Source organism: Monocercomonoides exilis, assembly GCF_001643675.1.
Source record: "Monocercomonoides exilis strain PA203 chromosome Unknown scaffold5-2102611, whole genome shotgun sequence".
Lineage (NCBI taxonomy): Eukaryota > Preaxostyla > Oxymonadida > Polymastigidae > Monocercomonoides > Monocercomonoides exilis.
Genome location: NW_027150550.1, coordinates 4,153 through 74,309, shown reverse-complemented (window position 1 = coordinate 74,309; position 70,157 = coordinate 4,153). Strand labels below are relative to the sequence as shown.

Genomic DNA, 70,157 nt, shown 5'->3' with positions numbered 1-70,157 from the left:
AGAGAACAAAACACACAAAACATTCAGAATATGCAAAACAAGAGAGAAATGAGAGAGAAAGCAGATGTGTATGAAAGTGCTGTTGTTAGCAGCAGTTCGAGTAAAAATCCAAACAAAGCAGCAGAATCTTCCTCTGCTTCCAACTGGAAGAGAGAAGAAGATGTTTCTGTGAAGAAAGAAAAACAGCATCTGCTTTCGAAACAAGAATCATTCAATGAGAATGTTCAATACACACCTCATTTGTCAAATGTAGGTGATCACAAAGAGAATTCTAATGAAATGCAAAAGATTTCTTCGTCTTCTTCTTCTTCCCCTTCTTCTCCTTCTTCCTCCTTCTCAACGTATTCCTCTTCTGTGATGTCTGCATCCACATACATTCCTTCTCGTTCTGCTTCATCTTCTTTCTCTAAGCCAAAAGTTCGCTCGTCTCCTGTCACTTCTTCTGCTTCATCTGCTTCTGCCTCTTCTGCCAAATCTTCATTCGAAAGCTATTCTTCTCCTGCTGCTGCTGCTTTTTCTCCTTCCTCCATATCTTCTGCCTCTTCTTCTGCCTCTTCTTCTGCCTCTTCTTCCTCTTCTTCCTCATCTTCTCCTTCATCTCCTTCATCTGCCTCTTCCTCTCGTTCCCTCAAAGAAGTTTCCCTTTCTTCCATCAAACAGTCAGAACGCACTCAATTCAAAGGAGATTCTGACTGCTATTCGGAAAATGAGGCAGAGCAATGCTTGTCTGAAAGATCAACACATTCTTCTCGTTCGTTCTCTTCTGTCTCTTCTCTGCCAGCATCGTCACAGGCATCTTCATCATTCACCTCACAGAAGGTGTTCTCAGGTGCTGTGCAGTCAATTTCAAGCAATTCATCATCCAGCAGTGTGCGTAATATCAATAACAATAACAATAGTAGTAATAGCAATGGCAGTAGCATTGCCAGCATCAACAGCAGCAAACGAGACACAGCCAGTTTGTCCAGTGCGAATGTTTATGTTGGCTCAGCTGCATCCAAAGCAGAGTCAGTTGGAAGCCTTCATTTGCTGGCAGATGGGAATGGGGTGAAGAAGAGGACGCATCAGGATGACACTTACTCATCGTTTGATCGAGTTTACAGGACGAAGATAGAAAGCTATGAGAAGAAGAATGTGCTTAGCAATGCCAACACAGATGACGAAGTGGTGTTAGCAAAGCAGCAGATGGCAGAGAAGAAGAGGAGCAACTTGTCGCCAACAGAAAGTGACATGCAGCTGAATGAAGACGAAGACAGTGCAGATCTGCTGGTGAAGAGCAACCACAGCCAAGTGTATATTCCCTATAGCAATCTGTCGATGATGCAGAACTCGAACAAAGATGGCAGCGAGCATTCATCCCAGCAGCTCCATCAAACACACTCTGACTCACATTTCAATGCAACTCCTGCTGAAGATGGGCAGTTCACATATGAAGGCAAAATAAACAGACACTTCTACACCTCTTTCTCGCAGCCTGAGAGGGACAACTATTCGTTTTCATATTATTCATCTTCTGTTGCATCGACCTCTCCATCGTCCATTGCCTCAGTGGCAAAGGAGTCTGTCAGCGACACACACACAACAGCCACACCAGCTGGCCTGTCATCCACATTCTATCCACTCTGCTCTCCTGTCTCCCACTCACCCACCAGCGACACAACATATTCCTCTCTCACTTCAGACACACGGCCACACTCGCCCTGCTGCCCACCCACAAACATCACTTTCCATCAGCCGCATTCAGCTCATCCAGACACTCAAAGAGATGCTCGCATGTCAAATGACACTTCTGTCAGAAATACTGCTATGTCATCTCTTCATGTGCCATTCGCATATTCCTCTTCATCTTCAATATCTTCATCCTCCTCCTCCTCCTCATCATCATCTCGCTCTCATCATTCACAACTGGATTTCACACCACACATGGGAGCATCCACTTTGAGTGCTCATTCAGCCAGGACACATCCTGTCATAGACACATCAGCCAACTCCTATCTGGCTCCTTCAAAGGATTCCATGTTGTGTGATACTTTTTCGTGTTCTGTAATGAATTCTCCAATCATGACACCAATTTCACCTCAGCTGTCAAGTTATTCGTTTTCAGCAGCGGACTTTCATACGGTATCTTCTTCTTCTTCCTCCTCCACTTCCTCCTCCTCTTCTTCTTCTTCAATTTCTTCTTCTACCACCTCTTCTATTAGTATCGGTAATATTTCGTTGCAGCCACCTTCTTCTTCCTCCTCCCTTTCCGCAGGCTCCTATTCTGCAGACACAGACACGATAACCTCATCCACACTGCATTCACCATCATCCAGCGCAAAGGGCTCGTCCTCATTTCCTTCTCTCATTGCGTCTCCGACCATTCTTCCTTCGCTCGTCTCCACTTCAATAGCCACCCTGCCAACACTTCTGGCAGATGAAGTGCCATCCAAAAGTGTCTCTTCTGTCTCCAATGTGCCTGTCACGTGGTCGCCTGGTGCTTCTTCTGCAGCTGCCACCTCATCGCTGCATTATGAGCGCTCTTCGATCTCTTCTGAGTTGTCTGTGCCTCTCATGGCGATGGGTTCTTTGAAGTCGGACACGACTGAGACGGAGCTTCAGTCGCAGAGCGGGTACACAATCATCAGGCAGGACAAGCTGGAGGCGCTGATAAAGGAACTGGAGGAGATGAAGATGAAGGTGAACATGGGCAAAGAGAAGACGGAGGCAGAGGAAGAGAAAGAAGGGGATGTTGAGACGGAAGGGGAGAAGATTGCAGATGCATCAGAAGTTGACAGCATTCAAGTGGCTGATGTGAAAGAGGAGGAAGAGAAAGCGAAAGGAGAGTCGATTTCTGTGCAGAAGGTGTTGATGATTGCGAAACTTCAGTCTGATCTTCCTGAAAAGCCGAAGCAGTCGCATCATTTCCATTCGAAGCAGCACAGCAGCAAGCACCTTGACTCGTCTATCAAAGGAGAAAATGTGAAGAGTCCATCAAACGACAGAGAAGAAGACGAGGATGAGGATGAGGAGAATTCAGACAGCGATGAAGCAGGAAAGTATGGGAAGCATCGTCATTCTGCTCTGTGAAGAAGCATTTGGTCTCTTTAGTTGGGAAGATAATGTTGTATTCAAAAGATGAATGCGATGAATGTTTTATTGTTGTTGTTTCATATTTGAACTTCTGTTTCTGTAAGAATTTTCTGCAACAAAAGAAGATGATGAATAAGAATTTGATCAAAACAATGAAAGAAGTCATAATTTTTCGCACACACCTCCAATTTGTTGTTATGGTCATCTTGTTGTCTATTTGAGGGATATTTTGAAGTGTTTGCGTTGACAAAGTGAGGAACTCACTACAAACCTTTTGTTTAGTTTTTCTGTGATATCGCAATCCAACCGCCTCTTATTTAGATCTGCTGTGAGCAAGTAATTGGCATGAATCCAGTAATGTCTATCATTTTATTCTTTTCTTTTTTTATTTTCATTTTTATTTTATTTTTTGTGACTGGCTTCCATTCACTTGTCAGCATCATTTGATATATTGTTGTCAATCATGACATCTTGTTTTGCTTGATTTTGTTCGCTAGGCATTCTATATTGCTTTTTATTTTTATGCTCATTTTTTCTTTTCTTTTCTTTTTCATATAGCATCATTGGATAGTTATCAATATAATAGACTTCAATGTGTTTGGTTGTAAATTTTTATCAAATGTTTTTTGATTGTCTTTTTTTGCATATTGTAATTATTTGAGTAATCAAAGCTTTCATTTTCTGTTGATATTTTTCGTGTTTTCGTGGAAATTATCCACAGACAGTTTTGAAAGTTTAGACGCCTTTTGTAAATTTCTTATAACTCATATTGCAAGCAAAGGCAAACCTTTTAAGTTCGAAGCTTGTTTATACATTTACTCCTTTTCTTTTTTTTTTTGTATATTATTTTTATTGAGCGATTTTTTATTTTTCGAGAATCATCAAAATCTTTTGTCATCAATATATGTGTAATAAATTTTATTTGGAATGGTTTTTTTGCTAATTACACTAATTTGGATAGAAGCCAGTGCATCGTGTTGCCTTTTCTGTGTCTGCCATTTTTCAATTTTTTAATTTTTCTTTAAAAAAAGTATATTAGTTATATATTCTGTTCCTCAATCCTTTAATGTTCAAGTTTTAATTTTTTTTCTTCTTATTCCCATTTTTATGGACTTTTACAATGATGTTATTGCAAAATGAAAGTTAGATCGAAGCAAGTCCATTTTAACCTTTATCTTAATTATGAACAAATATTTCATTGTTTCTCTTTTTCTGTTGATTAAATTATTGTATTTACTCTAATGCTCATCATTTCATATTCATATTTTGCTTTCGATAAATAGCATCGCAAAATGCTTTTGTTTTAAATGGAGCGAGGCTGGAGTGTTTGAAATCTTTGTACTCAGTGAATTATAATTTATATAGAAAAACAACATTGTCAGATGATTTGGATTTGAGCGGAAGAATTGCGAGTTTCTTTTGTATTTGTTATTTAAGCATTTTTATCTTGTACACTTAACCTTAAATACGAAATATATTTGTTGAGATGTATTTTTCATCCGAAATTGAAGATTAATAATAGCATTGTTATTTGAATGATATAATCAATGATAATAACATATTTCGCAGAATCAGAAAGATTGTAAGTTTTCTTTCAAGGCAATTCGTTTGGGAAATGGAGAGGATAAAGTGTAATTTGGATTTAACACGAAGAAAAATAGTAATTGGTTATTTCGATACTCACTTCGAAAATTCAATTTGTTTTAAAAAGCCAACAAACGTTTCTTTCAAAAAAAGACACGTAATGCACTTCATGATTTCTCATCGCAAAATAAAAGAGAATATAAATTTGTTCTGTGCTTTTGTATTTTGATCTCGATTATGATAACAAAGAGTTGCATGAAATATGCAAAAAATGAAATAAACTGTCAAACATAAAAATTCTAAGTCAACCTAAATGAGAATAATTACTCATGCTAAGGCTTTGCTTAGGATATTATCAAATACATAAAATACATCCAATCAAAAACAAAAACAAAATTCACCAAACCGAAAAATGGAATCTTTACAACAAAATTGTACCATTTATTAATTATACACAAAAATATTTTGAAACTCAGTTTATGCTTTCAAAGAAAACTGCAAGCATAACAATAAAATTCATTCTCAATAAACAAATTAATATATTAATGAAAAATAAAACTCGCAAAATACTAAAAACAACATTGGCAAAAAAATTCATAGCCATTCAACAATTGTGTGTCGACGTTAATAGGAAACTGAGTATGCAACTATATCTTAAGCAAAAAAGTAATTACAATTCTCTTATCAATCACAAATATCTGATGAACTTATATTTCATGCAAAAAAAATCATTTCATTGCTCACATTGATGCGAATACTTCCTCATTCAAGAGCCTTCATATACAAACTTTCAAATTGTACAGCATAAACAGAAGAAAGCAAGTCAACTATTATGATATAGCCATCGAGTTTGCCTTTGCGATGGCTGCATTCTCACTTCTCACAACCTCCGGCGGAATGACCAGCGGAACGTCTGTCACTTTGTGCCGAGCCATCACTTCAGTCAGAGACACCGTCAACGGAAGCTGCGAGCACGCACGCGACGGGCAGTTCTTCTGGACGTGTCCTGGCTTCTTGCACAGAAAGCACACGCGACGGTCTTCGTTGGGGCAGTTGCGCGAGAAATGCCCTGTCTTCCCACATTTGAAGCACGCGGCTTTTGACAAGACTTCGTCTTTTGATCGAAATGGGCACTCGTCGAAAGTATGGCCAACAGCAGAGCATCTGAAGCAGCGCACAGCACTGAAAAGATCACATTATTGAAGGGGTAAGGGGGGCGGGGGATGGTTAGTATAAGCATAGGTTATCATTCAAATGCAAATTTTGGTTCCAATAAGGAAAAAATTAAAAAAATAATACATTTCAAACAGTCAAAACACAAATGAAAGATAAGTAATAAATAAATAAATAAATAAATAAATGTTGCATACGAATGGCGAAGTGATGCGTCTTCTTTCTGTGCAGTTTTTGCTGAATTTTGTTTCGTCTGTTCAGATGTTTCTGGAATAAACCCAAAGAAGGGCTTTCTTCTCTGATGTCCTGTCGGCACAGTTGCTTCATCAGCATTTGCTGGATCGTCAGCTGCGCTGTTTGTATTGCCAACAGCCAGCATGTTGCCTTCTGCGCCCAACGGATGCTCGCTTGAGAATGGCAAATATGGTTCAGATGGATAAGTGTTGTTTGGCTGGTATTGTGATGGTTCGGGCAGCTCTTGATATGGAAATGGGGCGAAATTAGGTTTGAAGGCTCTTTCTACATCGAAAGACTGAGGCACAGGAAATGTTGAAGGGAAAGATGCTTTTTGAGTTAAAAAACTAAAATTGTCGTATGCCATGTAACTGTTGATCGGCAGTTGAGGGAATGGTGCTGGAAATGCATAGAAATAGCCTGGCGGGTTTGGATTGGCCGAAGAGGGCAGAAATTCTGTCGCTGAAGCATCCAGCCCAGGAATTTGAGAGGTGTTGTTTTGGACAGATGAGGTGGGAAAAGAAGTTGGAGAAGGGAGCAAACCCCGCTGTGAATCCAAAAGCTTAAAAGATGAAGTAGAAGTTGTAGAAGAAGAAGAAGAAGAAGAAGAAGAAGAAGAAGAAGAAGAAATCGTGTCTGAGAAAGAAGATGATGGTGGAATAATAAAAAGAGGTTTTTGCTCTTGTCTCTGCTGAATGGGAGGTTGTTTATCTGCCATTGACTCTGTATCATTATCTGCAAAGCTGCTCGTTAAGCATTCAAAATTCTGAGGAATTGCAGATTTGTTTGTTTCAAAAGGAATCGAATGACTTTGATTTTGGCTTGTTTGTAAATCTTGTGCTGGGACGTTCCCAATGGCTGTGTCATTTTCAGACAATTGTGATGGCTTGAATGCTGATAAAAGAGAGAGAACAAACGAGGAATCGGTGTGTGAAACAGTGGCAGGGTTATCAAAAGCAGAAGAGGATGATGAAGAAGATGAGGATGATAATGATGTTGACAGTGTTGATGAAGAAGGTGGAAATACCTGCAGATGTGGCATTGAAGGCGAAGAAAACCCAACACTTGGAGGAATCACATCTGAAGTCTGAAGAGAAGGAGTGTTGCAAACAGCAGACAATACAGACACTGATGCAGACACCCCAGATGTAGTGTGATCATCTGGAAGAAGAGACAGAGGCTGCTCAGCTTTTTCCAATGGTTCTTCTTCCTCCTCTTCTTCTTTCAATTTTTGCGTTTTCAGTTCGATTTTTTCCTCTTCTTCAGGCGCATCAGGGAGCACTTCTGCAGAGAACTCGCATCCCAACGGGAAAGAGTGAGGCGTTTGTGATTCCACGCAGTCAGCTGTAGCCAATACCGACGCAAACGGAGACACGCTGCTTGTCGACTCGGATGCACTGGAATCAACAGAAGTTGACGAAAAGTCAGAAGATTGCACTTCGCTGTTTTGGCGGCTGCTGGGGACTGTTTCGTGGATTAAAGAAGTGGATCTGTCTATTCTCTGCTTGTTTTTTAACTCTGGTGATTTCCTTTTGGCGCTGCTGCTGATGGATGTCTTTCCTGCGTTTAGAAGTGCGATGTTCTCAGAGACTGATCGCTTGACATGCTCCACAGGCGAGCCAGTTGAATCGTATGAGTGCAGAATGGACGAGGCTGTAGAAGGTGTCTGCAGAGACATGCTCGATGTAATAGTCTCTGATGTTTCTGACTCTTCGATGGTTTCTGATGTTTCTGATACAGTTGCAGATCTCACAGATGATGTGCGCTGTGTGGACAATTCACTGTCAGACTGAATGAAGGTTGATGGAACGCCTTCAGAGTGAGTGGAGAAGAAGGGACGTGTTCTGGATGGTTGATATGGAATGTTTGTGTTTGCATTGATAAAGTGAGAATGTGAGTTGAGAGCGTCAGCTGCAAAGCTGCCTTGTGAATTAAGTGCTGAGTGACAAGAAACAGAATGCTTTGCTTTTGGTGAATGAGGAGATGATGCAAAGCCCATGGGAAACGAGGCATTGTTTGGAGAATCAGTTGTCAAGAGGGAAAGTGACGATGATGAAGATGAAGAAGATGGCGATGATGAGGCTGGCGTTGATGCAGATGGAGATGGAAGTGATGAAGGTGAATGTCTGGCATCATCTTCGAGTGGCTGCAAATGTAAAAAACATTGGTCATCAGAATCAACAACTGGCACAAGAGACGAATCGATAGAAAAATCAGCCTGTGACAGCTCTGTAAGAATACCATCTCCAGAAGACTCATAAGAATCAGCAGACGATTGACAGTCTGAAGAATTCGCAGAGAATTGTGACAAAGATGAGGCTGGGGTCATCGATACCTGTGATAGAGATGTGTTAATTTGGTTACGAGTCGCCAATATACCAGATGGAACTAATTGAACGGAATGTGATTTTGAACTGTTAGTATTAACGCAAGCATCATAATTCTGAATGTGCGAGACCACATCTTTTTCATAATTCGATATGGAACGGGGTGTGATTTGTCGATGAACGGCCTCTGTAGCAAAGCTTGATGTATGTGATATCATTGTTGACCTTGATCGTGTTCGTCCTTTAATATTATCAACTAATGGATATATATCCTTTTCATTTTTATTTTGATTGGTTTCGGTGACTTCCTTTGAAGATTCATTGGAAATGTTTTGTATTTGAATTGCATTCATTTTTTCAGCATTTTCCTCCTCAAAATCACAGAGCTCAAAAGGTGATTCAGGTTTTTCGAGATCAATTATTTCATCTTCATTACAATGGCATGGAGTGAACCGCGATTTTAAATTTACAACTTCGCAATTCGATCCAACTGAACTTGAATCGTTGCACAAATCAGATAAAATAAAATTTTCTTCACAAATCGGAGGATAAACTGCAAATGTGCTATAGTTATCTAATTTCTGGTTTTTCTTGAGCATATTGTTAAGGTTGAAATTGATAAAACAAAAACACGTTGATAAAGAATATTTTTCTTAGAATAAGAACAAACTGATGTCTCCTGAGCTTGAATCACTTTTTGAACTTCTTGTTTTTCTTTTAAATTGTTGTTCGGTTCTTTGTTATCTTCAGATATTTTTACTTTGCATAAAACCTCCGACATTATATAAATTCAAATGAATATGGCATAAGATCGAAAAATATTTCAGAATTATTTTCATCGAGAACAAAATATCATGGCCCAAGTTACAGCAACTGAAATATTAAACAGAATTGACAAGCTTTCGGATTTATATCCAGATCTTGTCTCTCTACATGTTATTGATGAGCTTGCAAACCAGGACCTTGTTTCGGATAAATGGTTTCTTTTTTGTTGTTAGCAAATTACTTATAAACTAATTTATTTTTCAGTTATTATGAACATGGTTCAATTTATATGAGCCGAATTCGCGATGGTCTCGAAAGAATGCAGCTCACTCCAGATCAATTGCAGCAAGAGCTGGATTATCTTCAGGTATGCTTTGAATAGATATTTGCATATTCAAAGATGTATATTAAATAATGAAACAGCTCGGATGCTCCCGTGCAATTTTCAGATTGAATAGAGGATTTCCAGAGCATATAAAACGAAAATTCAACAGTGATCAGCTCACTCTTGTTGTTTCAGCTGTTTGTTCAATTTTTTTCTTTTTCTTCTTCGCATGCGTATAATTAAATGTGCATTTGCGTATTTTACTTTTTTTGCATTATATTTAATGCAAAAATATTTTTAAAAAAATCTTCGTTTAACAGTCCGATGCAACAAAAGATCTTCAAACAAGCATTTTAACTCAAACGAACTATCCGCGTCAGTTTATTTACCCTTTAAAAATGATTAGAGGCACATTGGAAAAGATAAGTTTTAAATCTGGATTCAATTATGTAGCTTTAATTAAGAAATGGTGTGCTTTATTTTGGATAAACTTTTTTCTTTTTTTCTTAATTTCTTTTTTCTTTTTCTTTTTCTTTTTCTTTTTTGAAAATAACAATTTCAATTATTGCAAAATTAAATGTTTAGGGAAGATAAAATATCACTATTTACGGAATCTCAGGAAATGACAGAAGAAGAGACGCAACAAATACTTGCAGATCTTGATGTATTGTCTGCAGCATATAAAACTGATGTTTGAAGGATTTTAGCAAATGTTTTGGTTGATGGCATAAACTTTATGCATCTTTAGCTATTGTTAGTTCTTGCTTTTATTTCTTTTTCTTCGTATGCACAAATGATTCACTTCATTGATTTTTATTTATTTTCACTTTGTTATTTGATTTTTTTGTTTGTTTGTTTCCTTGCTTAATCGATTGACCGCTTGTTTTGTGTTGTTTTTTGTGTTTTTAATGGAGATTTTGTTTTCAATTCGTCAAATCAAAAGTCGAAATTTGGGGGTGTATTGGTAAACATTATTTTTTAAAAGAAAACATTCTGTTTGCAATTAACATCAATAAAGATAGAAAATATTTTTTTTTATTAATTTGGAGAAAAGAAAAAAAATTGAATAAAAAGAGATAAAAAAATGGAAAAATTAACAAAATAGTAAAAATTGTTTTCGAATGCTTCAACAGCTGCAAAACAAATAACAACTCAATCCACAAGTTCACAAAAATTCAAGATTTCATTTTCTTTATCAACAATACAAAAAACAAAAAAATGATATATTTATTTCTTATCGAAATACGCAAATTTTCTCATTAATATATTCACAATATTTGTTATGAAGAATCTTTATTATTTCTTAAATTTTCCGATTGAAACAAGGATTTTTGAAATTGGGTGATTCTTTTTAGAAACACATAAGTTTTTAGAGTATTGATTAATGAATTTTTTATCTTCAGAAATAACTTTTCAATACAAATGTGAAATGTGTTGCAATGGCATCAAAAGCCAATGAAAGAGAAGATAGAAAGAAGAAGAATCATTTAAAAGATGTTAACACTTTTCTGTGTTTGGGCGATTGTTTTTGGTAACATATTTTTTTTCTAACAAAAAAAAAAATTGAAACGCAAATTTCCCTAGAAAAATAACAAAAGAACACTGAAAAATGAAAAGGCATATTCACAGCATATTCATCTATATTTGAGCTCAAGCATTTTTTTTTCCGATTAATTGTGATAATTTTTCAATTTGAACACAAAATCTCTTCACGATGACAAGCAACCTTTGAAAAAGAAACACTCCGAAAAAGGTTATCATTTCGATAATTATCACCTATGTGGAGAAGAAGAAAATATAAAAGATGCAGAAAAAATACAGATTCAGATATATTGAGTAATTGAAAAAAAAGTTGGAATAATGGATTTATTTTAAGGTTTCTGATTGAACTGGAGAAACGAGTGTTCTATTTGAAATTTCCTTATTTATACAGGAACGATAATAATAAGTGATGATTGGCGTTAATACAGCATTTTGAAGGATTATGGTATCATTCATCTGATAACGAATTATTCAAAGAAGTTCTTCTGTTCTCAAACGTGCTCATGCTTGCACACACAAAAAGGAATGAAGTCACATCTGAGATTTATTTTTCCAAACATGGAATAAGTGAGTAATTCATTGAGATTATCTTTCTAATAGGATGTTGATAAAAACAATGAAAGTTTGTTTTTTGCTCAAAGAAGGATATAATGTTTATAGAAGAGTTTAAAAGAAAAAGATTGTAAACAATGAAAAAGTTATAATCATAAGTGAGGTTCTTAATTTTGATGTTATTTGCAATATTTCTTTTACAAAAAATGATAATACTTCAAACGATGATATTTCTGATGGTGCTCGTGTATTTAATTAGAGTGAAGATTAACTATTTTAAAATACATTTAAATTAGAACCAAAAATGATTTTTTTTTATGAATTTAATTTTTTCCTTTTTTTCAAATCATCAATCTCTAATTCGTCAAATATTAAAATAATGAGATTATATGAGCATTCGTTTGAATTGTTTTTTTCCTTAATAAAATTAAAATTACTCTTCGAGAAAGAACCATTATTCTCAATCTTTTGCTTTGCAGAGCAGATGATGAGGCCAATAACAGTACAATTCCATTGATTAAAGGAATGAAAGAATGTGTCTGTTAGCTTGAAATCTCTCAATTCCAACCTATTTGCACAAGAGACAAAAATGCTATTGAACATAAATACGAAAGAAGCAAAAGACAATGATCTCGGAAGACGAATAAAAAAAGGAGAATTACAGAACTGCACGAATGTTAGCCAACAATTGGAGATGAGGAAGGCAAGCAATCATCTTCTTTCATTTCTTTCTCTGTTTCGATGAGAAGAGCGATGGAACTGGCTTTCATTGATTGGTCTGAGAACCAACAAAATGATGAAAACAACAAGTGTAACATCATGCGAGCAGGGCTGAACGAGAGGTGAGGAAAATGGATTGGGGTTGAATGCTTCGCATTTTCTGTCTTTGAGGTATTTGGCGTTGGAGCAGAAAACAAGGTTGCCGCTTTGAGAATGCCATCCAGCAAAAGAAAGCAACCAATATTTCACAACACAACGACCATTCCTTCTTCTCCTTCTCTCGAAAGCACAAATCCTCAAGAAGCTTTCTGCGCCTTTCTTCATCTTTTCTGTTTTCGTCCCATCCAGCAATTTCGGTTTCCCCCTCACGAAATGCCGATGAAATGCAGCAGCTGAGCAACTCTTCTGATTGAAGATCCAAAAGAAGAGAGTGTGTGGAGATTGAGGGCAATCATCAGGGAATCGGGGTTTCTCATTGATTCGAGGGTTCGAGGGGTTCTGCTGCATTGCCTGCCAATTTGCACCTGAATTTGCTCTGCAGCAGACCAGGCTATGTGAATGTCTCAGAGGCATGTGCTGATGGTTTCTGTCTATCAGATTGCAGCGTGAGAGCCGAAACAAGAATTCTCTGCCATCAAAATCCCTTGATGCCTCCAAAATCCTGTTTTCAGCTCCTTTCCTCTCCTTTCCTCTCCAGGCCTGCTTCAAAGCTGCTGAACGAGGGCTGGCTGCTGCCTCTGAAAGATGATGCAACTGCTCAAAATGGCTTGCTCCAGACAATGCGGTGCAGAACCCATGTCTGCCTCTCTTCCCGTGCTCGGTGGAGCACAGCATCCAACACCTGTGGCAGAAGTCAGAAGAATGCTCGTTCCCACTTCTTTTCCTGGTGCAGCTGCTGTTGAGGCGCAAGCACTCCGCGTGCTTCTCCATCGACTGACAGCACCCCTCCGCAAGTTCTGGTGGGGCATCTGGAGCCGATTGGTGAATGGCTGCTCCACGTTGGATGAGTGAAACACCACACCGACAAGGGATTTGGACGAGACTGAGTTATTTTTATTGTTTAACTTTTAATTATTTTGTGTTTTGTGATGAACTTTCTTTTTTCTTTCTTTTTTCTTTCTTTTTTCTTTCTGCTCCTTTTCGATCCAGCAAAGAGATTTCGTGCAAAGCAATAGCTTTCTGTTGCCCATCGGAAACGGCGCTTTCTCAAAAGCATCCGCTTCCCGAAAGTCGTGTGCAATCTCCTCCACAAAAAACACAGAAAATGAAAATGAAAAAATTCAAAAGAAAAAGAAAAAGAATAAGAATAAGAATAAGAATAAACCAGCAGCAATAAATCACAGAAACAGCACCAAACAGCTGCATGCTTGCTGCTGACACCATTCACCGAAAATCACACAAACACCCGAAAACACCCGAAAACACCCGAAAACACACCCAACACCAAAACACTTCATCAAACACAACTCTCACCCACAGAAAGCCAAACGAACCCTTGTGCACTTCACAAGCAGACATGTCTGTCAGTTGAGATACCAAGAAAAACAAAAGGAGAGAACGAAACATTGCACGAACTCCACACAAGCATGCACAGGCTCTCGCGAAAATATCACAATCCCAACAATCCCAACAATCCCAACAATCAGAACAATCAGAACAAAACACAAAACACAAAATCACAAAAACACAATTCAATCTGCATTTTTGCAAAAAGAACTCCAGGTTGATGTGCACTTCAGCAACAATATTCACAAAGAGCGGTTGCAAATGGCAGAAAGCGTCCATCAAAACAACAGATGGAAATAAAAGAATCGCTGACAGAAAACAACGCAACAACAGCTGTCATTCAAACACGCACATGCCGTTTCCTCTTCCCTCTCAATATCACTCTTTCTTCCAAAAGGCAAACTCATTTCCATCTTTTGTTTTTCCTTCCGTTCAATTCAGATGCATCTTCTTTTCATTTCTTTTCATTTTTTTTGTTTTTGTTTTTGTTTTTTTGTTTTTGTTTTTTGTTTTTGTTTTGCCTTCCAAAACAAACTAATGCCGCGTCTTGGGCATCGCCATCTGCTGCTGCATCTGCTCAAACAGCGACTCAATGCTTGCTCCTTCTCTCTTCCCAGAAGCCCCTGAATAGCTCTGTGCTCCACGCACATCACCCCCATGACCATGGTCTGGAGGCAATGGAATCAGCGGCCTTTCAGAGTGTGGCGGCGTGCCCGGATGCTGCCCATGGCTCTCCTTCAAATATTGACTCTGGTTCTGACTCTGGTTATGAATTTGATGCTGCTGCGTGTGTGGATACGAATTCTGATACGGCCGACCATTTGAACGGGAATACGAATTCGAATGGGAATACGAAGAAGAGTGAGGCGGTGAGCGTGTCTGTGTGTGGGCGTGTGGATATGGATGTGAATTTGAATGTGAATGTGGGTGTTGCTGAGGTTGAGGTTGAGGTTGAGGTTGAGGTTGAGGTTGAGGTTGAGGTTGAGGTTGATATTGATATTGAGGTTGAGGTTGTGGTTGTACTTGTTGTGGTTGTGGTTGTTGTGGTTGTGGTTGTTGTGGTTGTGGTTGTTGGAGTTGTGGTGGTTGTGGCAGAAGCTGCTGCAGATCCAAAGGCAGCTGCAGATCCAATGGCACATCCAATGGCACATCCAATGGCACAGTCAAAGGCATCTGCTGCTCATCCGGCGGCGTCTGAGCAATCCCCAGCGTCTGCGCCAAAAGCTGGATGAGCGATTTGATGTGTGCCTCTTGTGACTGTGCTGCCGGATCAGATGGATCAGAAGGAATTGAAGGATCAGAAGGAATAGAAGGAATAGAAGTGGCTGTTGTGGATGTGTCTGTGTGTGGCTGATCCATGGGCTTTTCAGGAAGACTCGGGAATTGCATATTGCTTGTGCTGAACGAAGGCTTCGTCCCAATCAGCGGTGCATGCATGTCTGTTTTGTCTGCAATATTCAATTTTTCTTCTTTTTCTATTTTGTCTGAATTATCCGCTTTTTCCGCTTTTTCTGTGTTTTCTGTTTTATCTGTGTTTTCTGCCAACTCTTTTCCTGAACAGTTCGCTGATTCCTCATTTTCCTCATTTTCCTCATTTTTTTCTTCCCTTTCCTCTTTCTCTTCCTCCTCCGTTTTTTCTCGCCAATCTCATTTTCCTTTCCGTTTTTCTTTCTCTTTCTCGCCCTCCTTCTCCTTCTCTTTTTCCTTCATCCACATCCACGATGCCTTCTCCTTCTCTCTCTCCTTCTCTCTCTCCTTCTCTCTCCCCTCCCTCCTCTCCATCCTCCCCTCTCCACCAAACACCGCGTCAAACGACCTCCCCTGCCGAACCATCTCAAACGTGTTGATGAACGCCCGCGCCACCTCGTCTGTCCGGTACACCACATCCCCAACATCTCTGTTCAGCTCAAACGGATCGTGGATGCACAGCGAGTGCCGGTGGTAGTCCAAGTCTGTGTCCCACCCCGTCACCGTCTTCGGGATGATGCACCCGTACTTCACACACGCCACATGCCTGATCCGGATGAAGTTCCGCGCATAGTGATAGAAAAACCCCACCACAAGAGACGACAGCGGCTCTGTGTTCACTTTCCGCAGCGACACAAACGGAAACACTGCATTCGCCCCATACAGCCCTGGATATTGCATCTGATTCATCTGCCCCATCTGCCCCATCTGACTCATCTGACTCATCTGATTCCCTTGTGCTGGGTGTGGTGGTGTCTGTGATTGTGATTGTGATTGTGAAGAGGGTGATGAAGTGTGCGTCGGAGTGGAGATAGCCGACGATGAATCAGAGGGAGACAATGTTGTTTTCGAAGGAGTAGAAGGAGGAGAAGGAGAAGGAGAAGAGGATGATGGAGAGGCATCAGTTGATGATGATGATGATGATGTTGTTGTTGTTGCTGTGTCATTGTGAGGAGGTGTTGATGGAGACGACGACGAAGAAGAAGAAGATAAAGTCTTCTCGGTGTGTGTGGGTGTTTTTTCTTCAGTTGTGGATGAATCATTTGTTGTTGATGATGATGATGAGAAATACTCGTTCAGAGGGAAGTCCGCAGGCGTCGGGTCTCTGTTGTTCAGCACCGTCGGGTTCTGGCTCAGCCACGGCTGCAGGTCTGTGCTGTATCTGATCCGCGCCCCTTTCACCACAATGTCCACCACCCGGCTCGGGTCTGACGCTGCTATGTATGCCTCCCCCTGCAGCGTCGGCAGCACCGGCGGCTGCCTCACCTGCAGATAGTTCAGCGCAAGAAGCGTGTACCCATACATCGACAGCGTCCCGTTCGCCGAGTCTGCCACCCCAAACTTCTTCGCCCAGTGCTTCACAACAAGCAGAAGTGGCCGCACCCTCTCGTCCAGCATGCAGTATGTCTTGATCAGCTCTGAGTTGTAGATCCCAAACACGTTGTCGATGCAGATGTCGCAGTCGCGAAGGACTGGCGAGTGTGTTGTTGTTGCTGTTGCTGCTGCTTCTGCTTCTGCTTCTGCTGGAGAAGAAGAAGATGATGATGGTGATGGTGATGGTGATGGAGAAGTATATGGAGATGGTGAAGGGGAAGGAGATGATGATGATGTTGATGATGCAGAAGACGAATCACCATTCGCATGACTCGATTTCTCTTTCTCTTTCTCTTTCTCTTTCTCTTTCTCTTTCTCTTTCTCTTTCTCTTTCTCTTTCTTCTTTCTTGCCTTCTCCTTCTCTCCATTCGCACTGACACACAAGTGCAGCGGCACCTCAAACTTCACAATCGGCACACGCGCCGTCGGGATGCATCGGATGATCTTGAATCCGTTCTCTTTCAGACAGTCTCTGATCTCATTCACTGTGATCTTCTCCTTCAGTGACCCCTCCAACTCTGCACCAGACGATGGATTCGATGTCTGTTTAGTTGGGCTGCTTGTCTTTTCATCTCCATCTTCTTTCTTCTTGTCTCCATCTTCTTTCCCACCCCACCCCCTTCCGCTTTCTCCATCTTCCACGCATTCTCCGCCTCCTTCCCCATGTTCTCCTCCGGCTTCCACACATCATACTTGTACGGAAACACCCCCTCTGCAAACGGATCCCCCTCTGCATACCTCCCGTCTGCCTCTGCCCCAACCGTCTTCAGCCACACCCTCAGCGCTGCTGGCGTGTCCTCTGCCGGCGGCCTCTTCTTCATCAGCTCTGCCGACTTCTTCACCCGGTTGTATGCCCCGTGTGTCAGCACAACCAGGTCGATGTCGCTGTTCACTGTGAACACTGTGCTCCGTGTGGACCCATACAACTCTACACGCTTCACCACATCTGAGTGCAACACCAACACCAGAAACATATGAAATGATTGAATCAAAGGGGAAAAATAAAATTTATAAAATTAATAAAACATAAATATGTGTTATTGAGTTATTAGCTAATTATAAAGCACACCTGGCATATACTTCCTGAGTGCTGCATCCACCCTGTCTCTGATCGCCAGCACCGACGACATCAGCGACGGCGGATGTGCTTCTGCCACAAACCTCGCCAGCTCGTCGTTGAATGCCTTCGACACACGAAACAGAGGCGGCGCATTGACTGTGATCACACCCAGACGCTGTGTGAACTGGAATGGCATGGTGTGGTGCTGGGGAGGCAGATGAGGCTGCGCGAGCGAGTGGCCGTGCGTGTGCGAGGAGGGGAACATGGGCAGAATGAGCTGCGGCTGTGGCTGCAGTTGAGGCTGTTGATGCTGTTGATGCTGATGTTGATGCTGATGTTGCTGTTGTTGTTGCTGTTGCTGTTGCTGCTGCTGCTGCTGCTGTTGCAATTGAAACTGAGATTGTGGTTGTGGTTGTGGTTGTGGTTGTGGTTGTATTTTGTTCGGAGATTGAGAATTGAACAAGGGCTGAGGCTGAGGCTGAGGCTGTGGCTGTGGTTGTGGCTGAGGACGCAGAAGGAGTTTGGGCTGAGATTGAAATTGAAATTGTGGTTGTGGTTGGGGTTGGGGTTGGGATTGTGGATGAGGTTGCGGATGAGGTTGAGGTTGGGGTTGAGGTTGAGGTTGAAGTTGGAATTTCATCTGTGTCTGTGCTTGTATCTGGGGAAGAGGCTGAGGGAGAGGCTGAGGAAGTGACAAAGGATGGGCCAACAGATTCAGCTGGGGCTTTGGCTGTGTCTGCAATGGCGATTGTAATTGCAATTGAAATTGGGGCTGCAATTGATATTGTGATTGTGATTGTGATTGTGAATGTGATTGAGATTGCGATTGCGACTGAGACTGCAGTCTGAGCTGTGGATGAAGCTGAGGCTGGGGAAGAGGCAGGAGCTGCGAGCGGTTGACGGAATCTGGGGACAATGAAGATGAGGAAATAGGCGAAGAATAAGAAGAGGAAGAGGAAGAGGATGAGGATGATGATGGTGATGGTGATGATGAATATGAAGAATACGAAGAAGAATACGAAGAAGAATACGAAGATGTCGTTGGTGCATTTGATAGCAAAGCATTGTCTCGCTTCTGATTCTGCAGCAAAGGCTGCTGATTTTGCTGCCTCAACAGCTTGTTTTGTGAAGTGAGCGAATCCGAATAAGAAGAATAAGACTTCGTGTTCGTCTGCCTGGTGTTTGTGATCAAAGGAGAAGTGTTTGAGTTGGAAGGCGTGTGTGCTGAAGAGATGGGTGCAGATGGCTGTGACTTCTGTGTGTTTAAAGAAGAGTAGGAAGAGGATGGATAATAGGACGCTTTGAAGCCTTTGCTTGGCTCTGAGGATGCTGCAGGCGAATACGACGACGATGACGACGGCGATGGCGATGGCGATGATGATGATGAAGAGGAAGAAGAAGCTGATGAAGATGACGATGACGAATATGAAAATGAAGAAGGGGGTGGTTGTGGAGAAGAAGAGGTGGAAGAAGAAGAAGAAGAAGAAGACAATTTAGCTGCTGGAAGGCGAGGGGGAGGAGGGAGTATGTGGATAATTGGTGAAGACTGAATATTTTGGGCTATTTGATGAGCTGGTGGGTCTGGCAACAGAGCATTCTGAGTAGCCTTCGCACTTGCGTCTGTCTTTTTCTGAGATAAAGATAATAATGATGAGGCTGAGGATGGTGACAATGATGACGACGATGATGGAGATGACGATGACGAAGTTGCAGAGGATGTGCGAGTGCGCTGAGATGGGCTTGGACGCCTTTGTGAGGAAGGTATGGTGGCTGTTGAAGGAACTGTGGTGGAAGATTTGTTTTGAGAGGAGGAGTAATAATGCTTACTGTTTGCTAAAGCTGTAGGATGTCTAAGAGGCGACGCTGAAGAAGAATAAGAATAAGAGGAGGAGGAGGAGGAGGAGTAGAAATTAGTTGATGGAGGAGAAGTAGAAGAAGAAATAGTAGTTGAAGAAGAATGAGAGGGTGGAGGATGGTAAGAAGGAGTGCTTCGGTTGTATCCATAGGGAAGCAACCGGTCACATGAGCTGCCGCAGGAAAAGGCAACTGTTTAATAGAGTTGATAAAGTGCCACGGAAGTTAAAATAAGAAAGAAAATAAAAAATAAAAAATAAAAGAAAACTCAATAGTTATAAAAAAAAAAAAGAAAGAAAATAGAGTGCAATGAACGTATATGCATATATATCTATTTTTTCTTAGCAAAAAAAGGATTCATGATTTTCTCTTTACGCACCATTTCCGCTATCACATCCAACGATTCGTGACTGCTTCCCGCAGAAGCAGCTCACTGTCACTTTGTGAGAGCAAGGAGGGCAAGGGCCCGGATGGCATTTCAAAGGACACGGATGGGGGCAAATGCCTTTCCTTTTCTTCCCACATGTGCCACCACAGGAATGCGGAAGAACACCAATTTTTCTGATGGGATTATTAACTTTTCCGCAGTAGCAGAAATACTGTGAAGGAATTGATTTTATTGAAGCATGACACCTATTTATATGCAAAAAAATGTGTAAGTTAATGATAAATATTAAATATAAAGCTACCATGGGCAAGGCCATTCCGTTTGTTTTGAAGTGTTATTTGCTAATTCCTGAAGGGCATCAGTTTTTGCTATTGCCCAGTTTTGTATGCATTTCAAATGAAAAAGCTGAAAGCATTGATGGCAACTCCATATTTCAGCTGATGGATCAATACAATCTTTGCAGCTTTATCATTTACAAATGAAAGTGTTCATATGCAATTAAAAATAAAACTACACTGATAAAGCATTATGTTTAGCAATTTACATACAGAATGCAAAGAGAAGAATTTGCATTAACCTCTGCAATTAGCTCATCTCTGCGAGAATCCATTTTCCAAAATAAAACTGATCAAAATGAAACCTTTAACAAAATTTGTTTTCAAAAATTATCACAAATTGGAATAGTTATTATTCTCTCAAGGAATAATTAATAATAAAACGAAAAAAATTCTTAGTAATTATTTAAAAATACGTGAAACAAATCTTAACAGATTCATTGTTTGTGAATTTTTTGTTCAAAAACGATTCTCCTTATCGTTTTATTATTTATTATTCCTTGAGAGAATAATAACTATTCCAATTTGTGATAATTTTTGAAAACAAATTTTGTTAAAGGTTTCATTTTGATCAGTTTTATTTTGGAAAATGGATTCTCGCAGAGATGAGCTAATTGCAGAGGTTAATGCAAATTCTTCTCTTTGCATTCTGTATGTAAATTGCTAAACATAATGCTTTATCAGTGTAGTTTTATTTTTAATTGCATATGAACACTTTCATTTGTAAATGATAAAGCTGCAAAGATTGTATTGATCCATCAGCTGAAATATGGAGTTGCCATCAATGCTTTCAGCTTTTTCATTTGAAATGCATACAAAACTGGGCAATAGCAAAAACTGATGCCCTTCAGGAATTAGCAAATAACACTTCAAAACAAACGGAATGGCCTTGCCCATGGTAGCTTTATATTTAATATTTATCATTAACTTACACATTTTTTTGCATATAAATAGGTGTCATGCTTCAATAAAATCAATTCCTTCACAGTATTTCTGCTACTGCGGAAAAGTTAATAATCCCATCAGAAAAATTGGTGTTCTTCCGCATTCCTGTGGTGGCACATGTGGGAAGAAAAGGAAAGGCATTTGCCCCCATCCGTGTCCTTTGAAATGCCATCCGGGCCCTTGCCCTCCTTGCTCTCACAAAGTGACAGTGAGCTGCTTCTGCGGGAAGCAGTCACGAATCGTTGGATGTGATAGCGGAAATGGTGCGTAAAGAGAAAATCATGAATCCTTTTTTTGCTAAGAAAAAATAGATATATATGCATATACGTTCATTGCACTCTATTTTCTTTCTTTTTTTTTTTTATAACTATTGAGTTTTCTTTTATTTTTTATTTTTTATTTTCTTTCTTATTTTAACTTCCGTGGCACTTTATCAACTCTATTAAACAGTTGCCTTTTCCTGCGGCAGCTCATGTGACCGGTTGCTTCCCTATGGATACAACCGAAGCACTCCTTCTTACCATCCTCCACCCTCTCATTCTTCTTCAACTACTATTTCTTCTTCTACTTCTCCTCCATCAACTAATTTCTACTCCTCCTCCTCCTCCTCCTCTTATTCTTATTCTTCTTCAGCGTCGCCTCTTAGACATCCTACAGCTTTAGCAAACAGTAAGCATTATTACTCCTCCTCTCAAAACAAATCTTCCACCACAGTTCCTTCAACAGCCACCATACCTTCCTCACAAAGGCGTCCAAGCCCATCTCAGCGCACTCGCACATCCTCTGCAACTTCGTCATCGTCATCTCCATCATCGTCGTCATCATTGTCACCATCCTCAGCCTCATCATTATTATCTTTATCTCAGAAAAAGACAGACGCAAGTGCGAAGGCTACTCAGAATGCTCTGTTGCCAGACCCACCAGCTCATCAAATAGCCCAAAATATTCAGTCTTCACCAATTATCCACATACTCCCTCCTCCCCCTCGCCTTCCAGCAGCTAAATTGTCTTCTTCTTCTTCTTCTTCTTCCACCTCTTCTTCTCCACAACCACCCCCTTCTTCATTTTCATATTCGTCATCGTCATCTTCATCAGCTTCTTCTTCCTCTTCATCATCATCATCGCCATCGCCATCGCCGTCGTCATCGTCGTCGTATTCGCCTGCAGCATCCTCAGAGCCAAGCAAAGGCTTCAAAGCGTCCTATTATCCATCCTCTTCCTACTCTTCTTTAAACACACAGAAGTCACAGCCATCTGCACCCATCTCTTCAGCACACACGCCTTCCAACTCAAACACTTCTCCTTTGATCACAAACACCAGGCAGACGAACACGAAGTCTTATTCTTCTTATTCGGATTCGCTCACTTCACAAAACAAGCTGTTGAGGCAGCAAAATCAGCAGCCTTTGCTGCAGAATCAGAAGCGAGACAATGCTTTGCTATCAAATGCACCAACGACATCTTCGTATTCTTCTTCGTATTCTTCTTCGTATTCTTCATATTCATCATCACCATCACCATCATCATCCTCATCCTCTTCCTCTTCCTCTTCTTATTCTTCGCCTATTTCCTCATCTTCATTGTCCCCAGATTCCGTCAACCGCTCGCAGCTCCTGCCTCTTCCCCAGCCTCAGCTTCATCCACAGCTCAGACTGCAGTCTCAGTCGCAATCGCAATCTCAATCACATTCACAATCACAATCACAATCACAATATCAATTGCAGCCCCAATTTCAATTGCAATTACAATCGCCATTGCAGACACAGCCAAAGCCCCAGCTGAATCTGTTGGCCCATCCTTTGTCACTTCCTCAGCCTCTCCCTCAGCCTCTTCCCCAGATACAAGCACAGACACAGATGAAATTCCAACTTCAACCTCAACCTCAACCCCAACCTCAACCTCATCCGCAACCTCATCCACAATCCCAACCCCAACCCCAACCACAACCACAATTTCAATTTCAATCTCAGCCCAAACTCCTTCTGCGTCCTCAGCCACAACCACAGCCACAGCCTCAGCCTCAGCCTCAGCCCTTGTTCAATTCTCAATCTCCGAACAAAATACAACCACAACCACAACCACAACCACAACCACAATCTCAGTTTCAATTGCAACAGCAGCAGCAGCAGCAGCAACAGCAACAGCAACAACAACAGCAACATCAGCATCAACATCAGCATCAACAGCATCAACAGCCTCAACTGCAGCCACAGCCGCAGCTCATTCTGCCCATGTTCCCCTCCTCGCACACGCACGGCCACTCGCTCGCGCAGCCTCATCTGCCTCCCCAGCACCACACCATGCCATTCCAGTTCACACAGCGTCTGGGTGTGATCACAGTCAATGCGCCGCCTCTGTTTCGTGTGTCGAAGGCATTCAACGACGAGCTGGCGAGGTTTGTGGCAGAAGCACATCCGCCGTCGCTGATGTCGTCGGTGCTGGCGATCAGAGACAGGGTGGATGCAGCACTCAGGAAGTATATGCCAGGTGTGCTTTATAATTAGCTAATAACTCAATAACACATATTTATGTTTTATTAATTTTATAAATTTTATTTTTCCCCTTTGATTCAATCATTTCATATGTTTCTGGTGTTGGTGTTGCACTCAGATGTGGTGAAGCGTGTAGAGTTGTATGGGTCCACACGGAGCACAGTGTTCACAGTGAACAGCGACATCGACCTGGTTGTGCTGACACACGGGGCATACAACCGGGTGAAGAAGTCGGCAGAGCTGATGAAGAAGAGGCCGCCGGCAGAGGACACGCCAGCAGCGCTGAGGGTGTGGCTGAAGACGGTTGGGGCAGAGGCAGACGGGAGGTATGCAGAGGGGGATCCGTTTGCAGAGGGGGTGTTTCCGTACAAGTATGATGTGTGGAAGCCGGAGGAGAACATGGGGAAGGAGGCGGAGAATGCGTGGAAGATGGAGAAAGCGGAAGGGGGTGGGGTGGGAAAGAAGATGGAGACAAGAAGAAAGAAGATGGAGATGAAAAGACAAGCAGCCCAACTAAACAGACATCGAATCCATCGTCTGGTGCAGAGTTGGAGGGGTCACTGAAGGAGAAGATCACAGTGAATGAGATCAGAGACTGTCTGAAAGAGAACGGATTCAAGATCATCCGATGCATCCCGACGGCGCGTGTGCCGATTGTGAAGTTTGAGGTGCCGCTGCACTTGTGTGTCAGTGCGAATGGAGAGAAGGAGAAGGCAAGAAAGAAGAAAGAGAAAGAGAAAGAGAAAGAGAAAGAGAAAGAGAAAGAGAAAGAGAAAGAGAAAGAGAAATCGAGTCATGCGAATGGTGATTCGTCTTCTGCATCATCAACATCATCATCATCTCCTTCCCCTTCACCATCTCCATATACTTCTCCATCACCATCACCATCACCATCATCATCTTCTTCTTCTCCAGCAGAAGCAGAAGCAGAAGCAGCAGCAACAGCAACAACAACACACTCGCCAGTCCTTCGCGACTGCGACATCTGCATCGACAACGTGTTTGGGATCTACAACTCAGAGCTGATCAAGACATACTGCATGCTGGACGAGAGGGTGCGGCCACTTCTGCTTGTTGTGAAGCACTGGGCGAAGAAGTTTGGGGTGGCAGACTCGGCGAACGGGACGCTGTCGATGTATGGGTACACGCTTCTTGCGCTGAACTATCTGCAGGTGAGGCAGCCGCCGGTGCTGCCGACGCTGCAGGGGGAGGCATACATAGCAGCGTCAGACCCGAGCCGGGTGGTGGACATTGTGGTGAAAGGGGCGCGGATCAGATACAGCACAGACCTGCAGCCGTGGCTGAGCCAGAACCCGACGGTGCTGAACAACAGAGACCCGACGCCTGCGGACTTCCCTCTGAACGAGTATTTCTCATCATCATCATCAACAACAAATGATTCATCCACAACTGAAGAAAAAACACCCACACACACCGAGAAGACTTTATCTTCTTCTTCTTCGTCGTCGTCTCCATCAACACCTCCTCACAATGACACAGCAACAACAACAACAACAACATCATCATCATCAACTGATGCCTCTCCATCATCCTCTTCTCCTTCTTCTCCTTCTCCTTCTTCTCCTTCGAAAACAACATTGTCTCCCTCTGATTCATCGTCGGCTATCTCCACTCCGACGCACACTTCATCACCCTCTTCACAATCACAATCACAATCACAGACACCACCACACCCAGCACAAGGGAATCAGATGAGTCAGATGAGTCAGATGGGGCAGATGGGGCAGATGAATCAGATGCAATATCCAGGGCTGTATGGGGCGAATGCAGTGTTTCCGTTTGTGTCGCTGCGGAAAGTGAACACAGAGCCGCTGTCGTCTCTTGTGGTGGGGTTTTTCTATCACTATGCGCGGAACTTCATCCGGATCAGGCATGTGGCGTGTGTGAAGTACGGGTGCATCATCCCGAAGACGGTGACGGGGTGGGACACAGACTTGGACTACCACCGGCACTCGCTGTGCATCCACGATCCGTTTGAGCTGAACAGAGATGTTGGGGATGTGGTGTACCGGACAGACGAGGTGGCGCGGGCGTTCATCAACACGTTTGAGATGGTTCGGCAGGGGAGGTCGTTTGACGCGGTGTTTGGTGGAGAGGGGAGGATGGAGAGGAGGGAGGGGAGAGAGAAGGAGAGAGAGAAGGAGAGAGAGAAGGAGAAGGCATCGTGGATGTGGATGAAGGAAAAAGAGAAGGAGAAGGAGGGCGAGAAAGAGAAAGAAAACGGAAAGGAAAATGAGATTGGCGAGAAAAAAACGGAGGAGGAAGAGAAAGAGGAAAGGGAAGAAAAAAATGAGGAAAATGAGGAAAATGAGGAATCAGCGAACTGTTCAGGAAAAGAGTTGGCAGAAAACACAGATAAAACAGAAAACACAGAAAAAGCGGAAAAAGCGGATAATTCAGACAAAATAGAAAAAGAAGAAAAATTGAATATTGCAGACAAAACAGACATGCATGCACCGCTGATTGGGACGAAGCCTTCGTTCAGCACAAGCAATATGCAATTCCCGAGTCTTCCTGAAAAGCCCATGGATCAGCCACACACAGACACATCCACAACAGCCACTTCTATTCCTTCTATTCCTTCTGATCCTTCAATTCCTTCTGATCCATCTGATCCGGCAGCACAGTCACAAGAGGCACACATCAAATCGCTCATCCAGCTTTTGGCGCAGACGCTGGGGATTGCTCAGACGCCGCCGGATGAGCAGCAGATGCCTTTGACTGTGCCATTGGATGTGCCATTGGATGTGCCATTGGATCTGCAGCTGCCTTTGGATCTGCAGCAGCTTCTGCCACAACCACCACAACTCCAACAACCACAACCACAACAACCACAACCACAACAACCACAACCACAACAAGTACAACCACAACCTCAACCTCAATATCAATATCAACCTCAACCTCAACCTCAACCTCAACCTCAACCTCAACCTCAACCTCAACCTCAGCAACACCCACATTCACATTCAAATTCACATCCATATCCACACGCCCACACACAGACACGCTCACCGCCTCACTCTTCTTCGTATTCCCATTCGAATTCGTATTCCCGTTCAAATGGTCGGCCGTATCAGAATTCGTATCCACACACGCAGCAGCATCAAATTCATAACCAGAGTCAGAACCAGAGTCAATATTTGAAGGAGAGCCATGGGCAGCATCCGGGCACGCCGCCACACTCTGAAAGGCCGCTGATTCCATTGCCTCCAGACCATGGTCATGGGGGTGATGTGCGTGGAGCACAGAGCTATTCAGGGGCTTCTGGGAAGAGAGAAGGAGCAAGCATTGAGTCGCTGTTTGAGCAGATGCAGCAGCAGATGGCGATGCCCAAGACGCGGCATTAGTTTGTTTTGGAAGGCAAAACAAAAACAAAAAAACAAAAACAAAAACAAAAAAAACAAAAACAAAAACAAAAAAAATGAAAAGAAATGAAAAGAAGATGCATCTGAATTGAACGGAAGGAAAAACAAAAGATGGAAATGAGTTTGCCTTTTGGAAGAAAGAGTGATATTGAGAGGGAAGAGGAAACGGCATGTGCGTGTTTGAATGACAGCTGTTGTTGCGTTGTTTTCTGTCAGCGATTCTTTTATTTCCATCTGTTGTTTTGATGGACGCTTTCTGCCATTTGCAACCGCTCTTTGTGAATATTGTTGCTGAAGTGCACATCAACCTGGAGTTCTTTTTGCAAAAATGCAGATTGAATTGTGTTTTTGTGATTTTGTGTTTTGTGTTTTGTTCTGATTGTTCTGATTGTTGGGATTGTTGGGATTGTTGGGATTGTGATATTTTCGCGAGAGCCTGTGCATGCTTGTGTGGAGTTCGTGCAATGTTTCGTTCTCTCCTTTTGTTTTTCTTGGTATCTCAACTGACAGACATGTCTGCTTGTGAAGTGCACAAGGGTTCGTTTGGCTTTCTGTGGGTGAGAGTTGTGTTTGATGAAGTGTTTTGGTGTTGGGTGTGTTTTCGGGTGTTTTCGGGTGTTTTCGGGTGTTTGTGTGATTTTCGGTGAATGGTGTCAGCAGCAAGCATGCAGCTGTTTGGTGCTGTTTCTGTGATTTATTGCTGCTGGTTTATTCTTATTCTTATTCTTATTCTTTTTCTTTTTCTTTTGAATTTTTTCATTTTCATTTTCTGTGTTTTTTGTGGAGGAGATTGCACACGACTTTCGGGAAGCGGATGCTTTTGAGAAAGCGCCGTTTCCGATGGGCAACAGAAAGCTATTGCTTTGCACGAAATCTCTTTGCTGGATCGAAAAGGAGCAGAAAGAAAAAAGAAAGAAAAAAAGAAAGAAAAAAAGAAAGTTCATCACAAAACACAAAATAATTAAAAGTTAAACAATAAAAATAACTCAGTCTCGTCCAAATCCCTTGTCGGTGTGGTGTTTCACTCATCCAACGTGGAGCAGCCATTCACCAATCGGCTCCAGATGCCCCACCAGAACTTGCGGAGGGGTGCTGTCAGTCGATGGAGAAGCACGCGGAGTGCTTGCGCCTCAACAGCAGCTGCACCAGGAAAAGAAGTGGGAACGAGCATTCTTCTGACTTCTGCCACAGGTGTTGGATGCTGTGCTCCACCGAGCACGGGAAGAGAGGCAGACATGGGTTCTGCACCGCATTGTCTGGAGCAAGCCATTTTGAGCAGTTGCATCATCTTTCAGAGGCAGCAGCCAGCCCTCGTTCAGCAGCTTTGAAGCAGGCCTGGAGAGGAAAGGAGAGGAAAGGAGCTGAAAACAGGATTTTGGAGGCATCAAGGGATTTTGATGGCAGAGAATTCTTGTTTCGGCTCTCACGCTGCAATCTGATAGACAGAAACCATCAGCACATGCCTCTGAGACATTCACATAGCCTGGTCTGCTGCAGAGCAAATTCAGGTGCAAATTGGCAGGCAATGCAGCAGAACCCCTCGAACCCTCGAATCAATGAGAAACCCCGATTCCCTGATGATTGCCCTCAATCTCCACACACTCTCTTCTTTTGGATCTTCAATCAGAAGAGTTGCTCAGCTGCTGCATTTCATCGGCATTTCGTGAGGGGGAAACCGAAATTGCTGGATGGGACGAAAACAGAAAAGATGAAGAAAGGCGCAGAAAGCTTCTTGAGGATTTGTGCTTTCGAGAGAAGGAGAAGAAGGAATGGTCGTTGTGTTGTGAAATATTGGTTGCTTTCTTTTGCTGGATGGCATTCTCAAAGCGGCAACCTTGTTTTCTGCTCCAACGCCAAACACTTCAAAGACAGAAAATGCGAAGCATTCAACTCCAATCCATTTTCCTCACCTCCCATTCATCCCTGCTAGCACGAAGACTCACTTGCTGTTTTCGTCTTTCTCTCACTTTTTTTAAACTCTGCAGTGAGAATCTAATATTTTCTCATCTTTCTATCTCTTTTTAGTATTTCAGTCAAGCCCCATATTCAACGAACACGACTTTCACTTGTTATTTCAAATACACCACATTACTCATCTCGTCATTTAGCTCGTCTTTCCTCTTCAAAATGTGTTATCTCACGCTCTTCATCCAATAGCTCATCCATTTTTGGATCAAAAAACACAAAAAATCGAATTTCTGTCCATTGAATTCTGTTTCAATCTATTTGAAATGCATCAATGTTTGCTGACTTTTTAAATTTCATTCAATGCTCTGCGTGTATGTTTTCTAGTTAACTATCTTATCTCTTTTTGTGATGCAATCAAAAATCGAACGATAATGAAATAAAAATTTAAAACTAATATAATATGATAATTTTATTCTTATCAAAAAAACAATTCATTTCAATTTTTCTAAAATTTTTCTTAAAAAACTATATTATAGTCCAAAGATCAAAAAGAAATCCATTTTTCTTGTGGTGAAATTGGAGATGGAAAAAGGGGGAGGAGAAACAACTCCTTCTCAAGCTATAACGATGGGTACACATTATTCTGCGATTTTCTTCCTTTAAAGCGAAAATTTTGACTTTGTTATTTATTTAGAAGGAGGAGAAAATCTGATGGATGGTTGCGCCTGCATTGGACAAAATGAGAACCCTGAAGATGATGGCCAACTGCAGGCTGAGCAATGTGCAGAAAAATATGTGTGCTTATTTCTCGATTTATTCGAATGTGAATTTATGTTTTTGATGTTGGCTCGTGGGCATTTTTGAATTGTTTGGTTTCATTGCGATATTTTGCTATATGTTCTGCATTGAATCAACAGATGGATGGGACGCAGTCGTTGATTGCAAACGAGGAAAGTTCGAGCGCGATAGAGCTGAAGGAACTTGCTGAGCAAACAAATGATGGAAGAGGCATTCAAAATGGTGCAGCTCCAGCAAAGAGAATTGCGTCGTTGGACATATTGAAATCGTTTGCAGCTCTGGCAGTTGTGCTGAGCCATGCTGGGCTGCGGCAAAGGCACCAGTACAAGCTTTACTACAAAAACGAAAAGCTTTCGTACTGGATTTGGGCAAATCTGTATTGTGCACTTGGGCGCATCGGGACACATTTGTTTATGGTGGTGACAGCGATCATCATGCTGTCTCCGAAACGGCTGAACGACAGCGCAACAAGCACGATGAAGTATGTGGTGCGGCGAATGGTGCAATACACGTTGTGGATGATCCCGTACAACTTCAAGCTGTTCGAAGCTGCAATGAAGTTGGCGACTCCGTTCAAGCGGATTCGGCAGATGGTAAACATCTTTTTTGCGAACCCTGGGACGCTTTGGTATTTGCAGATTGCGATGAGGATGCTGATGATTGTGCCGTTTGTGAGGCAGGCAGTGAAAGCGACAAGCCGGAAAGTGCTTGAAATGACGATTCTGTCGATCTTTGTGTCGCATCACCTGCTGCACACTTTTCTGGTTGGGATGCAAATAGGAGTGTGGGCAGATGCGTTTGTGGCGATGTTTCTGACGTTTCTGGTGGGGTATTACTGCTGGACGGTGATGGAGCATCAGCGCAATCCATCGGCAGCTCATCCGAGCTGGGTGGAAGAGCCGGGATACCTCCCAATTCTGGGGAGGGTGAACTGGCAGAGCAAAGTGACAGCGTTGGTGTGCTTTGGAGTGTTTGTGCTTGCTTCGTTGTGCAACTGGGGGCTGGTTGTTCTGACTGGGCATTATGCACAGAACGCTGAGTTCTGGAGGTTTTACGAGTATTATGGCTTGCCGACGACTTTTGCGTTTGCGGGGTTTGCGTGTGGGATTTATGCATTGACGTGCAAATGGAAGCCCACAAGCAGATTTGAGAAGTGTGTGATGTGGTACTTCAGTTCGACAGGATCGTGCACGTTGGGGATTTATTTGCTGAACGAGTTTGCGATCTTCAGGTTTGTGGCAGATTATCTGTTTCCGAAAGTGCTGAAGAAGTCTTATTACGATATGAACCCGTTGTGGTTCACTCCTCTGCTTTGCGTGAGCGTGTATTTGACAACATGGATTGTGACTGCGCTTTGGCAGAAAATACCGCTGCTGAAAAGGCTGGTGATGTAAGATGCTGCTTTTGAGAAAACAGCATTCCACAGAAAATCTAAATTAGTTGAATGCACATTGTGTGCATATATTCGATCTATTCTATTATCGATTGATGCTTCATTTTGCATTTTTATTTTTTATTTTTTATTTTTATTTTATTTTTTTTTTTTTTTTTGATTGAAAGCAAAATGATGGATTTTTCGTTATTTTTTATTGCTCCTGTTTTCTTAATGTTTGTCTTCATTCTGTTTTATTTTGATTTCGAGGTTTCAAGTTTAGAGAAGCAATACAAACAGTATTGTCATTGCACATGTTTGTGCAGCAAAATTATTTTTTTCTCATTTCGTTAAATTATATTAGTAATGTGATTTTATTTCACTCATATTGTCATAAATATTTTGTTTTAAATATTCCTTTTATTTGTCGTTTCAGATTTTAGATAATATTTGAAATGCGATTATTTACATTGTTTGAACTATTTTGTATCAGAAATATACACCATCATCTCCAACTTTAATGAGCAATTTTATTGTTTCTTAAGCATATGATTCTAATTTTTTTCATTTATGAAAAAAACTGTTCTTTGTTCCAAACATTTTCTCCATCGTATCATTATTAATCTAACATTCCCATGCATAATAATAACACAGTGAAGCTCGGTTATAATCACAATCCATTTTTCACGATTTTTTGAGATTATAACCGAGCTTCAATGTAATTAAATATATATATTTATATAGGGTGATTTATAAACCCGAACTTTTTTTTATTTTGGTTCGAAATAAATAAAAATTTTTTTTCAAGCAATCATATTTTGATAACAAAAATTGAAATGATTAATAATATATATAATCAACAAGTTCTCTCTTCATAATTTTTCTGGAATTTTTCTGCTTTGATTCATCATCCAAAATATCATCATTCAAAAAGGCGGATTTATAAAATCTTCTTTTTTGGGGCTTTTCAGCTGCGAAAAGAATTTTTTCTTCTTTTTTTTCATTACTATCTTTTCTTTTCTTATCTTCTTTCATTTTCTTTTCTTTTTTCCATTCTTCAAGAAAATTTTGTTCAGTTATAATTTTTCCAAAAAAATCAAACCTGTGTGTTCTCTTTTTCAGTGTAACCGAAGGTTCCTTTGGAAGTGTTGATAGTACTGATTGCCACTCGTTTGAAAGTACGCCGCTTTTCTTGAACGAAGAAACAACAGTTGCAGGAAGTTATGCTATCTGAAGAGCTTGTGGAAGAACGTTGGAGATGGCCTCACGTCGAAGAGAAATGGAAGAATCCGGAGGCACAGAGTACAGAGAGTTGATGCATTTTTTGAAGACTGCAAACACACCACGATCAAGAGGTTGTGTGATGTGTGAACTGCGAGGAATAAAAGTGACGACGTCAAAGTTGTTATCAGCAAATTTCTGCCATATTTCAGGTTGAGCAATAGAAGAATGAGAATCCAAAAGCAGAAGACATCTCTCATTGGTTCTCATTAATATTTTCCTTCTTTCGATGATTCCGGTTAATAAAACCTCTTCTGCGTATCCTTGAAATATGCTTTCCGTCATCCATCCATCGTTGTTATCCCAAACATCAATGAATGCGCTCAGAAGAACTCGCATTTCCTTTGGTAATTTGTGGCATGGCCACAATACAACGCTTTTAAGAGAATATCCATCTGCAGCAGCTGCAACAACCAAAGTGGCATTTGGCATGTTTGTGGGTGTTGTTTGAAATCCAGCTGGAAATCCTGTGGAGTGAATCACAAGAGTTTTGAAGGAATCCGATAAGCGGAGTGAAGATTCATCGGTATTAAAGATCAAAGAAGGTGAATAATGATGTGAATTATGAAGATATTGCAGAAGCTCGAAGAAAAGAAAAACAACTTGTTGATTGGATACTGAAAGACGTTGGATATCCACATTTCTGGGCATGGACGCTTTGAGCTCAGAATTCCTTTTTGCAAATAGATATGGATATGATTTGGACACACTGGTGTTTTCATCAACATCAGTTTCTGATCGTCTTTTTTTATCGGAAAGGACGGATTCCATCTGAAAAATATTTGTTATCAAAAACGAAAGATAAATAAATGTGTAATCAAACTAATTCTCTTGTTCTCTTTGCATTAAAACTTGTCCCGGATAAACTTTCGATTTTAATAACTCCAACAATAATGTTTTTGTCCTCATCATTGAATAGTTCTGGCCTGCCAGGTTTTGCAACTGCTCTGCCGCTTTCAATTGCTGAAACTGCCTGATTACTGCTGAACGAGAGAACTCCTTTGTATTAATTTCATCAACGATTCTGACATGTTCATCAACAACAATACGTGCCATGCGTTCTAATCGATTTTCAATTCTTCGATATTCAAATGACATCATTTTTTCTCGAAGAATTAACTGTCCACGTTCTCTTTTGGTTTTCACAACATTCATTGAAAAAAATATTCTGGTTTTGATCTTTTTTTTATTTTGAAAATTATTTTTTTTTTTTTTTTGAAATGAAAAAAAAAATCAAAAAAATGTTTTCGATAAAATTCTAACTTGATTAGCCCTATTGTTATTACTTAATCTCCTCAGGGGAGGCACTAATCAGAGATGGAGGAGCAAACCCCCCCATCTCCCCCCATCAGAGATTAGGTATAGTAATTTAATCTACAATTTCAGTCATTGATTTTTCCTTATACACTGAAAACAATATAAAAAGTGTGAAAATTCAACTTATTATTAAAAAAAAGTCCGGGTTTTAAAAAAAGTTCGGGTTAATGAATCACCCTACAACATATAAAGAACAAAATTCATAAAACAAAAAACCTCTTCACTTTAACGAAATGGAATCCATTAACATTAAATGTTATTGCTTTTGAACACGAATTTGATATAAAAAAAATTGAAGTAAAGGATAAGTGAAATGTTAGACAAAGGTCCTGACTTTTTTATTCAAACAAAATGAATTGGAATAGAAGTTTTTTGAACTGTTTGTCTTGTTGATATTGATTTCAGATAAATGGTTAATATTTGTGCATAATTACCATCAGTGTTTAACCCAAAACAGATGGACCCTCTTGATATATATATTTACCAATAACTATCATCTCAATTTTTATGTTTTGTATTTCACAAGCGTTGAAATGCGGTATTTTTTAAAAAAGAAATCATTTTTATGAAATTATTTAAAAGTTGGGTGATTATTTTTGAAATCATAACTTTTTTCGGAACGCTGTTTTTTCAAAGGTTGTTTGTCTTTGGAAAGAAATTTTATATTCAAATGCAAAATACTTCCCAATAGTTTCATAAACAAATGTTTTTGTTGAAATAAAGACGAAGATATCTTTTATAAGCCATTTCATTTTCCAGTGTTCATTTGTTAATGCTCAATGAAATTTTTCTTTCCGAAAATTTTGTTTGAAAAAATATGATATCAAAAATAATTACCCAGTTTTATCAAAATATTTGTTTGGATTATTCTATCATTAATAGTTCCACATTTGAAAGGCGCTATTGTTAAATCGTTATTAATACGTAAAAGAATAAAAAAGTGTGAATAGATGAGAAACAAATAATCAAAATGTTTGATAGCTCTCTTTGGAATTGAAAACAATTAATTAGTTTACACGATGAAGTCCACATTTTCAAGGGAAAAATATTCCTTCATTTTTTGTTTAAGAATGAGGCGAAAAACTGTTATCACACAGAAGATATTTAAAAAATGTTCATGACTTTGCAGATAAAGATAACACAACAGAAGAGGTCTGATGATAATCCAAATAAAAGGATTATAACATTTGTTTCATCTTTGAAACTAATATCGAATATTTAATGAAATAATTTTATCAAGTGATTTTTCTTTTTTCATTTTGCACTTCTGGATTAAGTGTTTTTCGAATTTCTTACTCTATTTTGCAGAAGATATGAGATAAACGATCTTTGGAAGCTTCATTTCTATTTGAATTGCAGCCTTTTTTCATTGCGCTTGATTTCAATTTTTTGCTCTTCTTTTCTGATTCTTTTTCAACGATTCATAAATATTTTCTTCGAAGAATTTTTTGAAGCATCCAAACGTTTCTGAAGATCTGCATGACTCTGCTTTGTGATTTGCGATGAGCTTCTGCTGTTGATATTTTTCGATCCAAATTATTTCGTTTGAATTTGAAGTTTTGACATATTGTTTTTTGCTACTTGAATTCATTGAAAAAGCTCTCTCAAAGTGGTCTCTTTCGAAGAAAACTGTGAGATTGGAGACGATGAGTTCTCTGAGGATTTGGATGAATTTGAAGCATTTGGTAGTGATTTAGTGTGGGATAATGGCATTTGTTCTTTTTAAAAGTTTGTTGAAAAAGTTGAAACAAATTTATTTTTGATTGAAAAAGTTATTTGGAGATATTTATTTGGAGAAAAATCTCCGAACAATTAATTTTTCCAAAAATTTAAAGATGCTTTCACAAAATTTTTGTCATTTGAAGAAGAGATCGGAGAATTTGATATTCTCGTCAGAACAGAAGAAGCTGTAAAAGGCCACACTCCTCTTTTGACATATGATTCTTTCACTGTCGATGGAGTTATTGCAGATGCTACAGAATTTGAAAGTGCAATAGCGAGAGTGGATCGATATTCACTAAAAGTTAACTTTGAAAGAGGGCTAAACTTGTTGTTTATTGCGAGCTTAAAACAAGAAAAAAACATTAGAATCACTGGGCTGCAGGAAATGAGTCATACTTGGAGAAAACCAAAGAATAGCAATTAAATTCTTTGTTGCTTCGCTTTTCACAATTTTGTCATTATGTGATCTGTGATTGTTCATTAGAAGAAGTGCTTTCATTGCTTCATTTTGATTGATTTTTGCGGAAATCAGTGGAATCCAGCAATTGAACATAATTTCTCTGAATATCTAATTTGCAATCCATCCTGATGAAAAATAAATGCATCGGATATTAAAAGCTAACAACGAAGAAAATTCATCTGGAGTTTCCTCTTTTTAGACGCAGCATAAACCAAGGAAGTGATAATCCATGCGCACATATGCACAAGCAAAGATTTTCATTTGTTTCCTTTTGAGCAGCAGGAGAAGAGGGAGAGATCAGATTTTTCATGAAGACAACAGGTTTCAAGGTTGTAAAACTTTCACTCAAAGCAGACTCATAGAAATTGAATATGACTGAAGAGTTTTTTCTATATATGTCATAATTTTTTTGAAAAGTTCCTTTTGTGAAATTTTCAAATAAAACAAAAATTTCATGTTTCGATCAAATAACAGTTCTCAATCATGAAATTTTAAAAAAATTGAAACAAAATGTTGACAACGTTATTATTTCCATTTTAGTTAAGTTTTTGAGTGAGAACTGATATTTGATGGGTGATTATTTTTGTTATCATAAAAATTTTCTGGGTGTTGTTTTTTCTTAGATTGAAAGTTTTTTGAAAAAAAATTTATATTCAAAAGTGAAAAAGAATGACAATTGTTTTTCCTAATCAAAGATTAAAATGTATTCAATTAGCCTTTTCACTTTTCAATTTTTTTTTATTTGTATTCTTGAAATATTTTTGCACCGGAATTTTTGTATGAAAATATTTGATTTCAAAAATAATCACCCATATCTAATTTTTTTTTGTAAAATTCCTTTTGATTAATTTTCAAGAACAATTAAAATTTCATATTCTCATAGATTTTCTGTTCCCTCTCAAGAAACTTCACTATTATGGAAACAAAACACAAGCAATGTCATTATTTTCATTGAACAGATGATTCGTGAATGGGAACAGAAAATTGATGAAAATATGAAATTTTTGTTTTTGTTGTAAATTCATCAAAAAGATGTTTACAAAAAAATTACCAATTTGATCATTTTTTGCAATAAATCCATCAAATTTCTCCACGACGCACATATTCTCGAACCAAATATGTTTATTATTCTAATTTGCATTGCAATTAAGTTTGACGGATATGAAGCAAAAATATGAAAATAAGGTTCAGTAAATATTACACGGATATTAAGCATTTGTGACTTTTCAAAAAGAATGACCCATATGGAACAAAATATGTGACTTCAAGCATTTTTATCGATAGACTTTGCACTTTTGGTTCATTAATTGTGATCAAAAAAACAAATAAAAGTCTTTTTTTTTTTTAATTTTTTTTAATTTTTTTTGTCGCACTTGTGAAGAAACAAAATTATTTTTTATAACATTAATTATGCATGTAATCGGACATGAAAATACAATAAATTTTGAAATCTGAGAAAGTGATATAAAGTTATTGGAGAAACAAAAAATATTTGTATTGGGCAAAACTAGCTTGAAAGTTCATATTTTTCCCCATCAGTCACTCACTATTCATGTTAATTGTTATATGTTGGTAACAATAATTCTCAAATTATAATGGTTGTTTCAGTTGAAACAGTTTGTCAATCTTTTTATTGGAAATGCCTTTCATTATTTCAACTTTTAGTACATCATCGTTTGAAACAGTTTTAACAGGATTTATTCCAAAAATAGACCTCCACTTCATTTCATCCTTCTTGTTTCGAAACGCTTCAAAAACGAAAGTTTCATTAATTCGTTCCTTCTTCTACGCTTGCAAAACGAGAAAAGTCAAAATTCCTTTTATCGTGCGAATTGCAAAGGCACTCAACTGCACACCGAGCCTTGTCTGCCAGATTCGAACCGGATAAATAATGAAAAAGGGAATTGAGAAAAAAACATGTTAATGACTCGAAAGCAAGAAAAACGAGTCATGGAAATACTAAAAAATTTGTGAGACAAAAGAAAGCAAATCACATAGAAAACGCTTAGAGCCGTTGTTGCGAAAGTTTGTCATAAAACGCCTTCTCACAATTTTCATTCTTCATTCATAAAAAGGCAGAGCGAGGAATTGATGATCGTTCCTTCAAGCGCGAGAGACGAAAATAGGATGAAAATATCTGAACAAAACATTATTGCATTGAAAAATCATTTGACTCAAAATGTGAATAGAAATTAATTTTCAATGATCTTTTGTGCTGATGAATCAGGTTATCATGCACATGAAGATACAAGAAAGGTGAACCTTATTGTAGGAACAAATGGAAATCGTGAAATGGATCACACGCCTGTTGACAGAGGAGAAAAAAGGTTATAATTGCTTCATTGTATTTCACTTGATGGTCCTTTTGTCCCTCCTTGTTTTCTGGTGCAGAAACTATTCAACATTAGATCCATTCAGTTTCTGTCAAATCATTCCGGAATTCAGGGTTGTGTGGAAATCGGAAATTCGTCTTATTTCACAAAGGAGTTGTTTGAAAACTGGATTGAGAAAATTTTCATTCCTCATGTCAACATTAAAAGAATGATTTTGCCAGATAAACACGCACAGGCAGTGTTGATTCTTGATGGCTGCAGAATCCACCTATCGGATAATGTATTGACTCGTCTTGTTAATGAGAATATTTTGCTTTTGGTTTTGCCTCCGAATACAACACACTTATTGCAGTCATTGGATTTATTTATTTTTTCACTTTGGAAGCTTCAAATACAGCAGGTTAGCTCGGGTGCAACACACGACAGCGTAGAACAACTTTTGTGGGTTGGAATGAACGCAATATTGCAAGTTTCTTCATCGATAAACATTTTTTCTGCTTTTAAAGAAAGTGGACTTGTTAATGATTTTCACATGATTCCTTCAACAGCTCAGATCTTTGAAGAAAGCTTCAAAAAAGTGAAAGAAATTGAGAAATTGGACAACAAATCATTGCCGCTTTCATGTACAAGAAAAACAAGACAAACAAAGGGATGTGATTGGGGAATAATGAACATCGACAAAATGCCAGTTAATTTTGGACTTCCGCAATAGTTTTTTGTTTTTGAACAATTGAAATGTTGAAGAGTTATTATCATTCGTATAAAATCGATCATTTCAAAAAAACATGACAAAATAAACAAAATATTCGTCAAATCTTTGTTTTTCATAATTTCAATAATACAAAAAGAATTAACAATTAACAAGAACAGTGAGTATCTGATACGAATTCATTTTGCTTTTTTAAATGGAACGTTTTTTTCCTTTCAATTGAAAACAACAGTAATAAAAATTAATTCAAAAAATCAATCTTTAAGATTAACTGTCTTTTATTATTTTAAAGAATTTCAAAAAGAAATTATGACTATAAAATACAAACAAGACATTATATCATTGAATGAAGGCAATGAAAAACAACACGATGATCATCTCAATTTTCCAATTATCTTTAAGAAAATTGATTCACAACACATTCAACAAAGAAAACTTTTCTTTTATTGAACGAAGTGAAAAAATCAAATAAAAGAAAATAACCTTTGCTATTTTCTTTTATAAAAATAATGAATTTCAAAAAGAAAAGAAAGATTCAAAAGAAATAGACGAATTACACGGAAGGATTATTCAGAAAGTCATTCAATAGATTTTAAAAAAAATGTAATTTCAAACAAATTAATTGAGAAAAATAATTCTTACCATTCATTATAAAATTAAAAGAATTTAGGTGCAAATCAGTAAAAAACATGAAGAGAGAAGGATAAAAGAAAACATTGATAAAAGGAGCAAAGTTAATAACAATGTTATATTTTGCATAAAAAATATATAGTTCTTGCGTTGAATTTTTTTTTTTTTTGCTTTTTTCTTTCAAAAAATCTTTCCATTTCTGTCAAATTCTTTTTTCAAGCCTAGAAAATCACTTTTCTTCAAATCTTTCTCAACTTTTCTTTCTTTCTTTCAATTCAAAATATTTTTTTGTTTTCTTCTTCTTATTCTTCTTTCTATTCTTCCTCTCCTTTTTCATTTTCCATTTCGATATTTTCAATCAAATGTGTTAATTTTTGAGTTTTCCTTTCTTTCTTTTTCTCTTTTTCTTCTGATGTACTATTTTCTTTGATTTCCTCATCTGCCATTCCTGTTCCATCATTTTGTTCGCTAGCTTGAATCGAAAAAGTGCTTGTTCCTTTTACAAATTCTTTTAAATTCACATTTGTTGTGTCTGATTGTAATCCTTCAGTTAACACAGAAGAAGAAGAAGGAGATAAAATCTGATTCACAGCTTCTTCAATAAATTCATTGCTTATTCCTTCCCTTTTTTCATCTTTCTGTAAATGTTCTTCAGTTTTGCTAATGTCATGCGTTGTATTGCCCAAATGTTGAATGGTTGATGTATTTTCAATTGAATTTGATTCCATCACTGGATTCTTTACTGATCTGCATTCTTCTTCTTCTCTTTCATCTGTTTCCCCTTCTAATGCATTTTCTTCCCTCTCCACATTAATCCTCTTCTTTCTCTTAACTGAAATCAAAATGATGCAAATAACTGCAGCAGCAACAATAACAACCACAATAGGTACAACAATCGCAACAATTGTTCCTGCTTTTGTTTTCGGATCACCTTTGTTCACCGTGTCTGATTCTGGATCAGATTCTTGATCCTTCTTCCTCTTCAAATACTTCTCATACGCATCCTCTGGCTCAGATTCTTCATCTTTTGCTCCCACAATCCACCCAGCTGCTGATTCATCAAAATCTTTAGCAAACTCAAATGCATCTTCTTGTTTGCAGAACTCCTCAAAATCTTTTGCAACTATGCATATTGATCTCGATGATGAATTCGCTGTGTTTGAACCATCAATCTCCAGATTGTTTGCTGACGGAAGCTGAAGATTTGGTGTTATCTTTGTCATCCAAATGTATATTGCTCCTGATTTCCCCATTGGAGCCGAACATTTTTTGAATGTACACTTGCTTTTTCTTCCAATCGTCAAAGTCGATTCTTCTGAGTATAAATATATCTCCATCCCTGCTGCTTCTCCCAATTCTGAACTCACTTCCTTCATAAGCATCCCTTCAACAGCTATTTTCGTTGCATGACTTTTCAAATCTTGAATCAAAAATATGGCATTTTTTTGAATATTCACATTGCTGATCTCCACTCCATTCAACGAAGCTGAACTCACACCGCTGAAAAAAAATGGAGATGAAAAAAATGAAACGCAAATTGAATCATCTGCACATGAAACATTGTTCAATGTGACTTTCCCACTTAAAACGTTCACAAGTCTACCTTCAACAACACCGTCTCCATCATCATTTGTATTCATCTCATCTGATGATGATTGTGTTCCAACTCTGACAAATCGGCAATTGCTGATCGTGAGTGAAGTTGACATTTCATTTCCAAAAATCAAAGAATTCCATTTGTTCTCTAACGTGGGAAAATTGAATGCCAAATACTTGAATTCCACCTCTTTTTCGCACGTGAATAGAGCAGACATTGCTCTAACATCACAATCGATTGCCACTTCAACATTTCCATTTCCATTGCTGTTCACTCCTTCAATGGTTATTCCCTTTTCGTTGCTAATTGTCATTTCTTCTGCTGTAAACTGGCTTTCGTCTTTTACAATCTCTATGAAGTATCCTACAGAACAAAGAACTTCATCAAGTTTATCATATGCAACTTTCAATGAACTCAATGGTGAATAACTTGTCAATCCGTCTCCTGTTCCTTTGTTCTTTACAAATATCTTTCCTATCAGATCAAAATACTTGGACACAAAATCAAAAATTTTTTCTGTGCCATCAACACATGCTGCAACAAACCACAAATTATCATTCCGAGTATAATTTGTTGCAAAACTCTTCTTCATTTCAACTGCTATGTCTTCGAACAATGAGTCATTTGCCATCATCAATAACAGTCCAGTGTCTCTTTTTGATTGACCTTCTCCGACTGTGCATTTGTCAAATATCAGATTCCTCCCATCTTTGGGCCATTTAATCTGACTTGCTGATTCAATTGCAAGCATTCGTAGATATATTCCTCCAGAGCCATAATAAAAATCACCATGGCATGATGAAAAAGTTGTGACACCTCCATCTCCAACAGTAAATGTGCTTTTGTCGCTGTCAGTTGTGAAAGACAAAATTTTGCTCGTGCTTTTTAAGTCCGAAAATGTGCTCCCATTCAATATAAGATCAACTTTGGTTTTTGCATAACCATTTACATTGATAACGGAGTCAGTATATATTCCATTATCATAATCATTAATTATTTCAATATTGTTCAAAGCTAGATTAGATAATATTATTGTGTCAGCGTTACTTATAGAAAACAGTTCGTACTCCGATTTAAATGCATTTTCTTCATCCAAGCATTCAACTGACTCCATCGTCAATGAACCTTGATATTGGTAAACAAGTCTAAAATCAATTACGTTTTCCCCAGCTGGCCGAATAAATCTGCAGCTGCTTATTGTCAAGCTTGCACGTTGCTCATTTATCAAAGCCAGTATTTCATCATTTTTAGGTTCTTTTGCCAATGTTGCTGGAAAATGGAAAGCTATACATTTGAATTCCATGTCGCAATAACAATTAAATAGAGTTTGTCCTGGATTTATGTCACAGTCCATTGCCACTTCAGTGTTTCCACTTCCTTCGTTATTTACTCCTTCAACCGTAACTTTTTGTTTATTTCTAAATGTAACTGTATCCGCAGTTAATAATTCTGTATCATAAACGACTTTCATGAAACAAGCACAATTATCGCTCAGGAGTGAATATGCTGAATATAAAGATTGTCTTTCCTGACCAATATATAATCCGCTGTTGGAATTGTTCCCGCTTTGCTTGAGGAACACTGTTGTAACTGGTTTTGATGGATCATCTTGTGAGTAAACCGATATTACGACTTGGACAAGAATTAACCCCCAGAACATTCTTCAAATAACACTTATTTAAATATTTATTTTGATCTATATTAATATAATAAGAAAATTGATTATCGTTTTGAGATCTCAATAATTTCAAAAAACTTCAAAAATTTTGAATGAAATTTAAATTGTTTTTCTCAATAAAACAATTTTTTGATTTGAAATTTGTCAGCAAAATTTCTATTTATCTTTCATAAAGATTCAATTGATTATTCATTCTGTAACTTTATTGTTTACAAAGAAGTCCAGTCCTTTTTTGCTTCAAATTTTCGTCTTATGTTTTGCTTGAAAAAATATGATCAAATCATTTCATTGAGAAATATTTAATCAAAAAATTTTTGCAATAATGAATAACATTTTCTCTTTTATCACCCAGTTCGATAAAAAAGGATATAATTGAAGATGAAATGCGAAAGATATGACAAAGATTATTGTTATATTCAGATTTATATGAACATATATATATGTGTATTCTTTAATGAATAGTCACAAAAGTTCAAAAATTTCAACCATTGCTGCTTCTAAAAAAAAACTCCGTTTACATTTTTTATCTTGAAAATTGTTTTGTTCAACATATATTTGTTTGTTTTTCCATTAAAAACTTCACAGTTCCAACAAAAACTGAGAAAACAATGTTTTATAATATTTTTTGATCACTAAAAAATTGATTTTCTCGCATATTGCATAAGTTATTTTTCTTCGACACATAAAACTCTAGGGAACGTTTTTGACGTGCAGAATATCTCTGAAATTTCAATTTTGAAAAACAAAGGTATTCTTTTTAACTGTTATTTTTTCAATAATTTTCTTTATTAGGGTTCAGGTTATTCAAATGATGCACAATATCTATCAAAGACTGATAACAATTATTTATTCGAGCAGAATGCATTGTTGGAAGTGAAAAGATTACAGTCAGGACTTTCTACAGTGAAAAACACATTTTTGGGATTGCACAATTCTACAGTTGGACTCAACAATGTGGCAATTGAGCATTCTTCTTCAACGTGTGTGCTAATAACAGACAAATCGACTGTAACAATGGATTCCTGCATTTCCCACCAAAAATCGGAATCTCCGTTTCTTTTGCAAAGTGGGGCAATCTGTTTCACAAATATGAGTTTGATCCCCCAAAAGAATCTTTGCATTTCCAGCCTCATATTTTCATCTGATGATTCAAATTGTGTTATTTTGAGAAATTCCATTGTTGCAGATCTGGCTGTTTCATCATCAGACTATTTCCTACTGTCTGGAAAGAGCCAAAGTGAACGGATTCATGATTGTGCCTTCAGAAACATGTCTGTTAAGCACGACAAAAACACTCCAATCAAACGGATCAATAATTCTTTTTGAGGTTTCTGGAGTTGAAGATTTGATTTTTTGTGGGCTTTCAAAGTTTATCGGAAGTGAACGCAAAATAATGCAGTGCTTTCCGCAGGACTGATTTATGTTCAGAATTGCTTGTTGAAGAGAAGAAATGTGAACTGGAAGAAGATTATTTCCACAACTTCATTGCTTTCGCTTTCTTCTGCAAATGAAATTTCATTGAAATTTAAAGTGATTTTGATGAAATTGAAAGAGCAATTACATTGCTTTTGATTTCAACAAGAGAAACGTTAATGGACGCAAGTAAAGAATCACAACATGAACGGATAACCATGGAGAATTCGCTCACTTAACTGCTGATGACTTTCTTTGCAAAGTTTACTGGTTCGCAAATGTTCAAAAAGCTGGAGACCGATCAGAAGTTGTATTTTGATATTTTTTTGAAGAGAGAACAAGCGAATGCGAGCCAGCAGTTTCATTATTGTGCAGAAGAAGGAAAATAGTAAAGAAAACATCTTTATCAACCCGAAGAAGACTTGACATCTTACGGAAAGCAGATGATGCAACTGTCTGATGCCCAGAACTATTCCTTTGACAGATCCGATTTTTCATTCTCTTCTTGGTAATCATCGAATGTACCAGGGTTAACAGCCAGATCGCCCATTCATTTCTATAGACTTGGAAGATCCCACACTTTATTTTCATTTCAATATCAACGGAAAACTTTACTGAATCGCTACATCTTCAATTGCAGCAAACTCGTTTATCATCTCTCTCTTTCTGTCCGAATTTTAAAGAAACATTTTTCCATCTAATGTCAAACGCCAATTCTACACCAGACATTTCACTTTTCACTCTTCTCTCTTCAATTAGCAATCGTCCTCTCTCTTCCTCTCCTCCTTCTCTTCTCTTCTCTCTCTCCTCCCAAACAGCCTGTTCCCAATAAAATGTTACACTCATCTCTCCATCCTGCTGTATCATCCACTCCACTCCACAACTGGCTCCCCCACAATCCCCTCCCGCTCTTCACTCATCTCCTTCTTCTCTCCAATCACTTTTATCATCACATGATTGTCCCGCTAGCTACCATACAAATTATAACAACTAGCTTTCACACACATCTTGGATGAGCATGGACTCTCTGTAGGGATTTCACATCCAAAATCTGTCATTCCTCTTCCTATTCCTCTTCCTCTTCTTCTCCTCGTTCTTTTAATTCTTCTTCTTCTTCTTCAATCTCTCCTTCTCTTTCTTCTTCTTCTTTTAAGCGAAATAATCTATCAACAATTTATATTATATTTCCTAACTCAATCAAATTCTCCAAATTAAATTTTGATTCATTTTTCTCAAATAACCAAAAAAGATGAAGAACTTTATTATCCTCTCTGGAGGATTTAAACTTCAGGATTTTTTTGCACTTTGTTTTTTCAATTTTATTCAATTGCTTTGTTGCATTTTGAAGTTATGGGGGGAAAAATATTTAAATAGATTCAAACCACTGTTTGTTTTCTATTCTGTGAAATGGTAAAAAAAAGAAAAAATAAAATTTTGAGTTACAAAATAAATAACATCTCATTTACTCAAACATTCATAAAATATTCAATTAAGTCTTCAGACAGTAAATAAGGATAAAAAAATCTGTTGTGATATTTAAATCTTTCATGAATGCTTGTGATGATATCTTCTGATCCTTCTTCTTCCATCTTTTCAAACACTTTCCTTTTCATCTCTTTTATTTTCGCTATTTCTATTCCATTATTCTCCTCTTCTTTCAATCTACTTGAAATCGTTTTAAAAAATGCAAAGGCATAAAATATCATCATGTCATTCAAAGTTGATTGATTAATTTCTTCCAAATAGAGATCAACAGCTCCGCTTTTCAGCAAGTCATCAATTTTCACATTTTCATTTTTTGCTATAAGTCGAAGTGAATCGAGGAATCCATTACCAATATTTTTGTGATAGACCCTTGATGCATGAAATAATTTCACAAGGATGACCATAAGTCCAGTTAGTTCTTCGTTCCACAATGTGTATGAGTATATGAACATATCAATCGCATCGAACTATCTCCAGATTATAAGCTCTTCCTTCACTTTTTCTTTTTCTTTTTTATCAACTTTTCTCTTCCAATCCACACACTTTGACAGATCTTCTATTTCTCCTGCTGCCGCTCTCACAAAATGCAGTTCTTTCGTTATCACTTCTTCCAAGCTTTCGTCAGCTTTCAATCTGCAAATCAAAAAGTCCCAAGCACAATGATAGGCGAGTCGCGTCAGATTGTGATTTTCTTGATGATAAACGATAATTTCTTTGATTTCATTCAGATAAAGTTTTTCGTTGGATGAACTTTAAAAAAGACAAAGATGAAAATCAGAAACATCAAAAAGAAAAAGAGTTTTCATACTCTTAGTCCTAAAGTTGTCAAACCCAACAATGCTATTTCTGCTTCTTTCTCAGTCTCCTTGTTTTCCTCTTTATTCAACGCAACTTTGAGGAGACAAGGCACACAAATCGATAACAATTCAGGTGGGAAATCATGACCAAGAGAAAGATAGCATTCGCAAAGATCAGCCAGAAGCTTTTCATTCTTTTCCTCTTTTTTCTCAAGATCTTCCTCAATAATCATCTTTTCAAATCTTTTACACAACGAAGATTCTTTAAAAGAAAACAATAAAATAAATATCATTATTTTATAATATCCAACGATCTTTAACAACAAAATTGCATTTTCCATCGAAAGTTTCTTTTCTTCAATCATTTGGTGAATTTTGTTGAACAGCTTTTCTGTGAAAACTGATTTAAATTCATTATAATCCATTTCTTCAACTATTCCATTCATTTCTTCAATTTTCAGTTTCTGCTCAGTGTCGGTGCATTGTTCCATCTGTGAAAGTTTCTCTTTAATTATGTTCAAAAAAGAAAAAAAATAAAATCAATAAACAATCGTCTGTTCCAAAACACAGACATACCCAGAAACGTTTGTTCATCTGAAGGTCTCTGTGAAATCACAAAATAAACCCAAAACAACAAATAAATTCATTTTCGAAATATTCGTGTTTTGTTCAAATTAAATGAATTAAAAGCACCAAATCAAAATTTTTTAAACAACACAGGATTCGAAACCTCTTTTGGCATCAAAGATTTTTGCATCAAAACAAGCAAATCTTTGTATTAAAAAAATCAATTTTCGCGCAAATAAGTAAGGGTGACCAACCTATAATTTTAAAAATGAAGGTTTTTTATTGATGATATGTTGAGATAAAAGTTTGTTTGAGCTGTTTAGGTTAACTTCCACAGATGCAACCATGCGAGTTATAGCATTGCAGAAGAACAGGTACTTTTCTTGCAGATGGAGGAGAGAGTGGCTGTTTTCCAAAATTGTTTGCGAAAAGTGAATAAGTGTGGGAAGTTGCATGAAATTTGAACATGGTGAAAAATTGCAAAATGTGTGACATATCGTCAAATGCTATATTTTGAATGAAAAATGATTTAAGCTAGATGCAGAAGAAGCGAGTTGAATTTCAGAAAGATTGAATTGGACCGCTTGTTCATTTCGAGGGAAATGCTGTGTCCTTGGCATATCTTTTGCTCAGGACTTGTTTAACATGGTTTTGGAGGGGAAGATTGGTTTTGTGGAAAAGAAAAGGAAATTGAGGGATTGGACAGTGGAGGAAGCGAACAGAGCGAGATGTTAAATAGGCCTCAATAACAATCGCCTTTGCCTTTACACGAATCCTACTAGAAAGCCGTCAGCGAAGACTTGACGTTGAACAAGTCTTTGAAAAGGAGTTAATTTAAAGAATATGTGTTTTCATCTGATATCACAGCCAACTTCACAATGGATTCTCAACATTCGATGATGTTCTATGCCAGGCATTTATTCTCCAGTTATCTGAATTTTTTTATGTGGCAAGAGTCAATTTTGGAGAACAAGAAAGCCAGTTTGGTTGTTATTCCCAATCCATTGGAGATGGGAAAATATTTCAAGACCAAAAAGATGGTTTGACTTTTTTTGTTTTGTTCATTTTTCTTTTAAGATGTTCTTTGAATGAATACAGATTGGTTTTGAACAGGAATACCGCAAAGAGAGAGAAGCCATTTTTACCTTTTTGAAAAGAGCCAGAAGTTTTGAGATTATTCTTGTTTGCATCGTATTCAACGATGGCGTTCATTTCTTCTGCCATCTATTTTTCATGCTTCATCATCTATTAACTCATCATCTTCTTTATAGTCATCGTCATTCCAATAAAAATTGCTTGATGGAAACAGCCATTTTGATGCTTTAATGGAAAGATTTGCAATTTCTGGTGAAATATGCAGAATTGGGTGAATAAAATGTGAAAGGAACTCTGATATTTAAGCCAAAGTTGAAATTGGAACACTTCCAAAAAGAGAAGAAGAGAAAGGAGGGTGATGCAGCGATGGACAAGAAAACAAAGGAAAAAATGGTTGTGAACAAGAAAAGTGAATTTGAAGAAGACGAAGAAGAAAAGAGAAGAAAGAGGAAGAAGAAAAAAAGAGAAGAAAGAGGAAGAAGAAAAAAAGAGAAGAAAAGAGAAGAGAGAGAAAGAAGAAATAAGCTTATTTTTTAAAAGAAGACGAAATATTCGACGTTCTGAGGAAAAGAAAGGAAAGAGAAAGAACTTTGCCAGATTTTTTATTGGAGAAAGAGAGAGAAAGCGAAAGAGAGAAAGAGAGAAAGAGAAAGAGAGAAAGAGAGAGAGAAAGAGGAAATTAGCTTTTTTTTTTAAAAAAGAAGAAAAAGATATTTTCAAATGAATGACATGAAAGAAGGAAAGATGTTCCTCATTATGAGGAAAGAAAACACAGAGAAAGAAGTTAGTTATTTTTTATTGGAGAAAGAGAGAGAAGAGAAAGAAAGGAAGAGAGAAGAAGAAGACTTCTTTGAAATCAGCTTTGAGAAAAGAAGGGGGAAAAAATATTTGAATAAATTATTCAGGCAAACTTCCCAAAAGATGAGCCGAAAGGGGGAATTTTCATGGAATAAAAGGAAAATATTTATGGAAAGAAGAAGCGGAAGATAAAACAAAAGCTGGGAAAATCAAGCAAAGAGTGATATTTCTCCGGATGAAACTAATTCTCCGGATTTGGTTTCAAAAATATTAACAAGTGAGATTTTGAGGATATCAGCAGGAAAAGCGAAGAATAATTATAAAAAGAAGAATAATAAGAAAGGAGTTATTTCTCATCAGATGATTTGTGCGAAGAGGTTTCAAATTTTTTAACAGGTAAAAGAGAGAAAGAGAAAAGATTACCCGATGAAACATAAATAAAGAAGGGAAAAGTTGAAAGGAAATGATGAAAAATGAAAAGAGAGGGAAAATTGAATTGAAAAAGATAAAACAAAAAACATTTTGGCATTTTTTTCATTCATAAAACAACAGCAATATGCTCAGAAAATATCATTTCTTTTCCTTTTCAAATTATAATCATCATCATCATCTTCTTATTATTATTATTTTTATTTTTTTTTTTTTTTCTTCTTCTTCTTCTTCTTTCAATTAAAATTCCTTTCTTCTTTGATTTAGCCGGAAAAATTCCGCAATTCACAAAAGAAGGGTGAAAAAAGGAATTTTTTATTTTTTTATTTTATTTTGATTTTATTTTATATTATTTTATTTTTTGAATAATTCTTCTTTTTCTTCAGTAAAATTTGTATTTTTGCAAAGAATTCAATCTTCTTCTCTTTCTTATTCTCCTCTTAATATTTCTTCTTCCTCTTCTTCCTCTTCTTCCTCTTCTTCTTCAAAGCTATCAAATCCTTCGTTCTTTCAACTTCCTGAATCAAAATAAACTTAATAATCACTTCAATAAAAGAAACAGCAAACCTTCATTTCGAACTTTTACATCAATTTCTTTTTCTTTTTTTTTCCCCCACTTTTCAATGTTCGTTTTAATTTTAAAAAAATTCATTATTCCTGGTTTTGCAAAAGATTCAGCAGCTGATTCGCTCATCTTCCCCTTCAAATAAATTTTTTGTCCATGAAACCTCAGATTTTCGATCCTTCAGAATAAAAATTGGGAAATTTGTTTTCAGTTCAATTCGATCGATCAACGTTCTTAACAGATTGTATTTCGGGGGGGGGGGGAAGAATTTCATCCAATCTCTTTTCTATGTTGAATTTCCACCTGGAAGCTGATAGCTCTATATTCAGTTCAAAAAATCTTTAATTTTCCATTTATTTTATTTTTCGGACTCCGAGAACTGAAAAAGAGAAGAAAGAAAATATTTTCGCAATCAAAAGAAAATTTAAAAAAACGCATAAATACAAATATTTGGATTTTAATAAAATTGTTGAATTTCCTTCGAAGATGTTTTTCATAAAGATCAACAAGGAATATTGAACAATAAATGCATCATTTCAACTGTCCCATTCCACCACATAAAGTTATATTATCTGTTCTGCAGAAAAATATAAATTTACCAATCTCTCTTTAGCCAAAAGTTTTTCAAGTCCAAAGAAAACAATAAGATCATAATTTCCATTACAACATACAGAATCTGAAATTAAACGATTCTTCTCTTCATAAAGCATTGTCAAAAATGCAAATGCAAATAAATTTGGTATAAAAGTATTTATTTCTATGATTATTTTTTGTTTTTATTATTCATCTGTTTCATTTCTCCAAATGAATTAAAATATTTTATAAATGCAAAATAACTTGTTTTCTGGTTACAATGCATTTTAAAAATGCAGGTTAAGAGCGCCAATGAAAAGTTTACAGGTTTGCAATTGTCGTTGTATTTGAATTCATGCTGATGATGATTATGACGTAAATTTTTTATGAAAGAATTGTTTGATAAACTTGAAGGTTGCAAAGAGGAAGAACAAATGCAGAAAATTGAAGAAATGAATGAACTAATGGAAGAAATGAACGAAAACGAATTCATATCAGTAATTTCGATTGGAATGTTTGAAAAAATGCACAAAATGATTGAAGAAAAGAAAATGACAATGAAGAATGCTTTTTATTTGATGGAACATATTGGTCATTGCAAAGAGTTGAAAGGCATATTTATTACCAGCTTTTATCTTTCTAAATTGTACTATTTTGTTCAAAAAATGATTATTAATGAAATTGAGAAAAAAGAAGAAAAGAATGAAAAGATTTTGGCTGATCTTTGTGAATGCTATCTTTTATTGAGCCCCGGGGTTTCTTCGGAATTACTTTCAATTAGTGTGCCTTGCCTTCTGAAAGTTGCATTGAGGAAAGAGGAAAGCGAGGAGACTCGAAAAGAAGTTGAAATGGCGTTGCTGGCTGTGAGCAACGCAGGATATTGGGTTTGAGTATTTCTGATATATTTTTGATATTTTTATTTATTTATTTTTTATTTTATTTTATTTTATTTTATTTTATTTTATTTTATTTTATTTTTTTTTGAAAGTCAGTCGAACAAAAACTGTATTTGAATGAAATCAAAGAAATCGTGCTATTTCATCAGAAACATCATAATCTGACTCATCTTGCCTATCAATCAATTTGGCTTTATTTGATCTACAGATTGGACTTTGACAAAAGTTTAGAGAGAGAGATTGTGTTTAAACTGCATTTTTTGAGAGAGGTAAAAAGGGAAATGGAAGAACTGACAAGATGTGTTGATTGGAAGAGAAAAGAAAAAGAAAGAGGAGGAAAAGTGACTGAAGATGAGCTTATTTTGATGAGATGGTTCAAAACATTGGGGATATATTTTAGCAAATATCGTTCGAAGAATGAAGAATTTGATGGATTTATTGACAGCATTGTGAAAGTGCTTCGAGCAGCAAGAGAAAATAAAAGAGAAATCAGCAACAAGTGCATTTATACCTTGAGGGAAGCAGCGAAAAATGAAAGTGTGAGAATTGATGACTTGTTGAAAGAAGGAGCTGTTGAAGCTGTTTTGGAGGAAATTCAACAATCAGCATCAATATGCAAAAGCACTTGTTATTGTTTGCGATTCTTTTTGAATATTTCAAGGCGATTGAGAGAAAAGACGGATAATGAAATGGAAGAAGTGAACAGAAAGGCAATGAAAATGGAGATATTCGAAAAGATGGAGGAAGGTGGATATGAAGATGCCATCGCAAGCTTTCATGAAATATTTGGTTTTCTTAATAATAAATTTTATGGTGGTTTATCGTTGAACATTTCGGATTATTCTGTAAATGTTTGAAAAATTGTTTAGAATTTAAAAACTCAAAATTTTCATTTTTCTTTTTCATCATTTCATTTTTCAAGAAGAAATTGAGTTATTTTGCATTAGCCATTTTCCATATCTTCTAAATGAGACAAAACAATAAACAATAAAAAGGAATAGAACACAACCATGAAATGAGAAATAATCATTATTGGATCAAAAAACACTCATCTAGTTTCCTCAAAAGTTTTTTTTAGAGATGTTAGAATAGGGATGAAATGAAATTGCCATTGGTTCCAATATCTGTTCCTTTTTTAAAAAAAATCCTGAACTTCTAATGAAACGAAACAGTGAAAGTTCTTATTATTTTTTGAATTAAACTTTTGCGGTTATTATTTGTTGAGCAATTAATGATATAGACTGTTGCATGTTTGTATTCAAACTATTTCAAAACTGACGAAATGATTGTGAAGCCTTCAAGTGATAAAGATATTAACAAAAATCACTTCTTTGCAAATAGTCAATTCTTCTGAACAACCACAATGAAATGGTCAGAGGCTAATCAAATAAATGAAAAATGTATTTTTTTAAAAAATAATTCATTTTTCTCTTCTTGCAATTTTTTTTTTTATTAAGTTGTTTTCACTTGTCCTTTTCTTTTCACGTGAATAATGGAAATATCCACATGGCTTAAAGAATGCATTTCTCTCCCTTGTTTAAAACAAAGGTTTATAATTTTTAATGTTTATTATTGTTGATTATTCAAGTGCTTCTTTAAATGAATCTTTATCATGTTGAAGAATATCCAACATTTGTACATTTTTTTGTGCATGTGCATCCAAAATAAGATTTTTGAATTCATATTTGTAACTTTCACATTTATCATTGTGTTCATGCATTATCCTCAGAAAACTTTTTTTGTAACTCGCAATTTTGAATTGCTTCTTTATTTGTGCCAAGCGGTTGTGCAAGAAATTCATCTCTCTTTGTTTGTGCTGTGTGTTTTCAGTGTTATCTGATTTTCATTCATTTTAATATGGGACAAAATATTTGACTTCAGTCATTTTCATAGAAAAATTATGCACTTTTCATTGACTTTTTGAGATTTAAAAATTCAAAAAAAATGGGTCCATTTTTTGACGTTCGTGAAATGTTGGAAAACTTTATGTTTTGACTTGAACGATGCCTGTTTACGGATATGAAAATCAATTTTATTTTGAAATCTGAGAAAGCGAAACAAAGTTCGAAGCGAAACAATTTTTTCATGCTTTGTGCATAAAAAGCTTGAAAGTCCGTATTTTCCCCCATATTCACAAAAAAATTCGTTTATTTTTATCCACTTTCTTCTTCATTGAATTGTTTCCGAATTATTCCCTTTGCTGATCCGAAGATGATTGAATCACATTTTGGATGCAAGAGATTTGTATCGATGATCCATAAACTTGAGATAAAACTTCTGTTACTGTTCCTGGTCAAATACATGTTTTCAAAAAAGAATTACTGATTGCTGAAAATTGAATTGTTGCAGCTATAGCATCCAGAAAAATATTTGACAGGAAAACCTTTTTGCACGCAATGTTAATAGATGATATTTTTGAAGCAAGTTGTCTTAAACAAGATTTTTTCCCAAAAAAAATACTACTGAATTAAGGTTGAAGAAAATGAGTAATCCAAAGAGGAAAATTCTTCAAAATTTTAAATTTGTTATTTACAGATGAAAAAACTTTCGTTCAAAATTGTTTTTCATGATTATTCACCAATTATTAATCACAACGAAAATGAGCCAGCTTTTCCTTTTTTTTTGTTGGAATTTATAAATCATTGGAAAAAATAGTCTTGAAAAAATCACATGTTGTCCTTCCGGAGCTTGTATATACATATTTTGTGAAAAACGAAGAAAAATTAATGAACTCGGAAGGGATGGTCTTGTTTGGCAATAGCAAACAATGATTCAAACATGAGCCATCAGTACACACATAAAAACACATTGCCTCAAACGAAAACTTATGTTGAGTGGGTGGTGAAGAAGGAAGCTGATCCTTCAGGCAAAAAACAAGTTTCAACTTTTCTTTTCCTTGTCTGAGAGAAGTTTCAATTTAATTGTTAGTAATTGATAATGATGAAAGACTTTTTTTTCCAAGTTCGCTAAATCAGCAAGCAATGTCCATATGGATTTCTGTGATTGTGCTTATATTCATGCAAATTTTTGAAAATTTCACATAATTATTGTGAAGGATTTCGCTTCATTTCAACAGCTTTAAAGCGAATTCTTTGTCAAAAGAAACTTCTTTGTATGAACTATAATCACATTTTCACATCAACTCAATATCCAAAAATAAAGAAAATGAGTTTATTTTCAAACAGGATAACAGAAAATTTGTTGATTGAACATTTGAAACTCTCACAACTTCGAGTTCAGATGGGGGAAAATATGAACTTTCAAGCTTTTTCTTTGAAAACTTATGAACTTTTTATTGAATTTTTGTGATCAAAAAATAAGTAACAATGTGTTCAATTTTTGAAATAATTGTGAAAACACAAAACATTGAGTAGTTTTTTTAATAACACATGTTTAATGACATGAGAATCTAATTTATTTTGAAATCTGGTAAAGTAAAAAAATGTTAAAAGTGAAACAATTTTTTCATGCTTTGTGCATAATAAGCTGGAAAGTCCGTATTTTCCCCCATTTATGGCAATGATTCAATCAGACTTAATCATTTTGTGAATGGAATATTCAAATCAACATGAAGTGAGAATGAGTGCACGGTGAAGAAATTTGATGATTTGATTACATAAAAACAGTCGAATTTGGAACATTTTTTATTTAACCCAGATATTAAACATTTGCGACCTTTCAAAAAGAAAAACCGATCTTTGATATTTTGAAAAAATTTATTTTATTTTCTTTTTTTTTTTAAACAATAATATCACTTTTATTGTAAAATATAGCAAATTCCAATTAACATATGAAGCATATATTTGCTAATAATTGTCTATGTGCATTTCAAAAACAACAAAATCATTTTTTTTCTAAAACAAGTTTTCCATTTTTGAACAAAAATTATTGGAATTGCGTTGGAAACTGTACAATAAATACTTCAACAAATTATTAATTTTATTTCCCTGTCAAACGAAATAAGCATGTTTTCCTAACTGTTGATGGGCTGAGTTTTCATGATAATAGTTAACACCATTTATTTTTTTGCACACATTCAATTGATAAGTGATAATATTCATTTTTTCACAAAACATACGAACTGTTTTGGCTTAATATATAGAAAAACGAAGGTCATTGCCTATGATGATTAACAATATATATAGCAGACAGTTATTTGATGAGACTATTTTTTTTGGGTGATTTGTGAAAAATTAAGGGGCAGAGATGAAAACGGCCGAATGAAAAATTTGTGTTTGCAAAAATGCCATAGATCTGGCTGCGGACAGTTTTGACATTTACAAACATCATCGAAATAGAACATAACCCACAAGCTTTGCAAGTGCAAAACGTACATTATAAACATTTTTTTGTTTGCAAATAGCGCCGGATTCAGGTGAGAAATATTTTTGATTAACATTTTGAATATTGTTTAAGACATTATTTGTTTTATTGCTTTTGACTTTGGATGGAACGAATGTTGATTAAAAACTATTGTACAGAAGAATGATGTTGGAATTCATAAAATTTGTGTTTGCTCGTGTTGGGGATTTCTTTTGTTTATCGGAGAATTTTTTTTTGCTAAGGCTAATTTTTTGATAACTAAAAGCGGGTTCAAATCGAAGGAAAAAGGTGGAAGTGCGAAAAGAGGTGGAAATAAAATTGCTGGACTTGAGGAACATCTTAACAAGGGAAGTTTGCGAAGTTTTTTTCGAAGGAACGCATTGCCTTTTTTTTGAATTTTGAATAGGAAGAGAAAAAAGAAACTTAATTGAGCGAGATCACAGAAACCATCCAAGACTGCCAGGAGCGTCACGATCTTATTTGGCGTGAGCATCGATCGGGCTTGGGCTTTTCAACGGACAGATTAATCGAAAAAAGGAGAGCTGGGAAAGATGAGGGTGAACGATCAGCGGGTTGTATCAGAAGCGAAAAGAGAATTTAGAGAGCCGAGAAGAAATGTGTATTGGAAGGAAAAAGAGATCAGAAAAGAAAAGAGAAGAAAGAAACGAAGATCACATTGAAATGGACAGTTACAGAAAGCTGCTTTATTTTTTTTTATTTTTATTTTTATTTTTATTTTTATTTTATTTTATTTTATTTTTTTTTTGAGTGTTTTGAGGTGTGGAATGGAGAAAATGCGGGAGAGATCTGCAGTGTTTTGAGGGAGGGCAGAGCCGAAGGAGGAATTTAAAGAGGAATTTAAAGAGGAATATTTGGAAAAGGCATTTTATTCAATTTGAAGGCAGCTGGAGTTGGAAGGCGAAATGACAAGAAAGAGGGAGAAACAATTCGGTTTGGATATTTCTGAGAGAGAGAGAGAGAGAGAGAGAGAGAAATGAAGGAAGAAAGGAAGAAAGGAAGATGTCATTGAGATGACTTATTTCCTCAGCAGAGCATCTTGTTCTGGATTGTCTTCTTATGCAGCGAACACCTCTGCAAATGTGTTTGGAGAATGAAATGATTTGAATTTCACCTTCCAAAAAATAAAATAAAATAAAATAAAATAAAAAATTCAATTTTTTTCTTTTTTTCTTTTCTTTTTTTTGCCATCTCACAACACCAAAAAAACAGTTTTCGAAGTTTATTTGAAAGTCTTTTGGCTTTTTTTTCTTTTTCCCTTCTTCATTTTCTTTGAAATGGAGCAAAACAACAACAACAACAACAAAAAACAAGAAATAAAAAAAAGAGAATATTCAGAATTTATTCTGTTCTTTTCTCCATGAAAAAGAAAACAAAAAGAAAACAAATCAAGAATAACAAATGTTCCACATGTCAATGTTGCTGCTTTCATTCTTTGCAAAAGAGGCCATCCGCCTTCGCTCAGCGCCTGTCCCTTCAGTCTGCTCCTCTTCTCCTCTTCTCTCTCTTCTCTCTCTCTCTTCTCTCTCTTCTCTTCTCTCTTGTCTCTTCCCCTCCTTCTTTTAAATATGAAGAGAAAAAGCACTCTTTCTGACCCCTCTTCTTCATCATCAAGAACAAATAAAAAAAAAAAAAGAAAAAAAGAAAAAGAGGAATGACACTGCCAACTGTGCGTGGCTGCCTCCTGACCCACTCAAAAATTGAACGCACTCGTCGCTTTGTCGGCTTATCTATCTATCTATCTATCTTGTCTCTCTGTGTATCTATCTGTCGGCCTTTCCTTGTCTGTCTTTGTCTGTCTTATTTAAACTAGGTTAGGTTAGGGGAAAAGACGACGCATCCAGATTCTTTTCACGCGTTTTTCTCGCCGGGGGAGGGGGTGCGGGAGAAACCAAAAATAGTGGGTGAAGGTGCTTGCCCACCCCTACCACCAGAGGGGCTTTGGTGAGGAACAGACACCGCCCCGGGGAGCTGTGACAATCACAAAAATAAATTTGGACAACAGTAGGCTGCACAAAAACAAACCCTAACCTAACTCAGACCCATAATTAAATTTTTCGCTTTTCTCCACTCAAAAAACTTTTTTGGGAAAATTGTATGACAGCTCGATATTAATGCAAATTATAAACTGTTATGAGCGTAAAACAAAAGAAAAAAGCAAAAGGATGCAAAACAAGAAAAAATATTTCTGAAAAAAATGTCAACTAGTTTAGGTTATTTGACATCCCATATCAACTCACCTGAAAAAATAAATTTTTGAAAAATTTCTTCGAAATGTGACCAAATTGGAAAATAAGCATTTTTAACATGTTTATTATTAATTAACTTAATTAATATTTATTATCAAAACGGTTAATCAAGGAAAAATTGAAAATTCGAAAAAAATCAAAAATACCATAATGAAAATTTTTATTTTTCAGTCATCAAAATTATCTCACGAATGGGATGATTTGACTTAATAAAAAGCATGTAGGTGGTAATCATAATTAAAATGAAGTGCTTTGGCGGGATGTTCGCAGCGCGAAGAGGAAAAATTGTAAATACCGAAAAACCAGGTTTGACTTCTGTTTTTTTCAATGATTTTTACATAAAACAAAATAACAATTTCATTAATAACATATTAATTATAGATACAATTGATAAACACACCGTTTTTTCGCTATTTCATCTCAGTTTTGAAGATATTTCTCAACTTTGCAAAATTTGTCATTCCAGTCAAATTAGACTGAAATAATCAATCAAATGAAAAACTCGGTTTGCTCTGTTTTTAATGAATATTTTAATTTGATTAACTTTTTTATTAATTTAAAGCATCAATAGAATCCTTTTTAACAAACAAATTCAATATTTTGTTGTTTAAATAGCAAAATATAACAAATGCTGTTTAAATAACAGAAATATCATATTATAATTACTATTTTTTTCAATCTCACTCGCAATTTTTTAAGATCTTGTCTTTTTCATTTCAATACCACAAAAATATTAAACTTTAATAAAAAAAGTACTGTTTTCTTTCAAAAATAAGTGAATTTTTATTAATTTTAACAAGAAATTAAGGAAAAAAATAGAATAAAATGAACACGAAGGTTATTATCGCAAAATTTCGAAAAAAGACCATGGATTGAATGCAATATTTTCTTTTGAAAAAAGAAAATATCCATTCAATCATTCAACGGACATAAACATTATAAACAATAAATAATGTTTAAAAAAGTTATAAATCAATAAAGTGAACGTATTTCTATCGGAAACAAATCAATTCAAAATAACAGGCTTGTTTAAATTGCTTCCAAGCTTATTTAAACAAAAATTAGTTATTTCTTGTTAATCTTTTGACTGTAATCAATGTGCATTGAAATATCGGCTATATAAATTCATTCAAAATGTTTGCTAAAAGTATTCGTTCTGTTTCATTCCATTTTTATTGAAAAAAGTAAATTCAAAAAAATAAAAAAACAAACCTGTTTTTTCCTTTGATGCCTTAAGATTCACTTCATTTTTGTTATTATTGCTTTCTTCATCGCTTCATTTATTTGTTCATTCGTCTGTAACAATATATCTTCTATTGTTTTTAGATTGTGTGCAAGGAAAATGAAAAATGTGGTTAACAAATTGAAAAAAATGTTACACACTTTCAATATTTCTTGGTTTGCAAGGCGATATTAAAATCAATTCAATATTTCTTTGTTGATAAGAAAAGATAAAAATTCGTTCAAAAATTCTTTATTTATTTAATTCAACATGATCCGAAAACCAAAAGAGAGTTAAAATAAACAGCATTCAATGATTACCGATTATGAAGGTGAAATTGCGATATGTATGAGTTTTCTATTAAATTTTTGAACATTATTTATTTGATAAATCATCGTTTTTTGATTAAAAAGCTGATACATGATAAAAAAATGCTTATCACGTATTTTTTGCAGTTCTTTTCGTTCTTTTAACATTTTTAACTTCAGAATATCGTTTGAAGTGTTCTTTTGATTCTTATAATACGATCAATCAAAGAAGAATAAAGAAATAGTTTTTTTATATCTCAAAAAGTGTCACTTTTGCTTTTTCTTGTTAAGCTTTTTTATCTATAAAGATGTTTAAAACGTTTTTCACAAACATGCATTATGAAACTTTAGTATTAATTATTTATGTATCCGTTTAAAATTTTTATTATAATTGAAAGACTGCAGTTAAACTTTTGTTTTTTAATTTTTCATGAATTCATTTCATTCTATCATAAAAATACAATTAATGCTCTTTCAAAATTGTTATATTTTATTTAATTCATTGATATGAAATGAAATGAAGGCGATTTGAGAAATATTTATCAAATAAATAGAAAATTAAAAGTTACACAATTTTCTCAAGAAATAAACAAAAAATAGCTGAAAAACTCATATCATATATCACATGTTTATGAATATCAAACAAAATAAATATTCAGCTCAACGTCGTTATCGTCTTCTTGTTCGTTCAATGTAATATTCTCCTTAATATGATCATTTTTCATTAAGAGCTATTATCTTTGTTAATTGTTCCTATTTCTTTAATGCACAAAAAATCTATTTTAAAATGTAACTGACATTCCTTTCTCATGCATTTGTCCGTTCAAGACTGCTTCCTCAATCACAAAATATCATGGATCCTTCTTTTCTGAAAACCTATCCATTGAAAAGTTTCTGAAAGTTAAAAAGTTATTTTCAAAACAAATAGAATATTATTTATAATAATTATCAAATTAATATACAATTTTTCATCAGTAATACCTTCGATAGCACTTTCAATCATCTTTCAAGCTGAAATTTTGTTTTTCCGGTTCATAAACTCCATTTTGATCCACATTCTGAAAAAGTGATTTTCATTCCCATTTTGCATATTAATAGAAATAGATATAAATAAACAAGAAATTGAACAATTGACTTGAAAAAAAAGATGTACAATTCAAACGAAAGTGAGCAAAGGCGAATGTTTGATCTTTGTTATTTTCATTTTAATCATTTTTATTTCCTTTTTCTTTGTGCAATAGCAACTACGGATTCTGTCATAAAAGTGTGTTTTTCGCTGAATTTCTTTGTATGAAGTTGATGTATATTTTATTTTTTCTTTAAGGAAGAAACGATGCAATTCGAAGAGGAAGACAAAAGAGTTCAAACAAAGTCGAAGCAGAAGTTGGAGGAGTATATTCACCATCACAGCCTGGTTTCTTTTCACCTCCGTCATATCGTCCGTCTGTTCACAGCCAATATCAGTCATCAAGTTATCCGTCTCAAAGGGAACATCTGACTTCTCGTTCAATGTCTCCTTCAAATCAACGTTTACCTGAATCGTTCAACAGTGATGAACATCCAACAATTAGCAACAACATACACACATCACTTTTACATCCACGGGCTCAAACACCAGATTCAGAACATGTTTTCAATGAAATGACAGCAATGCAACGTCCATTTAGATCTATTTCACCACCAAGATTTCGTTCGTCTGACCAAATTGCATTCAGTTATCCACCATCAACATATCAACATGATCCTCACGCAAGATCAACTTCATGCTCGAATGATTCGTTTTCTGATATGAACACATATCAAACACCTTCAACTGGACATTATTCAGCTTCTCCATATCCGAACAGATTTCAAAGTTCCAATGATGATAATGTTCTGGGTCAAAATTCTTCAATGCAGCATTTCTCACGATCAATATCACCTATCAACTATCGATATTCAGAGTCACCATCACAAACACCATCTATGTGTTATGTTTCACAATCTCCATCAAGTTCAATCTCTCTATATCCTGACACAAGATCAGTTTCATTGTTCACAACGTATTCTCAGCCATCAACTTCATTATCTCCAGTTCATTGGGAACCTCCTGCATCAACTCCAGAATCAAGCAGTGCATCACCAGAACCCATTTCCCCAAATCCATACCTTCCTCCACCAGCAGATGCAACAGTTGATATTCCACCACCATTAACGGAAAATGATAACCATGATGAACAGTCGAAGACATGCAAAAATCTTTCTCACTACTGTTCGAGATCAATATCTCCAATTCGAAAAGAAGCGAATAGCAATACAACATCACATTCCCATCCATTCTCATTGTCTGTTCCTCCTTCTCAATCTCCACGCTGCAGTGCAAACTTTTCAGATATGCAATCTTCAACATCACACATTGACATTGTGAAACATCAAACTTCAATAAATCCAGCTTTTGCAAATAAATCTTCCACCTTCAGCAATTTTTACACATTGACACCTCTGACAAGTTCAGATCGTGCAGTTTCATCTTTACCATTTGTTCAATCAACTCAAAATAGACTTATGGCCAGTGACACATCATCCGTTGCTAATCATCATTCGAATAGACCATTGTCTCCCCTACGCTATTCGACAACAGTGCAATTCCATTCATACGATGACGTGATCACTACACCTTCACTAATCACTGTTGAACGAAATAGATCATTGGTTGACAGTTTGGGTTTGCAACAAAGACAAAAAGAAGTTTCCTTTCAAAATATCACTTCGATTACTGAATGGTTGTTTCATATGTCTTCTGATGACACACTTCCCAAGCTTGATTACAACTCAACACAATTGTACAGTTACCCTGACCAAAAATCACTTGATTGTGTCAGGCAATATGCTCATAAAAGCATTTATCCTCGACCGTTGTTCTTGTCACGAAAAGAAGACTTGGATCTCAACTGCAAAAAAGGAAGAACAGTTGAACAAAAAGCAAGTGAAGGAAAAATCAACCATGACAATTCAATTCCTGTGTCGGAAACATGTTCACAAACACAATCAACAGCAACACCTCTACCATTTGAAAATGAAATTATTTACTCAAATCCTTTCATGTATGAAATGGAAGGTGAGAGTTCAAATGATGATAATGATTCAATCGATGATTTGGTTTCTCAGTTAGCAGCAATCGATGATAACACTGATGAAACAACATCTCAAGAAAATCATGTTGAAATCAACAACGAATTAGAAACATCAACTTCAAACGTTTGCGAGTTTAATGACACCTTGACACACACTGATAATGAAGACAGTGAAGATTGGACCAATCTCAGATATGTGGATAAACTCGTAACACTTTCAAAATCAAAAGACAAGAGAGAAAATTCTGAAAGTGAAAAAGATCAAAAGACAAAACAAATTCCACATTTCAGAATTACAAACAAATTCGTTGAAGGTCATCAATACTCCACTGCTCCTTTCCCCTCTGCATCTGCATGCGTTTCTTTACATGGTCTCTCAAAAGATGCTTTATCATCGAATCGTTTTGTCGAATACGTTCCATCTCCGGAAGTATTGAATTCGTCAAACAATTCAGACGAAATTTGTGATGCAAACAGTAAGCAACAAAATGAAACAGTCATGAAAGTGAAGAGACAAAGAGGAAGGCCAAAAAAGAAAAGTGCTTTGAAGAGGAATACAAGTCAAGTGAAAGAAATCAACAGTCAAATATCAAACAAAGATAACCTGAAAGTTACTGGTGAGAAAGATGTATTTGAATATGTGAATTCTCAAGAAACTTTACAACCAAGAAAAGCCAAACAAGCTTGCACTGAAAAGTTATTAAAAGTGATTGGAAAGAAAACAAAAAAGACAAAAAAGAATGCACAATGTTTACAAAAGAAAATAGATAACTCATTTGATACTCAATCAAATGAAGATGATACCAATTGTGAAAGGAGCAGCAACAATTATTCTTCAGATGATGCAGAAAATGAAGATGACTCCAGTTCGCTTTCTCAACATAATTATTCTTCAGTTACAATTATGAAAAATGAAAAAAACAAACGTTCAAAATCTTCTAAAGTCAAATGTTCAAAGCAAGAAAAGATGAAAAGAAAGTCTGTATTGGAATCAGAAGAAAATTTACAATTGATAAAACAAAGATATTTATTGATGAAAGAAAAACCAAAAACAATAAACGATATTGCAACAACGGATGATGTGTTTCGAGTGAAAGTTAATCGAAATGAATTATATGGAAATGTTGAAACAACTGAATATCGACCAATATCACAAACTGCGAATTCAAGCATTGTTCCTGCACTCAACACACCACGTCATTGTTATGATGCACCATCCACGTTATCATCTGCTTTGAGAACTTATAGCAGAGAAGCAATTCTTCCTTATGTTAACATGGGTGCACCATATAAAAAGGAATCAGAACGATCTCATATTTGGGTTTACAAAATGTTCACTCAATTTTGCAACTCAATGCGTTACAATGCTTGGCCATTGGAGGTGAAACCTGTTTATGGTTTTCTCAAGTTTCTTGGAATTGCATTGAGATATTCCATGGAAACAATTAATGGATCTGTCATCCCTGGCTTATATCAAATTTCTGAGTACAAAACAAATGAAATTGTGGATGACAATGTGAGACATATTGTTAGAAGAGCAAAAATGGAAATATATAATGCTTTGGATGAAATGTTCGAAAAAGAAAAGAACGAATCAAATAAATATGGAGGTGTTCTAAATAGATCTCACAAAAAAGAGGCTTTGATTGTTGGCGATTTGGAAATCATTCTGAGCTCAATGCCTGATTGGGTTGTTGAAAAACCCAGAGAAGCTTCTCTTTTTATTTTTGCTCTATCAACCGGAGCCAGAGCTCACACTTGTTCGTTTGTCAAGTTGAAGGATATAGTGAGAGTTTTTGCAAAAGAGGGATCTTCATTCGTTAAGGTGACATTTAATCTTGCATTTGGAAAAGGATCAAGAGGTGATGATCATTGTGTAACATTAGAAGGTGATTTGTGCTTCAAACATAATTTGAACTTTGTTTGGTGGTTCGAAGAGTATTTGGTTCAAGAGTTTGGAATATCACTAACACAATTTGATAATTGGAATCTCGGAGAGTTGAGTAACGAATTTGTTTGGGGGTTAAGAAAAGGAGCGATGAGAGTTAGAATACAGAAACGTGCAAGACAAGCTGGATATCCAGAAGATTTATTTGCTTTTCATTCATTCAGATCCGGCTTTATTTGTTCTTTACTTTTAAAGACTGGAAATAAACCAATCTTAAAAGAAAGTGCGTTGGAAACAGCATCTTATATTGGCAATTGGAAAAAAAATTCAAGAAGTGAAAAGGAATATGTCAAATATGCACAACGAGGAACTGTTGTGGCAACACGAACTGGTTTTCCTGATGCGCTAATTGAATCTTCTGAACCATTCAGTGAAGATTTGGCAAATCCAACAGTATTTCACAATATCTCATTAAAACAAAGTGAATGGAAGTTTGAAGACATTTTGGACAGTTTCAATTTCTTTGTTCTGCAAGTTATCAAATTCTCTTGCAGCAGACTTAAATACCCTGGAGCAATGGTTATCAAATTCAACAAAATGGCTTCAAAAAACTACTTGGATAAATTAGGAATTAAAAAAGAAAAAAATGAAACAGATATCAAGGCTTCAAGAAGAGTCATTCTACAAAAATTTTACGCAAATGATGGAGGAGTTGTTCAATTGGGTCAAGAATTACTTTCAACAATAAATGAATACTTGGATGGTGAAATCATTTTTGATACATCAAACATTCAACCGAAAAAGAAATTAAGAGAAGTCAGAGAAAGAAATGAAATGATGAATTGCCCAGCAAGAATAAAATGGACAAGACAGGAAGATGAAATCTTGATGGATGCATTTTTGAATGGAAAGGGCGATGATTATCTAAAACAAAAATTACAACTTCGATCAAAAAATTCTTGCAGAGATCGACTAAGAAATATAGTGAAAATGCAGAAAAAAGCAAATGAAGCAGGAGATCCATTAAAAAGCATTAAAAGCAGGTCCAATTTGCAAACTGCTCGTGACTTAATGAGAGATTACCATGACTCTCAACCTCTCGATTTAGAATACATTCAAAAATTGGCAAGGGAAAAAGATAACGAGTAATGTTGAAGTAATTTTTATAGAGGAAGTGACGTGCATTATTTACTGCAATATGCTGTGTATTTTATTCTTGTGAACTTATAATCTTGAAATGAATTTTGTTTCACTTTCATTTTTTGAAAAATTAACTGTTAATTATTTTTTGATTTTTCAAAATTTTTTCATTTTTGACTTTTTATTTGATTGAATTTTTCTTTGCTATGAACTGTGCAGTTCTTAAAAAATCGATAATGAATCTATTCAATATAGAGTGTATTTTAACATATGTTTATCGATTCGATCACTTTTTTTTATTCGCGTCACAAAACGCATTTTAAAATGTGACCCATAAAATATTAGATTTTCTGATATCTGAAAATACACTATCATTTTTTTTATAAGCTTTTGCAAAACATAAAATTCATCATATTCATAATCATTAATGATTCTTATATTAACTATTTACAATATTATTTTTATTATTCACTTCCCACTCAAAACAAAATTTTCCATTTTTTAAAAATTTTCATTAAAAAATAACATTTTTAAAATCACAAATAATCCGAATGAAATAGAAATCTATATTTCCCACATCAATGTATTCATTTCATTGTAATACAAACACAGTCCATTGCAATTTAGAAACTGTACTGTATTTCAATCATAAATTGTGAAATATCTCATGAACCATAAAAAAGTGAATGACAGAAAAATTTAATGTATTTTTGTAATGAAAAGAAATACAAATTGTTGCTTATTTTTGGATATGTTTCACATAATTGTTCATAGGAAATGATATTGCGTATCATTTTTATCACTTTTGTGTATTTAAGAAAAATTTGTTGAAACAAATTTTTACAGGAAAAAAGTTCACATTTAATTTTTGACAAAGCGGAACCAAATTATTATTTACGCCATCATCAAATAATCATTTATTATATAAGTTAGTATTCAAAATATATATTTGATTTCAAAGTTGTTTTTTATTTCATTAATAATTTGATGAATAATAGAAATTTCATTCATTTTTCAGTCAAAATTTTGATTTTTCAAATATTCAATAAATGGAGATAGTTCGCAAATTATTAATAACCAGAAATTATTAATTGCATGATTAATTATAAACATTGGTATTATTTTTCGAAATGTTTGCATTTGCGTATATTAACAAAAATATTAAAAAATTTCAAAATATCATATAATTTCCCATCAATTATCAAAAATGATTTGATGAAGTTGACACGTTTTATTATTCTATAATATGTGTAAATCTCGTGAATTTTATATAGAAAACAAAAAATAGATTCTGTTCGACTGTGTTCAGCGAAATGAAAAAATGAATATGAATCACAAAAATACCTGAGAATATATTTATTCAAATAACTTATTTACACTTAATGAAAATGATATCTATATCTATAATTATTTGAATAAATTCAAAAATATTGCAATAAAAATTTGAATTTCTTCGAAAAATATTTTGATCATCCCTTTATGTGGGTGATTTTTTGAGTTTGACGATTGCGTCAACTCATTCAGTTTTGCTTGTTGCGCTTCAAAGTTGGCTGCAGACAAAGCAGGCTTATATGTGCTGTGGAGGTTTGCAAAAATTGAACTTATTTTTGCATTTTCACACTTTCAATTTTGAACTTTTAATTAGAGCACTTTTTGGTGGAGCAACTTTTTTTTGTTGAAAATAGATTGTGGCAAGATGTGGTGAAGTATTTGTTGTTTTGGAGGAGCGATATTAATTTCTCAACAACGATGAAACTGATGAAAAATGGAGGAGTTTTATTAAAAAAATTTTTTTGGTGCGTTAAGACGCTAATATGACTATCGCAAAATTTTGATTTTTTTGTACTTTGCCTATTCGTTATTTTTCCGTTATGATCTCAAGGTTTGATTTTTTGTTTATAAGTTTTTCAAATTTTTGTATTTTTTTAAGTTTTTTGAGTCGTTTGAAACTTTTACGGGATTTATGAAAGAAAATTGTGCATTCAAACAACATCGAAATCTATTGAAGTATGATTCGATACATTTTGCTTTCTGTTTTATTAAAAAATTTTTTATTATGATTTTGATGAATTAATACAGATTTTAAAAAGAAAATGTGAAATATCATTGGATAAAGGAATAAGCGGTTATCCTATTGTATTGGGGAAACGTTGAATCTGTTTTGGGCAAGTATCGAACTGGATGATTTGGATATTTCATGATCGCACTCAACGACCTGAATACATTGTTTTTGTGAAATTAACAAATTCATGTGCTTGAAAATTGCATTTCTAACAAAGCTGCACATAAATAAAAAAGTTTACATGAGAAAAACGTTTTGGAAAGGCTTTTGCATAATCTGACATTAGTGAGGCATCAAAGATCTTAGCAATTGAGGCAAATTTCGTTACGAATTCTTAACGAAAGACATCAGAGAAGTTTCTATGCAGATTAATGGAAAAGCAGCACAACGTGCTTGTTGAAAAGAGGCACGCTAACCTTTGGATCAATCGGAAAACAGGACAACGAAAAGAAAATTTGTTATTCAAACAAAATTGGGCTGAGAAGGTACAAGCATTTTGAGTTATCCGTAACAGATGAAAATCTTCAGCAATGATGTGTTACACCAACAGCAACTCAATTCAACGAGTTGTCGAAATTACAGAATTCTTTTGAATCTCATTCTATGTGAAAAAAGATGCAAAAGTTGTTGATGCTGCTTTCGTTTTTGAAGAAATTTCGATGATGAAATGATTTCAACACTGTTGAAGGTTTGAGAATGTTGATACATAAATTTTTAACAACTTGACTTCTCTTAAATTACTAGCTTCAACGAAGTGTTCATCAATAATGAACGAAGTTGAAAAAAAGCAGAGAATGATAAACTACCTAGAAAAAAAGCAGAAGAAACAGAAAGAATAGAAAGAACTACCGGAGTCAAAGGTGCGTTTTCTGGAATACAATGTGCTTGGCCTGTGAGGAACTGAGTTTATCAATTTAGTGCACATGGAAAGGGAGACGAATTCGAAGCGCAGTAAGAAGAATAAAAGAATTAGAGAAATGGAAACAAAGGGCGAGGAAAATAGAATAGAAGAAGATGATAGAGGGAAGAAAGATAAAGGAAGAATTTTGTTTAATGATAAAGGATAGCTCTTCAATGAAAATTGTTTCAGTGATGCAAGCAGTGCGATGTCAACTGAAATAATCCATCCATAATTTTTTTGTCGTTGCACTTCTTCATGTAGTTCGGAATTATAAACGAAAATGCACAACTGACACCAACGTTTTGTATCATATGGTTCATCTTTGAGGAATTTTCACCTTCATCTGATTGACATTGCAAAAGCGAATAAAGAAAGAGGAACGATCGAAGATCAAGATGAAGAAAATATATCTGATCAATTTTTATATTTGATGTCCGAGAACGAGACGCTTCATCATTAATCAAGCAGAACTTCGTGCTGATCACAAATAGCGTATTTTTGAAATATGCTTTCATTGCATATAAACAAAATGTAATTCAATGATGTTTGAAAAAGGCACTGAATGAGCGTAGCATCCAAACGAACTGCAATATGTGGCACAACTGAAAACAGTCATAAAGTTAATATGAGCAAAATGTTTACAGACAAGTTGATATTCATGTGTAACAGCGTAATCCACAAAGAGGAATAAAAACCTGAAGCGTAGAAGGAATTGAGGAAGCGAAGAAATGTGGAAGTGGATTACAAGGAAAGATTCTATCATAAAATGCTTTAAACAAAGTGATTATTCGATTGTACTTTTTTTATTGGTAAAAAGCTATTGTAAATTGGATGCTGGAGATTGGAATGTTCTGTGTACAGTAGATTTCTTGATGATTGAGATGGAAGGAGCCAACAAGCAATCATGATGCGAGTCAATTTTAGAGGATCATGTTAGGAATTGAAGAAAATATGAAACGAAGCAGAAACAAGTTTTGGATTGGTTCCATTAGGATTAAACAACTATTTGAAAATGTTTTCATCCAAATGAAAGAAGTAATTTGAAGAGAATGGACTTGGAGAGAGGATAAGGTTGATTGGATATATTTGGAAAGGTTTTAGACGAAAGGAGTTCATGATGAAAACAAAGTAAATATTTAGAATCTGATTGAAATTTAAAGTTTGTTTAAGAGATGAAATGTTTGGATTGAGTGGAAGTATGAGAAGAAGTTAAAGAGATAGAAGAATGAAACAGAACCGAAATGTTGAGCGATGGAAGTGATTCATATTATAAATGATTTGCAATATGATGGAATTGAAGCAAGTATCATTCGTCGTTATTTTGAAGACAAGTGTTTTAACGGTGATAATAGTGAAGAAAGCTGAACCAAGAAATTCAAAGGAAAGGAGCAAAATATGCAGAAGTT

General features: G+C 36.0%; 15 protein-coding genes across 15 annotated transcripts in view; 9 read left to right on the top strand and 6 right to left on the bottom strand.

Annotated features, from left to right (window-relative positions):
• MONOS_10746 (uncharacterized protein) overlaps positions 1-3,069 on the top strand; it is a gene marked incomplete at both ends in the record, with an annotated part of 6,367 nt that extends 3,298 nt beyond the window's left edge. Inside the window, one exon of the mRNA XM_067863222.1 lies at positions 1-3,069. This exon is cut by the window's left edge and continues 2,043 nt beyond it. Within this exon, the coding sequence (XP_067734094.1) occupies positions 1-3,069 (3,069 nt within the window).
• A 1,115-nt stretch (positions 3,070-4,184) lies between these two features.
• MONOS_18550 (uncharacterized protein) lies at positions 4,185-4,849 on the top strand. The gene is made up of 2 exons (XM_067871580.1): positions 4,185-4,272; positions 4,356-4,849. Exons 1-2 carry the CDS (start codon positions 4,209-4,211, stop codon positions 4,529-4,531), a joined length of 240 nt encoding a protein of 79 aa, XP_067734093.1. The 5' UTR covers positions 4,185-4,208; the 3' UTR covers positions 4,532-4,849.
• An 8-nt stretch (positions 4,850-4,857) lies between these two features.
• On the bottom strand, positions 4,858-9,832 carry MONOS_10745 (putative cellular nucleic acid-binding protein; the record flags this gene model as incomplete). Its single annotated transcript, XM_067863221.1, has 7 exons — positions 4,858-5,838; positions 6,027-8,971; positions 9,061-9,162; positions 9,347-9,395; positions 9,486-9,527; positions 9,577-9,662; positions 9,827-9,832. 7 exons carry the CDS (start codon positions 9,830-9,832, stop codon positions 5,487-5,489), a joined length of 3,582 nt encoding a protein of 1,193 aa, XP_067734092.1. The 3' UTR covers positions 4,858-5,486.
• Positions 9,833-13,056: 3,224 nt separating this feature from the next.
• On the top strand, positions 13,057-13,305 carry MONOS_16025 (uncharacterized protein; the record flags this gene model as incomplete). Its single annotated transcript, XM_067868932.1, has 1 exon — positions 13,057-13,305. One exon carries the CDS (start codon positions 13,057-13,059, stop codon positions 13,303-13,305), a length of 249 nt encoding a protein of 82 aa, XP_067734091.1.
• Positions 13,306-14,270: 965 nt separating this feature from the next.
• MONOS_17041 (uncharacterized protein) lies at positions 14,271-15,237 on the bottom strand (the record flags this gene model as incomplete). Its single annotated transcript, XM_067869922.1, has 1 exon — positions 14,271-15,237. The coding sequence occupies one exon, from the start codon at positions 15,235-15,237 to the stop codon at positions 14,335-14,337; it is 903 nt and encodes a 300-aa protein (XP_067734090.1). The 3' UTR covers positions 14,271-14,334.
• A 45-nt stretch (positions 15,238-15,282) lies between these two features.
• On the bottom strand, positions 15,283-20,553 carry MONOS_16027 (putative poly(A) RNA polymerase GLD2; the record flags this gene model as incomplete). Its single annotated transcript, XM_067868934.1, has 5 exons — positions 15,283-17,184; positions 17,253-17,587; positions 17,711-19,747; positions 19,935-20,188; positions 20,492-20,553. 5 exons carry the CDS (start codon positions 20,551-20,553, stop codon positions 15,448-15,450), a joined length of 4,425 nt encoding a protein of 1,474 aa, XP_067734089.1. The 3' UTR covers positions 15,283-15,447.
• Positions 20,554-20,867: 314 nt separating this feature from the next.
• Positions 20,868-22,226, top strand: MONOS_17040 (uncharacterized protein; the record flags this gene model as incomplete). Its single annotated transcript, XM_067869921.1, has 4 exons — positions 20,868-20,929; positions 21,233-21,486; positions 21,674-21,892; positions 22,090-22,226. The coding sequence occupies 4 exons, from the start codon at positions 20,868-20,870 to the stop codon at positions 22,224-22,226; spliced, it is 672 nt and encodes a 223-aa protein (XP_067734088.1).
• Positions 22,227-22,870: 644 nt separating this feature from the next.
• MONOS_17039 (uncharacterized protein) lies at positions 22,871-23,397 on the bottom strand (the record flags this gene model as incomplete). The annotated part of the gene is made up of 2 exons (XM_067869919.1): positions 22,871-23,255; positions 23,309-23,397. The coding sequence occupies 2 exons, from the start codon at positions 23,395-23,397 to the stop codon at positions 22,871-22,873; spliced, it is 474 nt and encodes a 157-aa protein (XP_067734087.1).
• A 1,932-nt stretch (positions 23,398-25,329) lies between these two features.
• MONOS_16026 (uncharacterized protein) lies at positions 25,330-27,976 on the top strand. Its single transcript, XM_067868933.1, has one exon. It carries the CDS (start codon positions 25,428-25,430, stop codon positions 27,084-27,086), a length of 1,659 nt encoding a protein of 552 aa, XP_067734086.1. The 5' UTR covers positions 25,330-25,427; the 3' UTR covers positions 27,087-27,976.
• A 1,396-nt stretch (positions 27,977-29,372) lies between these two features.
• On the top strand, positions 29,373-31,913 carry MONOS_13640 (putative Acyltransferase family; the record flags this gene model as incomplete). Its single annotated transcript, XM_067866361.1, has 4 exons — positions 29,373-29,383; positions 29,549-29,643; positions 29,707-29,807; positions 29,930-31,913. 4 exons carry the CDS (start codon positions 29,373-29,375, stop codon positions 31,202-31,204), a joined length of 1,482 nt encoding a protein of 493 aa, XP_067734085.1. The 3' UTR covers positions 31,205-31,913.
• Positions 31,914-32,403: 490 nt separating this feature from the next.
• On the bottom strand, positions 32,404-33,234 carry MONOS_13641 (putative DDE superfamily endonuclease; the record flags this gene model as incomplete). Its single annotated transcript, XM_067866362.1, has 1 exon — positions 32,404-33,234. One exon carries the CDS (start codon positions 33,232-33,234, stop codon positions 32,404-32,406), a length of 831 nt encoding a protein of 276 aa, XP_067734084.1.
• A 6,555-nt stretch (positions 33,235-39,789) lies between these two features.
• Positions 39,790-42,891, bottom strand: MONOS_13642 (uncharacterized protein; the record flags this gene model as incomplete). Its single annotated transcript, XM_067866363.1, has 1 exon — positions 39,790-42,891. One exon carries the CDS (start codon positions 42,889-42,891, stop codon positions 39,949-39,951), a length of 2,943 nt encoding a protein of 980 aa, XP_067734083.1. The 3' UTR covers positions 39,790-39,948.
• A 5,224-nt stretch (positions 42,892-48,115) lies between these two features.
• Positions 48,116-48,625, top strand: MONOS_17038 (uncharacterized protein; the record flags this gene model as incomplete). Its single annotated transcript, XM_067869918.1, has 3 exons — positions 48,116-48,211; positions 48,270-48,336; positions 48,573-48,625. The coding sequence occupies 3 exons, from the start codon at positions 48,116-48,118 to the stop codon at positions 48,623-48,625; spliced, it is 216 nt and encodes a 71-aa protein (XP_067734082.1).
• A 2,299-nt stretch (positions 48,626-50,924) lies between these two features.
• MONOS_17037 (uncharacterized protein) lies at positions 50,925-52,469 on the top strand (the record flags this gene model as incomplete). Its single annotated transcript, XM_067869917.1, has 3 exons — positions 50,925-50,958; positions 51,025-51,515; positions 51,620-52,469. The coding sequence occupies 3 exons, from the start codon at positions 50,925-50,927 to the stop codon at positions 52,382-52,384; spliced, it is 1,290 nt and encodes a 429-aa protein (XP_067734081.1). The 3' UTR covers positions 52,385-52,469.
• Positions 52,470-60,794: 8,325 nt separating this feature from the next.
• On the top strand, positions 60,795-65,797 carry MONOS_15694 (uncharacterized protein; the record flags this gene model as incomplete). Its single annotated transcript, XM_067868586.1, has 3 exons — positions 60,795-60,829; positions 60,889-60,911; positions 60,972-65,797. 3 exons carry the CDS (start codon positions 60,795-60,797, stop codon positions 65,795-65,797), a joined length of 4,884 nt encoding a protein of 1,627 aa, XP_067734080.1.
• Between the last annotated feature and the right edge of the window lie 4,360 nt (positions 65,798-70,157).

Coding starts and splice junctions, on each gene's coding strand:
- MONOS_18550 (XM_067871580.1), top strand. CDS start 4,209: ATGAAAGTTAGATCGAAGCAAGTCCATTTTAACCTTTATCTTAATTAT. Junction 4,273..4,355: donor TTATGAACAAATATTTCATT/GTTTCTCTTTTT, acceptor TTCGATAAATAG/CATCGCAAAATGCTTTTGTT.
- MONOS_16026 (XM_067868933.1), top strand. CDS start 25,428: ATGAGTCAGATGAGTCAGATGGGGCAGATGGGGCAGATGAATCAGATG.